This window comes from Lytechinus pictus, chromosome 14, assembly GCF_037042905.1.
Source record: "Lytechinus pictus isolate F3 Inbred chromosome 14, Lp3.0, whole genome shotgun sequence".
In the NCBI taxonomy this organism is placed as follows: domain Eukaryota; kingdom Metazoa; phylum Echinodermata; class Echinoidea; order Temnopleuroida; family Toxopneustidae; genus Lytechinus; species Lytechinus pictus.
Genome location: NC_087258.1, coordinates 12,222,398 through 12,294,486, shown reverse-complemented (window position 1 = coordinate 12,294,486; position 72,089 = coordinate 12,222,398). Strand labels below are relative to the sequence as shown.

General features: G+C 36.2%; 3 protein-coding genes across 3 annotated transcripts; 1 reads left to right on the top strand and 2 right to left on the bottom strand.

Annotated features, from left to right (window-relative positions):
• The first annotated feature begins 17,478 nt into the window (after positions 1–17,478).
• On the top strand, positions 17,479–22,364 carry LOC129276624 (receptor-transporting protein 4-like). The gene is made up of 3 exons (XM_054913012.2): positions 17,479–17,622; positions 19,271–19,474; positions 20,149–22,364. The coding sequence occupies exons 1-3, from the start codon at positions 17,479–17,481 to the stop codon at positions 20,419–20,421; spliced, it is 621 nt and encodes a 206-aa protein (XP_054768987.2). The 3' UTR covers positions 20,422–22,364.
• Positions 22,365–25,645: 3,281 nt separating this feature from the next.
• Positions 25,646–48,202, bottom strand: LOC129276625 (protein brambleberry-like). The gene is made up of 12 exons (XM_054913016.2): positions 47,813–48,202; positions 43,971–44,099; positions 43,413–43,598; positions 42,578–42,800; positions 41,466–41,582; positions 40,276–40,455; positions 37,621–37,827; positions 34,868–34,967; positions 34,080–34,221; positions 32,960–33,084; positions 31,869–32,081; positions 25,646–28,803 (listed from the first exon to the last, which is right to left on the bottom strand). The coding sequence occupies exons 1-12, from the start codon at positions 48,068–48,070 to the stop codon at positions 28,650–28,652; spliced, it is 2,034 nt and encodes a 677-aa protein (XP_054768991.2). The 5' UTR covers positions 48,071–48,202; the 3' UTR covers positions 25,646–28,649.
• Positions 48,203–50,340: 2,138 nt separating this feature from the next.
• LOC129276628 (phenylalanine--tRNA ligase beta subunit-like) lies at positions 50,341–69,571 on the bottom strand. The gene is made up of 15 exons (XM_064109216.1): positions 69,398–69,571; positions 67,396–67,451; positions 66,321–66,418; positions 65,268–65,397; positions 64,374–64,489; positions 63,891–63,999; positions 62,695–62,845; positions 61,459–61,591; positions 60,647–60,760; positions 59,377–59,483; positions 58,648–58,829; positions 55,667–55,759; positions 54,914–55,096; positions 54,376–54,463; positions 50,341–53,574 (listed from the first exon to the last, which is right to left on the bottom strand). Exons 1-15 carry the CDS (start codon positions 69,453–69,455, stop codon positions 53,423–53,425), a joined length of 1,770 nt encoding a protein of 589 aa, XP_063965286.1. The 5' UTR covers positions 69,456–69,571; the 3' UTR covers positions 50,341–53,422.
• Positions 69,572–72,089: the final 2,518 nt, after the last annotated feature.

The window sequence follows — 72,089 nt, the reverse complement described above, 5'->3', positions numbered from 1 at the left end:
CTAGCATGACAATGTGCATCTCTAAATTGAAAAATAATGAAGGTGGTAAGAACACTTGCATTTTTTAAGGCTAGACCAACAAGGGCTTGTCACAATGGGATCTGATTTTACCTGTTCCAATGCCAGTGCGTTTTACAGCTTGGAAATTATGAATAATTAATATTTACATTTTATGAATTAATGGCTTAAAAAATCCTTATACCAGGATCCAGTGAGCCATTGCTTATAACGAACCAAAGTAATTTATCGGTGAAACTGCTATGTGACGGTAAATTGGCAAACAACGCTGATCATAGACAAAGTTACCACGGAAGTTACAATAACTGATTGTCAAATTACTATCGATAGAAAGTTTTATGAAACTAGGTCCACGAATCTATCTGTACTAAAATAAAATTGCGCTGAATTTCATGACATTTTGAAGGCCTTTAAGGTCGTACACACGGGCCTGGAATAGGGGAAATCTTCGAAAAGTAAAAGGCAAACCACACGCTCCTGATATTACGAGAAACATCCGTAGCAGCTGATGGGCCTTATCAAATGGTGAACATGACATTAACATAACGTGATTGAGAAGTTCTTTTGTCGAGGAAACGCGAACCCTCCTCGCTTTTACCCAGTTTTGCCTCTTCCAATTTCGAGAGTATTCTTATTATCAAACACTGGGGAGACGCTTTGTTTTTGTTAATTGAAAATTTAGAAGACTGCGGGACAAGACTGCCTTTGAATATGAGGTCGCGATTACTGCTTTGAAGAAGTCCAAGCACACTTGTTCAGTAACCAGGGACAATATGGAAACTGAAAGAGGGCACTTCTTAAGGCTGCATGTCCCCGTTTCATCCTCATGAATGAGTGAAACAGATCTCATGTCCTTCCTCATTATTCATTATCATTCCTTCCCGAAGAAGAAGAAGAAAAGTGCGCATGTACTACCGAGTCTCTATTTTTATCACCAAGAAGGAGGCTAACTTCCCTCGTTGTACATGTGCAAGAATCTAGAAGCTATTTTTGGAAGCAAACCTTTTTTCAAGCCAGAGAGGGGTAGATCGCGAGGAAGGGGATAAATCGTTAGTCATACCCGAGGACGCGATAACATGGACACGGGGAAGCGGAAATCTTTGATTTCTTGCTAACACCGAATGGTTATTTCACTTCTCTACGTTCGGATACCAATACAACGGTGCTACAAGCTGTTAGCCAATATTCACCAAGATCTGGGGTAATTTGGAGAACGAATGCCAACACCTGAGCCACGTCTCTGAATCAGGCCATTTGAAGATTTCCAATCGAATTCAGTCTTGCGAATCTACCTTTCAGTTGTGTTAATGACGTAATGACCTTGAATGTGGATATTTGTTAATTGGAAAACGATTTAATAGCATATCTGTCATCTGTAAGTGTTGGAAAGTCTCGATGACACCCTGAAGCAGGTTTGGACCCTCGGTGCTGCATATCCATTTCGGTATACCTTTGGCATGATGGGGAAGAGAGTATGAAAGGACTTGATAGAAGATTGGTTTGAATACTGAAGAACTCCAGGCGACTGGACACCAACTTGGTGTTGAGGCTAATATTCACCAGGAGATGAAGTGAGCTGCGTGCTATTTCATAATAACCGTTTTATTCGCCAGCGGTACAACTACGATCGTCAATGATCTTCAAAGATTATCCTTACCAAGATCCGATCAAGATCAAACAATCCGTGATAGATATTTCACAATTCACTCGGGGATTTCTCTTTGAAAGATCCATTTATGAGCCGGAAAATTGACGTCGTCACATTTCGGTTGCTGTAATGTAATTTCACAACACAGAGACTGTTGACTATTTATTTGTCAAATTCTCATGATTAATCTTAAGGGTTGTGCAAAGTTAAAACTTCTCATGCATACAATCATGATTCGCATGTGGTCATCTTCATGCCAATCCACCAATCCATCTAAGAGGGCAAAAATGCAATTATTGAGGCAAGAAAGGACTATTTTGCAAGACCAATTTTAAATCGGTCGAAGCTGGATTCAGATCTGTGCGTCTTCTTGTGCATGACATGAGTTGTGAAAGGATAATTTTGTAGGGATGTAGTTGATTATATTCCGCTAATTGATTGCCCGGAGTACAACGGAAAATAAATATGTATGTGAGACTCTAAGTCAACCGCAACGACTTTCGCTGTGTATTGTTAAAAGAGTTATAAATAAAGGACTATAACTATGAACAGGATAATCGAGTATTATTAATGTAAAGGCATAACTATATACTCTTTTTCCAAACTACCTCAATCAAGAAGAGTTGAAAAAACGTTCGGGATTTTATTTAGTGCTCAAAATTAACTGCAGTGAATGATTCTTCCCGATTCTACACGACCTAGGAGGAACCTATAATTGGAACATATACTCAAAGACGTGTTGGGAGAGAAAATTCGATCGTGTGATTTTGAATTGGATATCATCAGGCGGGACTATTTATAGGCTTGGATTGTCTGTAGTGATAAGGCTCAGCCATGGACTACGTGGCGGATTACACCCAGTGTCTGGACCCACTTGTTAACCAGGGGTGCGCCATTAGCAACACACCTATGTTTTATACCGATAGGTATTTATGCTAACCTTGCACTTCTTCTCTGCATGAAGTTATTTTTAAAGAATGTTTATTCCCTTGTTTTTTTTTAATTTCTTCCTCTTTTTTTTTTTATACGCATGCATCATACCAAGTACCCAGTTATTTCTATATTCTCAATTAGGGGGGGGGTCTAGACTTTACAAGCATTGATTTTAGTGGACCCCCTCATTTCCAATTCTATATGTTTTAATTTATACTGCTTTTCTTTAAAATGTCACTCCTTAAGGTTGTATCTTATTTATATTACTTTATATTATTTTTGAACGGAAATTAATCATCATCATTATTTATTATTATCATTATTATCATCATCATCATCATCATCATTCTTATTAATATCATCATCATCACCACTTGTATTAGAGTTACTCTTCATTATCATCAACATTATCACCATCATCTTCATTATCATTATCACTGTAATTCATACATTAATACTACTATTACTACTGCTGCTGCTACTACTACTAGTATAATACTACTACAGCTACTACTACTACTACTACTACTACTACTACTACTACTACTACTACTACTACTACTACAACTTCAACTAATACTATACTACTACTACTACTACTGCTGCTGCTGTTGCTGCTACGACTACTACTACTACTATTACTACCCTAATTATATAAGTAGATTTAGATTTAGATTTATTTATTTCCGTTCAACAATTTTTTTTCAAGATATAATCAAAGTAACAATACACATTCAATATAATCGATAATACAGACAAATCAATGAAATTTCGTAACAAATGTTGAATATAAATTAAACAAAACTACAATTTGTTGCAATAATTTTATATATGAAGTAGCAATGATAGTATAATGAAAACATTAAAATTAATGATATGATATATGGTAATAATGAGAATACCTATGATAATGCTTTCTATTTACATACTATTTCTTAAAACCTGAAAATATATTACAATGATACCTGATCAGATCCGTTTCCTTTTATCGCATTGTTTATTAATCTTTTCATAAGGATAAAACGACCGGTATAATGGATAAAAACAAAAATGTATGGTACAGACGGTTTCACGTCTTGATCCCGAATCTTACAAAGTTACAATAGACCAAGAAATTAAACAACAAATATACATCATACAGGTATACAGTCAAAACTATCAAAATGGCACCGGAGCCTTTAAAAACGAAGCGTGAATCTTCATAGGAACCGTATAACTTTCAAAATATAATTTGAATAAAAACAGAACAGGGTAATAAACTTCTAAAAGAAAAAGAAGAAAGAGCAAAAACTTCGGATCCACAGAACCGTCAAGACTGCGTCCCATATAGGTCAAAAGATGCAATATACACAAGATCGTTGCCATGTCAGACAAGCCATTATACCTGCATAGAACCAACAGTACCTATGAAATCATTTAACCAGCAATCGCGACCGAATACGCGCTCTGCAGAGAAGAGAGAATATTAATGAATTTCAGGCTTGTCAACCAACATTGTTTGAACATTAACCACTTCCTGCGGAGTATTCCATTCATTGATAAATTCTTAACTTTGATCGAAGCTATTTTGTATATGAAGTTAATTTTGAAGTTAATTTGAAGTGTTAACCCCATGGGGAATATATTTCACCTGTACCTGGGCTAGTTTGTCAGGTTAAAACAAGCTGGTGATTATACTCATAATAGCTATCTTCCTCTACACAAAGCCTTTCCTAATCTACCCCCCACACTGACTCACTTATCTATCTAGACCCTGGCTTGACCATTGTGACGTCATAATTTCTGGGGTGAAACTTCCCGCCATACCGCCGAGTTAAAACTAGGGCACAATAATTATATCAATTAACATGATAAACTACTTGAAAAAAAAGCGAATTCCATTATATTTTTGGAAAGTGATATAAGCAAATGCTAATTTCCGGATCATTCTTCACAATGATGGTCTTATCATACCATGAAATGTCACAGAGCAATAGGGTAGTTCAGTTTTGTTTTGAAATAGTTTCACGATTCTTACAAAAAAGTACAAAAAGTATAAAAAGTACAAAAAGTAAAAAAAAGAGGAAAGCATATTAGTTCATTAGACAATGTAGATTTTGACGAGAATAATGTTCTTGTTGGTTGATGAACTCCAAATCTGAATAATGTTCTTCTTAAAATAGAATAAAATCAAGCAACCATTACTACTAGGTCATTTGATTATTGTAGCAGTAAGTTAATCGTATGTCAGCAAATGCCATTTGTTGAGGTAACCGTGTAAGGTATTATGTCCACATTTGAAACCGATTTAACCAAATGTAACTCAATTTTGCAACAGTTTTCATTGCAATATACGTCTAATCTAAATTGAGAAGTTTCAATCTTTCTTACGTCTTGAATGGTCCAAATAAACATCCTGTCTTTATAAGCAATTCAAAACGAGAATGAAATTAAGTATGATTAAAATTTATTGTATTATGAACAAAGTGATTTTCAGTTAACTGCTATTCAGCAATGGATTATATTAATTTCTTCTTATTTTTCACTGCAAGAAAACTTTAATCATGTTTGTTATTATTAACATTATCAAAATATGTTTTTTGGCAGCAAATTCTATAATTATCATAAAGCTGGTATAACATAAAATATATACAATTAAAGTGTATTTAGTCAACTTTTTTCTATTCATATTGTATTTTGTATTTTAGTAGCTTACGTTCTTAATTATCAGTATTGATTGAATTGAGTCACATATCGACCCTTTGTATTTCAATCTTATATTTTCCGATTGTATCTATAATGTATGCATAATTAATTGTCATAATGATGTTTTCACTTTTATGTTCTGCGTAATTCATTTCCCTAAATATCTCGTATATTCTCAATACGACACCCTTTCTTTTCTTTGCTCGTTAAAGCATTAAGTTCTAAATAAAACGTTTTGTAAATTTTGTGTATTATTATTTAAATATGATCAAACTTTAAAAGCTTACTGTATGCGCTTTGAGCGGAGGGGGTGGGGGGGGGGGATAGCATCGCTTCCTGCAGAACCGTCTTGTGACATGTTTCTCGGACTCAAAATACAATAATTTTAAAAAATCGTTTTAAGAAGACAGCATTAAAATTCAAAGAAAAACATTTTGGTTTCTCTTCTTTATTTGAATTAAAAATAATCATTGCTTCATCGCTACACGCATTTAGTAGGGGGCTCCCAATATTGAACGCTAAGTGTTTTGCCACACACGGTCAATTACCTCATTTTTGAATAGTCAAAAGTCAATAAAATTACAGTTAACAGTGGACATGATGGTGGATGAAGGTACAAGAGGTGTTATCATTTTTATTAAAAATTAAAAATTGGAACATCAAAGTTTTTGCGCTTCGCGTGGGGGTCTCCCGTAAGTGATCCGCACGCTTTGCGTTCTGTCTATACGTCATATAGACGTATAGACATTCTGTCATTTCATTTAAGAGAATGTTTAAAAGAACTTGTAATTTATAAATAACTTGCAGAACATCCACTGTTGTGCTTATTTTGTGTTAGCATGACCTTGATGATTTGGTGTATATTATCAGTATTTTCAAGATGTCCTTCTTAATTAATTTGATTTATTGATATTTTACTATACGTCAAACGAGTGCCCGTCTGCGTTTTGTTTGCTGCTAAGTTTGTTAATGTTTCGTTTTACATTCAAATCCTAATGTGAATCTTAATGCTGGAACATTCTGTACATATACGTTATGCATTTTGTAAATATGTTTATTGTTATTCAGGGCCTCATGGAAGACCACTACTTATTGGTGAATGGGCTACCCTGTCAAAATATCAGAAATAAATAAATAAATAAATAAATAAATATCTGTCTCAATGGAATAATAGGGGTTCTCTATTTTCTTCTTTCTTTCTATCTTTCTTTCTTTCTTTCTATTTTTCCTTTTTTTCTTTCTTTCTCTGATTAGGAGGGTCCAGACTTTACAAGCATTTATTTGAGTGGACCCCCTCATTTCCAATTCTATATGTTTTAATTTATACTGCTTTTCTTTAAAATGTCACTCCTTAAGGTTGGATCTTATTTATATTACTTTATATTATTTTTGAACGGAAATTAATCATCATCATTATTTATTATTATCATTATTATCATCATCATCATCATCATTATTATTATTATCATCATTATCACCACTTGTATTAGAGTTACTTTTCATTATCATCAACATTATCACCATCATCTTCATTATCACTGTATTTCATACATCAATACTACTATATATTACTACTGCTGCTGCTACTACTACTCCTAGTATAATACTACTACAGCCACTACTACTACTACTACTACTACTACTACAACTTCAACTAATACTATACTACTACTACTACTGCTGCTGCTGCTGCTGCTACGACTACTACTACTACTATACTACCCTAATTATATAAGTAGATTTAGATTTAGATTTATTTACTTCCGTTCAACAATTTTTTTTCAAGATATAATCAAAGTAACAATACATATTCAATACAATCGATAATACAGACAAATCAATGAAATTTCGTAACAAATGTTGAATATAAATTAAACAAAACTACAATTTGTTGCAATAATTTTATATATGAAGTAGCAATGATAGTATAATGAAAACATTAAAATTAATATTATGATATAAGGTAATAATGAGAATACCTTTGATAATGCTTTTTATTTACATACTATTTCTTAAAACCTGAAAATATATTACTATGATACCTGATCAGATCCGTTTCCTTTTATCGCATTGTTTATTAATCTTTTCATTAGGATAAAACGACCGGTATAATGAATAAAAACAAAAATGTATGGTACAGACAGTTTCACGTCTTGATCCCGAATCTTACAAAGTTACAATAGACCAAGAAATTAAACAACAAATATACATCATACAGGTATACAGTCAAAACTAATGTCACCTGAGCCTTTAAAAACGAAGCGTGAATCTTCATAGGAACCGTATAACTTTCAAAATATAATTTGAATAAAAACAGAACAGGGTAATAAACTTCTAAAAGAAAAAAAAGAAAGAGCAAAAACTTCGGATCCACAGAACCGTCAAGACTGCGTCCCATATAGGTCAAAAGATGCAATATACACAAGATCGTTGCCATGTCAGACAAGCCATTATACCTGCATAGAACCAACAGTACCTATGAAATCATTTAACCAGCAATCACGACCGAATACGCGCTCTGCAGAGAAGAGAGAATATTAATGAATTTCAGGCTTGTCAACCAACATTGTTTGAACATTATCCACTTCCTGCGGAGTATTCCATTCATTGATAAATTCTTAACTTTGATCGAAGCTATTTTGTATATGAAGTTAATTTTGAAGTTAATTTGAAGTGTTAACCCCATGGGGAATATATTTCACCTGTACCTGGGCTAGTTTGTCAGGTTAAAACAAGCTGGTGATTATACTCATAATAGCTATCTTCCTCTACACAAAGCCTTTCCTAATCTACCCCCACACTGACTCACTTATCTATCTAGACCCTGGCTTGACCATTGTGACGTCATAATTTCTGGGGTGAAACTTCCCGCCATACCGCCGAGTTCCCCTCATTCGGGTGACATTAAAACTAGGGCACAATAATTATATCAATTAACATGATAAACTACTTGAAAAAAAAGCGAATTCCATTATATTTTTGGAAAGTGATATAAGCAAATGCTAATTTCCGGATCATTCTTCACAATGATGGTCTTATCATACCATGAAATATCACAGAGCAATAGGGTAGTTCAGTCTTGTTTTGAAATAGTTTCACGATTCTTACAAAAAAGTACAAAAAGTATAAAAAGTACAAAAAGTACGAAAAAGAGGAAAGCATATTAGTTCATTAGACAATGTAGATTTTGACGAGAATAATGTTCTTGTTGGTTGATGAACTCCAAATCTGAATAATGTTCTTCTTAAAATAGAATAAAATCAAGCAACCATTACTACTAGGTCATTTGATTATTGTAGCAGTAAGTTAATCGTATGTCAGCAAATGCCATTTGTTGAGGTAACCGTGTAAGGTATTATGTCCACATTTGAAACCGATTTAACCAAATGTAACTCAATTTTGCAACAGTTTTCATTGCAATATACGTCTAATCTAAATTGAGAAGTTTCAATCTTTCTTACGTCTTGAATGGTCCAAATAAACATCCTGTCTTTATAAGCAATTCAAAACGAGAATGAAATTAAGTATGATTAAAATTTATTGTATTATGAACAAAGTGATTTTCAGTTAACTGCTATTCAGCAATGGATTATATTAATTTCTTCTTATTTTTCACTGCAAGAAAACTTTAATCATGTTTGTTATTATTAACATTATCAAAATATGTTTTTTGGCAGCAAATTCTATAATTATCATAAAGCTGGTATAACATAAAATATATACAATTAAAGTGTATTTAGTCAACTTTTTTCTATTCATATTGTATTTTGTATTTTAGTAGCTTACGTTCTTAATTATCAGTATTGATTGAATTGAGTCACATATCGACCCTTTGTATTTCAATCTTATATTTTCCGATTGTATCTATAATGTATGCATAATTAATTGTCATAATGATGTTTTCACTTTTATGTTCTGCGTAATTCATTTCCCTAAATATCTCGTATATTCTCAATACGACACCCTTTCTTTTCTTTGCTCGTTAAAGCATTAAGTTCTAAATAAAACGTTTTGTAAATTTTGTGTATTATTATTTAAATATGATCAAACTTTAAAAGCTTACTGTATGCGCTTTGAGCGGAGGGGGTGGGGGGGGGGAGGGGATAGCATCGCTTCCTGCAGAACCGTCTTGTGACATGTTTCTCGGACTCAAAATACAATAATTTTAAAAAATCGTTTTAAGAAGACAGCATTAAAATTCAAAGAAAAACATTTTGGTTTCTCTTCTTTATTTGAATTAAAAATAATCATTGCTTCATCGCTACACGCAGTTAGTAGGGGGCTCCCAATATTGAACGCTAAGTGTTTTGCCACACACGGTCAATTACCTCATTCTTGAATAGTCAAAAGTCAATAAAATTACAGTTAACAGTGGACATGATGGTGGATGAAGGTACAAGAGGTGTTATCATTTTTATTAAAAATTAAAAATTGGAACATCAAAGTTTTTGCGCTTCGCGTGGGGGTCTCCCGTAAGTGATCCGCACGCTTTGCGTTCTGTCTATACGTCATATAGACGTATAGACATTCTGTCATTTCATTTAAGAGAATGTTTAAAAGAACTTGTAATTTATAAATAACTTGCAGAACATCCACTGTTGTGCTTATTTTGTGTTAGCATGACCTTGATGATTTGGTGTATATTATCAGTATTTTCAAGATGTCCTTCTTAATTAATTTGATTTATTGATATTTTACTATACGTCAAACGAGTGCCCGTCTGCGTTTTGTTTGCTGCTAAGTTTGTTAATGTTTCGTTTTACATTCAAATCCTAATGTGAATCTTAATGCTGGAACATTCTGTACATATACGTTATGCATTTTGTAAATATGTTTATTGTTATTCAGGGCCTCATGGAAGACCACTACTTATTGGTGAATGGGCTACCCTGTCAAAATATCAGAAATAAATAAATAAATAAATAAATAAATATCTGTCTCAATGGAATAATAGGGGTTCTCTATTTTCTTCTTTCTTTCTATCTTTCTTTCTTTCTTTCTATTTTTCCTTTTTTCTTTCTTTCTCTCCCCCTCTCCCCCTTTCCTTCTTCAATTCTGTCTACCTTTCTTTCTTCTATTGTTTCTTTCTTTCTTCCATTGCTTCTTTCTTTCTTCATTTTGTTCTTTCTTTCCCTCCCTATTATCCACATTTCTCTTTCTTTCCTCCTTTCCCCAATACCTTAAACCATCAACTCTACAACAACTGCCATGCACATCACCGCCATGACCGCAACCACTACTACAACTTCTACTTTAGACAAAACTAACTATCAATTTAAAACCATTAGACATACTACAAAAGTCATCGATCAAAGTAAAATATCTTTACATTTATATTCTGCTACGTCGCATCCACACTGAGTGAGTCTATGCGTTGATACAATATTTGCGAGTTATATATTATATTTGTGTCTTGCTTTGTCTGTCCCGTTATTTTAATTCAAACAACCTCATATCTAGAGCATGAACAGATATTTCATCCGGTCTATTTCTTTCTCTCTAAAAACAAACAAACAAAAGGAGGGGTTTCTTGCATCGTAAAGAAAGTGGCGGTTCCACAGGAGGGTAGTAATGGGTAATATAGCCTAATATTACCAATTTCAAACGAGAACAAATCCACATCCCTTTCTCATTACCTCTCCAAATTATCTTCCCCGTTTTAATTGTTGTCACCCCAATTCCCATTTGCATTTATATGCCTTGTAACGTCATTTTTGACTTTATGTTTGTATAACTTTTTTTAATTATGATTTTGTATCGATGGCATTGGGGAAAAAACACTTAAGATCTATGACTGATGTTGATTTTTGCTTAACCGTGTTAAAAAAATTCCCCTCCCTATTGTAAAAAAACCAAACCAAGTACTGGAACCGCCTCTGTACATTGCCTTCCAAAAGGTCTTAGGCCCTCCTCAGTTTCTATTAATACGACGATACAATGAATCTCCCTCGCTATTGGTCGAAAACCAGGAAGTAATTTTGACAAGGGACGAGGGTAGGGGATTCCCATAAACGCACCCCATGTATGAAGTAAGCCCTTTACTGATTGGTCAATTGGCAATATGGAGTTTACACATACTGTATATTGATGACGATTGTTACAAATGGCGTGTTTAAAGCAAATAGATCTTATTTTCTTCAGTTATTTTTATAGAACTAGTATCATGTGAAGTCTTAAGGTGATGATCCAATCTTTCTGTTCCATTACGTGTCTCATGCACTGCTGAATGAAACTGACAATAACTGTCGTATAAACATTAATTTTGCATATATAGTGTCACAATTATTCAATTTATCAAAACTTTACCAAACATCGAAACGTGTCGTACGTACTATTTTCGCTGTTTTGTTTGCTATGTTTACCGAATTTCGTGTCATGTGATGCGATCCGATGGTGAAGAAACTATCTCATTTATCATCCTTGATTTTTTATTTTTTTATTTTATTTTTTTTACATTTGAGCACCAGAAAGTTGGGACAAATATAACTTCTGTCGTGAAAGATTTGTCTGCGCATAAACCAACGCCAAACCAGTATTGTTTATCACAGAGTAAATGCATTGATAGTTATTATCATGATTATATAATTAATATGTATAAAAACGTATATTTGTAAATATTATAAGCTATTCTTACAACAAACCGCGTATTCAGTGGCGTACCTAGGATTTTTCAAAGGGGGGGGGGGAATTCGTCCGCAAAAAAAAAGAAAAAAAGGTTTTCAACCGCAAGTAAAGGACATTTCGCGCCAGAAAAAAAAATTACAAGCAAAAAAAAAAAAAGGTCCTCAAGTTCAAAGGAGGGGCCCACTTAGATCGTCAGGAATCAGTTTTGACTCGTCAGGGGGGGGGGGCAGAGATACGTCCCTTGCATGTGCTGTGACTCGTCAGGGGGGGGGCAGTCTGCCCCCTTGCCCCCCCCCCTTAGGTACGCTAATGCGCGTATTGTTAGTAAACAATCATAAATATCTACTTCAGAATGATAGAATGACTAAACTAGTTGTTGATATAAACCTTGTTCTCACGTTTTCTGTCCCTTCCCCATTTTTCATGTTTTGAGAGTTTTTTTTAGAGCTTTCCTTCCTTAACTATGTTCCTTCCCTTTCCTCCTCTTCGTCATCAGTTTAACATCACATCATGACTACAGACATGCGGTAATCCTTTGGGGATATTATGGAGAATGTCCAACAACACATGCAGGCGAGCGAGCAAAGCGAGTGACCAATCATTACCTTTTGTATTTTTTTAAGGAGCTGGTGAACATTTCATTAAAAATGGTTTTATTTTTTTCTTATTAATAATAACGATTGCACGAAAATTATGAATTCAACACCAGTCGTATCATTTCAAACTATCATCAGTTCCTTATACGATATTGTATAATCTTCTGTACAGTCAACGTTTTTTATGGTTAGCTCAAGTGCCCCCCTCAAAAAACCCCATATTAATATATGAAAATAAATAAATAATAAGTTCACGTCGCGAACCCAGCCAAAGCATAATTATAAGCTAACTTTATTCTAGTAAGTACTTAAAAATCATTACAATTAAAGTGGAGACACGATATTCGATTCTTCTAAAAACTCTCATTCGCTACACTCGCGGTAAGATATAGTTTCTGGAAGCGGTCACTCTTATGAAAGCAATGAGATGTTGATGATCATCAACATTTAGGCAGCGAGGTGCATGACCGTCATCAACGATTACAGGAAGATCTACATTATAAATTCATCAAGACAGTAGAAATATTTTCCTTTTTTCGCGCACTCTGCTCTCATTCATTCATAGAAACAAAACACCTTTCCGCATGACAAGCCTATGATATATTGCTATTTGGAGAGAAACACAGTGAAAATGGGGAAAGTTCAGATACGGAAGAAAGTTCAAAATGGAATGATATTGTATTGGTGTATCTATTGGGGCATAGCTGAACTGCCTCCGTAAATTGAGGGGGCTGTGCCTATGTGCAGTGGGGAGGCTGGGGCGATGTCTCTGTGATTTTTCAAGTGAAAAGGCGGTGAATTAAGGAAGAAATGAGAGTATTGGTTGGGTTCTACACTGCAAAAACTCCAGTGTTGATTTAACACCAGCCCGGAATCTATTATGTCCACACCAGAGAAGTATTGAAACAACACCAGTTTGGAATCAAACCGATGTTGTTTTGATACTAATTGGTGTTTCATAAACACATATCTGGTGTTAGACCAAAACGAAACTGGTGTTGTTTAACACTTCTTTGGTGTGGACATATATAGATTCCGGGCTGGTGTTAAATCAACACCAGAGTTTTTGCAGTGTATGAGTCAAAATACCCTTGTACTACCCCGATGGAGTTATATCCAACACACCTTGTGATCTCATGACTCATACCAGTCAAGCAGTGCACCCTAGCCCGCTGTAGACGGGTAACTCTGCTTTCCACCTCCGATATTAATTCACAGCCAATTTACTCGTTACGTTACCCTCTTCTAAACCTTCAAAAACTCGACCCGGAGATCGCCGGAATCGCAGCAAACTCGCGCTTCATGCGATATTTCAATACCTGGCGCTGTGGCCGCCACACCTGTGAGTGTGAAATAGGCGATGGTTTCCGGATAGGAAAGTGTGATATTAAAACCAAGTTCACCGTCTTCAGGTTCACAAACTCTTCGTCCAAGATTTTTTTTTACATAACCATATCCAAAGTTAATAGGATTCTAGTCAGAATAGACTGTCTAAAGATATTACTTTCTGTTCGCTGACTACTCTATATAGTATCAAAACATTATTGAGGCTTTAAAGGTCAAGTCCTCCCCAGGAAAATGCTGACTTGAATAAATAGAGAAAAATCAAACTAGCATAGTGCTGAAAAATTCATCAAAATCGGATGTAAAATAAGAAAGTTATGACATTTTATAGTGTCGCTTATTTTTCACAAAACGTTGATATGCACAACTAGGTGAGTCAGTGTCTGTTGATGATGTCCACCACTCACTATTTCTTTTGTTTTTTATTGTTTGAATTATACAATATTTAATTTTTTTATAGATTTGACAATAAGGACCAACTTGACTGAACCATATAGTATGCTAATTCCACATGTTCAGGGAGGAATTAATCGTTGTATCACTTGACAATGAGGAGAAAATTATAATATTTCATATTTCATATAATAACATACAAAAGAAATAGTGAGTGGATGACGTCATAGCCTCCTCATTTGCATACCAGCCAGGGTGTGCATATAACTGTTTCGTGAAATTAAGCGAAATTTTAAAATGTCATAACTTTCTTGTTTTACATCCGATTTGGATGAAATTTTTAGCGTTATGCTTGTTGGATTTTTCTCTTTTTATTCAAATCAAATTTTTGTTGGGGTGGACTTGTCCTTTAATGAATACTAATAATAGTAAAATTGTAGAGCTTCAACACTTTGGTTTCTAATCGCTTTACGTTGTAATTATTATTAGGCCTACCCCGGTCATGGGATAGATCAACGTTCCCCCCATAGTGCACCATCTCCACTCCCTGGGGAGTATCCTGACCAGGCAACCGTTTATCGGTGCACACGTGCCACTATAATAACATTGACTTTCACATCTTACCGGGTATACCCATAACACCTGGGTGGAGAGTGCATGGCAAACATGGATAAGTGCCTTGCCAAAGGACATTATCGCTGGGTGGGATTCGAACCCTCAACTTTTGGTTTAAGAGTCAAGTGACTGAACCACTACACTACGACACCTCCACAAAGAGGGACATCATTACATCAACCATAGCCGTTCGATTTTTTTGGAATTCTAATCATAATATACTATAGAAGATGATGCAAATTAATATTAAACGGAACATGTTAACCTGTAACCTTGTCAAATGTGTTGGACCGCATATTCATAATTTCTAGAGAGATAGGGGAGCGTTTAATCAGCATTATGTTTTCTGACAAATTACATGACAACTTTTCTGGGTTGTGATTGGCTGAGAAGAATAAGTGTCCGAGCGTTACTGTATGCATTGTCAAATGATGACAACTTATAAGGGCTGACAACTTTTCATGAAACTGTCTCCTAATTGTGATTATTTTCTTTCAGCAAGCCATGTACATGTAATACCTGGCATGCTTGAGATAAAACAAGAAGAGAAAACCATGCAAGACATTCTTTTACACTCATTCGTTCCCCAAAAAATCTGATTGAACTCTTGCTAATTAAATGATTCGTCTTTTTGGACCTGCTTAAAATCAATATCACCAGCATTTATCTTCATCTCGGAATTGTTTCAATATTCGATTTCGGATAAATCAAAACTTGTGTAGTCCACTTTTTCATGTTTATAGCAATCAGATGTAAGAACCACTTTGATTGTATTTATCTATTTATTCATTCTGTATCATTTACCCAGGTAATCTGTCAAAGTATACAACTGTTAAACAAGAGACCCATGCAAAATATTATCATTATACAAAGTCGTTTTTTACAAATTCTATGTTTTACTCTGATAATATCGGCTGCTAATTAATTTTTCTTTTGTCTTTGCAAGATCTTACATGTAGTTGTTATATTTTGTCTAAATTACTATGAGTCTCCTGTATGCGAGAGGGTGTATAGTTTCAACCAACACTCAAACATAATCACGTGATACGATCTCTATTACTCCAACAAAAAGCTATATCCAACGGTATAACTGTGTAATTCAACTGCCAGGAGATGAGAATCGTTATAAATATGATAATTCTACATTCAATCTTTGAGAAAATCTTTCTACGTGTTAAAAAACCTTTTAATATTACCATATGAAACCGTGCCGCGAACACGGCTAATAACAGTCAGACCAACGGATCCATCTCCAAACCAAACGATGATTTATGTCATTGGTACTAACGTAATAGATTTGATCGGTCTGTAGACGGTTTCGTCGTTATGACTGTGCCATTTTATTCGAGATCATTTGTGTTGATCATATTCGAATGATAACATCCAATTAACAGATTTTGAAAGGAGCTTAGATCGAATCGCTTCCTTTCCAACGTTGTGATCAGAATGATATTCATGTTGTGTTCTTTTATCGTATAGATCTGAGTGCGGATTTTGTTTAAAAGGAGAACTTCCTATAAACTCATTTCAAATAACTCAGAATATATGTGAATTTATTTTAACACAAAACTTTACATACGTACGAGCAGGATCATAATTCTTGATTAAATAACCGCCCCACTCCGAAGAAACACTTATTTAAGTCACCTTCATGTTGCTTCAAGAAACTTGAGTATAATTATAAGTTACCATGGAATTTCATGCAGCAGACGGTGAACATAATATATTATGCTTTTGTAAATGACCCTTCGGTGACAAAAATAGCCATGAATTGATTTGTATTTTTACATTCTTCTAAACATTAGCATTATTGAAGATTAAGACTCTGAAAACTCCAAATAACTTTGAAGGAAACGGATGTGCATTTTTATTGATTTACACATGGGGAACGCAAAATAGAGCAAAAAGATAAATGTAAATTATTCTGAAATTCCTATCATGAAGCCATTGTGAGTTCAGACAGTGTCAGGGATCCCGATCAGTACAGTTTCATATTTGGCGGGCAAAGAAATTGAATAAAACCTATCGAGTTAAAGTCAATATACATTTTTTTTAATGTTTGGTATGATTAGTATTGTCTCTCAAGGTCGAACATTTCCGTGATTTAAATGGGGGCAATCCATTTGACAATACATGCAGGCATATACCTATATTTTACACAGTTTGAGTCGGGGGGGGGGTGGTGGGGGGGAACGGGCTGCTGCCCCCTACTGGAAAAAGCTGGCTCCGCCCCTCCGCCATATTACAGTTGTTTGTCTTTACTTCACATTGTATACTTTGCATAATTAGGTTTGGTTTGTTTGTATTTTTGTTGTAGGGCCTCCAAGGACAACAGTTTGCCAATTACTGATGGAGCCATCCGACTAAAAAGACCAATAAATGAAAAAAAAATATATATATCATGGTTTTATGATAAATCCAGATATTTTGCATATATAATAGCCATTTCTGGGTTTTAATATAAATCTTAGATTCTAATTAAGATCTTCTTAAATTTAGAAATAAACCTTTGCGATTTAAATCCTAATCCAGCGATAATAGGGCAAACTTTGTGAGATAAGAAAAATCTTTTGGCAAGTAGTGATCTCACAATCATGCATCTCTGCTTTTCTTTTTATCAGGATGGATGAAATCTGGTTCGGGGAGTTTGCCAAAGTATTCGCCCCGTACCTCCCCAATATCTGGAATCTGACACCAACAGAGATTTGCCCCAGCACAAGATGGCGTCGATTCAAAGACAGCGCCAAGGTCCGGTTCTGTTGCCAGGTAGGTCAAGTGGGTTATACCAAGTCTCCGACTCCTATTTTGAGTCGCTTCTTCTATCCCAATTCTTACACCCATCCCAGGGCCCTGGGAACGATTTGAATCCCCCCCCCCCAAAAAAAAGGTTTCATTACAAAATGAAGGCCATTTTAGACCCGAGAAACTTGACAAGCAAAAAGAAAAAAAAGAAAAAAAGAAAGATTCTCGACTCGAAATGTTGGTCTTTTCCCTTACATTTCTCAAATATGCCACACCTATACCAGAATTCCAGGGGGTGCTGCCTATGAAGAATAATACAGGCACCCCCTGGGAAATTCTTGGGGTGCTTCAGCGCCCCCAAGTACCCCCGCTTCCCAGGGCCATGACCCATCCCCTTTCTCTTCAGTGGCGGATCTATGGGGGGAGGGGGGAGGTAGTGCACTGCAAAAACTCTGGTGTTGATTTAACACCAGCCCGGAATCTATATGTCCACACCAGAGAAGTGTTAAACAACACCAATTTCGTTTTGGTATAACACCAGATAGGTGTTTATACAACACCAATTAGTACTAAAACAACATCTGTTTGATTCCAAACTGGTGTTGTTTCAATACTTCTCTGGTGTGGATATATAGATTCCAAGCTGGTGTTAAATCAACACCGGAGTTTTTGCAGTGTGGTTTAAACACACACCCTTGAGCTCACCGAAAAAGGCGGGATCAAACTCCAACACCCCATAAAATTGCACCCCTCCTTTTTAAGAGAGAGGGAGAGAAGGTAAACACCGAAGATACCTTGAATTTTTTTTTCGCTTGTCAATTGATTATTTCCGGAGACCAGACGCCCTTCACTCTTTGAGTGATGACCCCTTTGGGTTTGTCAAATATTAGGGACAAAATGCATCCCCTTCACATGCTTCAGAAATATCCTTGATCTACCCCTGTCAAACTCCCCTCTATACTCTTCCACTGTCAGCATTTCCCTCCCTTTTCGTCTTTCTACTCTTCTTTCTTTCTTTTTTTGAAACGCTACTCCTCTGCGTTGAACCTCTTCCTATCTCAGCATGGTCAGATCCCTCTTGCAGACCCCTTTTGGGGACCGTATTGAACCGTAGTGAACTTTTGTCTCTATAGTGTTATGCTTTTATTATGTTTCCTTATAATTATTATTACGATTTTTTTTGGTGAAGATATGAAATAAGATATTAATTTAGATTTGAGGTGGGGGGGAGGGGGGGGGGACGATCCCCCCTAAATTTTTCGTTGAGAACCTTTTTTTTTTATGCTTGTCATTTTTTCCTGCGTCCCCCTAAATTCAGGTGGACCCCTCCCCCCTAAATTTGTTGTGGTCCCCCCCTAAAATTTTGGTGGATAACCTATTTTTATTATTTTTTTTTTTGCTTGTCAAATTAATTACCTGTGTCCATCCTAAAATTTCAGGTGAACTCCCCCTAAATTGTTTGCCTTCCGCCGCCAATGACCGGAGTGCCCTTAGTGATCCGGGTTCAAGCTCTCCCCTATATTAATTATCAAAATAATTGGAACAATTAATTCGTTGGGGGATAAAAAAAGAAATCAGATAATTCCTTCTTCTCAAATTATTCCTTTAAATGCATGGATAATAATGAACAAAACTGATTTAAATGACTTCTATTCCTGATTTATTTTTCTAGACATGTGGTCATGGTTGGACGTCAATGAAAGGCCGAGTTGTCTTCTGGTATTTCTTTCACGTGCCTTACTGTGAGGGTCATGTCCAGTTTAAACTGTATGGTCAACAATGTCAGCGTTGCAACAACGGGATGTTCGAGCCAGCAATGTGGTACCCCGAAGAGGTCAACAAAGTCTTGTGCAACCTCTACAACAGAATTGGACAGGTGAGTGCTTCGGGGTCATCGAGAATAAAACACTCTGGCTCTAGGGAGCGTTTCATCAATATTTTCGTCCGACAAGTTGTCAGATCTGATAACTTTCCCTGAATTCGATTGGCTGAGAAGTACTGTTACTATGGTACCTGTCGGATAAAACGGGACTTGTGTATAAAATGTCCGACAAGTCTTTTCATGAAACGCTCGCCAGGAGGTGCTATATCTTTATGGAGTACAATGCAATCCTGATTCGAATACGCGGGAACACTGCAGCCGCATTCCGCCTTACCGGTTTTTAATGACATTATATTCAGGCTAAATTGCGTTTATACTGGACGATCGGGGCTGTCCTCCATGAAATATGTCTCTATATAGACTGTAGGTCCAAAATTCAATGGGCCTTTGCCATATCGTCCGTGGTTGTCTCCGTTCAGTAATGTGTAAAAATAATATTTTCAGTGTTACCCAGTCTACTAATTATTGTTCCTTGGACAGACTTTGTATTTTGTTGTTGCTGCCTGGTTTTCTAACATTGTGAGGGTCTCTTTGACAGGCTAATTAAGGATGATAAATGTTAAGTATCTTGGCTATACTCATTTACCAAGACCTTCTCTATTCTAGAGACAAGAGCGATAATTTCAATATATTTTTTAAAGTCAGAATATCTTTCTTTTTGTTTTCAGACTTATTACGGATTTGTGAAACCGCCCATCAGATACGACCGGAGAGCGGGCAAACCACGAACCCAACACAACGCGACACTTTGCCAGGCCTGCAGGGACGGGGAGTGTGACAGTCGACCCCGAGCCCAGGGTCAACCAACAAAGGTTGTGCAGTACACCACCACAAGTACCACGACCACACCGCAACTCAGCCAACTCCCTCCCCAGGCCACGGTCGTCAACACCATCGCTGCCCCGCCCACCACGGTCCGAAAAGTTTTGACGCGGACGTGACGTCACAATAAAATAGGGCTTGTCTAAATTGATGAGGAAGTATAAAAAAAAACACAGATGAAATATGAAGGGTGTTGTGTGTTTTGTGGGATTTGTCGTTGAGGGTGTGGTGGTCTTTTAAATCGGCTAACCGGTTTTATTGAGTGATCGCCGATTTAAACATCGGGTGTGGCGATTACAAATCACAGATGTTTTGTGATATACAATTATACATGACTATAGAGATAGTTTGTAGTTTATTTTTGTGTGATGTATGATGAAAGTGCAACTTCTCAATGTATAATGGCCTAATCGACCTTCATAGCGGTCCGTTATTTATAAGGCGAATAACATTATTTCAAGCACTATAGTTTTGAATATATGTAAATTTGGTAGCTATCGATAGCTTATTATGATAATATTTTGTACATATAGTTTTGTAGAAGTTTTTACTGTATTACCTCTAGCTTGTAAATGCACATTATTCAATGCCAAATCTAAATTATGATGTGTTTTGTGTAAATTAATTGAAACATATCACCGTCAAAGACGCGGATCAGTTCTTGGACATTTAAGCGATTTTACGAAGTGCCTTGAGTTTCGGGTGAAAAACTACACGCGCAAGCGGTCTTAATGTTTAGTTTAGGAGAATTATCAGACGAATCAAATAAAACAATGAGGATAATTTCGATTGTGTACCGTCACTATCGTGTAATTATGACCCCACAAACACTATGAATTCTGCAGTATACTGAATCATCGAGTAGATTGATTGTAGTGTTAATTATACGGTACATTCACCTTTGCAGCATCAAATCCATTTTTAGATAATTCAATATAAACCCATGGCGAATGGATTGCTCTGAGCTGCTGAGTAATTAAGGTTATAAAACGCCATGAAAACTGGAGTATTCACTTTGTGATATTCTATTCAACTTCTCGTGAATTTCGCGTTACTGTTCCTTATTATGCATAATATGACATTGCAAAGTGCGAGCATGTCGTGTTTATAACTTACAAACTTCATAAATGGACATGTTATTATCATTATAATGACTTTGTCTATTAAAATGCACTTGATAATAAGTTTGTATTTACCATAATACATTTTCAAAATCTAAAATGTTCAAATGCGCTTGTCAAGCCTTATTTGAAACAGGCGAAGTTGGAACGGACTGGAATAATAATTTTATCATTGATATTGTGGAAATAAGATACTTAGCACTAATACACATCTGCATATTTATCCTTAAGTCATACAAGAGGTAAATCAAATATGTGAAATCGAGGTGATCGTAAATTCGTTCATAAGTTCATTCATTGTTCATTCGTAATTTTACGATCAGTTTTATGAAACCTCTTCCCTATCATGATGATGGGTAGTCAGGGTGAATGGATCTTTTGTCGAATCTATAATTTTATAATAATGTAACTAATATTTTTATCGATGCACCTTGACTATATAAACTGATATCAAACCAACAATACAAGACACAATACATGTGATATAATTAAGTTTGTGTTTTGTGATGATTTTCAAAGCTGGCACACTGTAAAAACTGTGGTGTTAAAACTGACACTAGTTGGTGTTAATAGAGGACCACACCCTGTGGTGTTAAAATTACACCCTCGAGATTTACCATAACACCAAATAGTGTAAATGTAACAACCAATGGTGTTGCAATAACACCTATAGGTGTTAAAATAACACTGTCAATTTAACACCGGTGTAAAATAACTGGTGTGGTCCTCTATGTACACCGGTTAACACCACAGTTTTTGCTGTGCATCGATGGGACTATTTTTATATTGCTTTATTGGTCTTCACACCTCTTTTCATTCAAGAAATTTCTCTCCTGATTCCATGATTCTGAAAAACAAGGGCCTCAATTCAAGCCAAACCATCAATTTTCAATTTGTTTTATTCTGTATTTTCATTCTACGTGTACAGAATGATGTACATATTATATCATACGCTCTCCTTTGATTGATTAAGTGGCTATATAATTACAAAGTTAAGACGAATTAATAGGAATATATATATTTTTGTTCTAACTATAGCTTTTGATTACGCAGGTCAATTATAGTCTTTCTCTTTTGTTTTTTGCAATAGTGTTCACCTGATTCACATAATGATATCTATATAAGTATTATTCATTGCATTATTTATGGTAGCTGTTGGTTGTTTGACAATATAGCATTAAATATAAATGTAATATGCCAATTCGAAGTCTAAGTCGTATACACCAGTTGTATAACATAACGAGGCTTGAATTCTTGTTTTGTGAGGAAGAATAAAGTCTGAAGATGCGTCGTGAGCGTCAGAAGGAAAATGATGCGCTGTTATAGGTTAACTCCTTGCCTCACTTTTCCTATATACATCCGCGAAAGATTGCGCCATTAATTTTTCAGTATACGTAAACTTTAAACAACAACACTTCAAATTAGCAATAGCACTATAGGCTGCTTGTAAATGCAATCAAATTATTATATTGATAAACTGAAATCCTGCACTTGCTTATAGGTAAAATATATATTTAGGCATTTATCTAAACTTGCCTTGCCCTTTTGAGAGTGTATATAAGACATGATATATTTTGTACTCTATATTAAATTCATAAATCAGTCGCTGAAAAACCTAACAACATAAACCCTTATTGATCCTCATTTCAGTGTAAATATTCAGAAGAACATTTTGTGGCTAATCAATTCCGTTGACTCTCATTTAAAAATGTAAAAAAATGATATTAGATATTTTTATCATGTTAGTATTACATACAAACTTAGGAAACACAAACAGAGATTATTCAAAGACAAATTCCCAATACTCTGGTATACTAAATTACTACACCTCGAATATAGGAGAATGTAAAAATAATAGGGAGAGATAATTTGCCTTATGAGTGTCACAAATCGTTATTTCAAAATCTTTAGGTCGCAAATGCCTGATGATTATATATAAACTGTCGAAGGGAAACTCACAATATCTGTAGAAACATTCCGATAGTATATTGCATGTGTGTATGAATGGCTTTGATGTAAATAATCTTGTATGAAATACTTAGAATTTTATATGTTTTGTAGCAGAAAATGTTGTCATGAATATGTCACTAAAATAAGCCGCTGCCATTTTAAAGACGAAATCGTCTAGCATGGATAAAACTGTGCGAGTTAGTTTGAATTCTTTATTTTCGTTTCATTACGTAATGATCGACTAAAACAATAATATATGTATTGTTGTATTGTAACAACTATATCACAAATCATGGGGGTTGGTTACGCCATGTAAAAGCTGACGAACGCATGCAAATAAGAATATATACCAAAAATATTCATAATATTGCGATTCGATAATTCAACCATCCAATTAGCCCATGTGTGTCTTCTTTTTATCTAAAGTTTGGTAATGAGTTCTTCATTGTGTTAATTTGACATGTTTGAAGTCTTTTTTTTTCTTTGCACGCAATAATGATTAAAATATTCATCACAATTATTTTCACTTAGTTTTTTGCAGTATTCTCTTCGTGTATTTTGCTTTGCCGCTTAGGTATTATAATAAGTATGATCAGGGGTAGCGATACAGGGTCGGAGGGGGGGGGGTCTACCGCTTCTTGATTTTTTTTTAAAGTAGTGAAAAGGAAGAAACAGATGAAGAAAGGGGAGAAGAAAGCAAGTAGATAACAACAAGAGCGGTTTCATTTTTGGTCGTGTAACCATGCATACCCTTGTTATTTTTAAATTAAAAAGAAATTAGGTAACCGTAATATAGTCTTGTCCCATCCCGCCACCTACCAAAATATCCGGGCACCGCCCATCTGACAGGGGGCTTCAACTAATATCAAGCTGCAAAAAAGAGATTTCTACTTGTTTACATCGTATGCGCATGTCACGAACTTGTGAAACTATAACAAAAGGAAAAATGTCCAAAATCAGATCCGAATTCGCGGGCCGAAAATTAACATATCTATCTATATCTGTCTGTCTATTTATTTGTTTATTTATTAATTCATTTTATTTATTGTTTACTGATATTCAGACAGAGTGACTCACTCCCGGACTCATCATCACCAGTGGTGGTTGTCTTCCACGAGGCCCCGTTTCATTGTATTGTTACACCAAGTTAATGGTTTTAGGGTGCTTTCCAATGCTTTTCAAAAACATATATTTGCATTGCATAATATAAATTTTTCAAGTTGTCAATATTATGGGGGGAGGGGAATCAAAATGTTTGCCCCCATATGGAAGCAACCCCCTCCCGATCGACGACCCTGAAACATGAGTATGTTTATGGTCCGAGTCCTTACGATTTACCGTTGGAATCGACTACCTTCACTCATTTCGTCACGAAGCATTTCTTCGAATGAATGAGAAAAAAAATGTGAAAAGATTCGATTTTCACGAAAGGGGTCACGTCCAATGAAATATATTACGCGGAATTCAGGTTATTTCCTTTCTTTTAACCACACTCGCTTGTCTCGTGTTTTTTCTATCTCTGCTTTTATCTTTCTCCCTCCATCTTTCCTCCTTTTTCTCACCTCTACTCACAATCTTTCTTCGGATTTCCATATTTCACCACCGCTCTATCTTTCAAACACACCCACACACGTACCTTTCCTTCCTACATTTCCCCAAACATGCCAAACGACCATCTCATCATTTTACCTTCTCTTCCCTCTCCATCTCTTAGACTTCCTTACCAGGGCCCTGGGAACATTTTTCTATTATTACTGGGGGTGCTAATGTAAATTTGACAAGCAAGCAAGCAAGTAAGCAAGCAAAAAAAAGGGGGTGTCAATACAATATGAAGGTTATTCTGGTCCCGAGAAAATTTACAAGCAAAAAAAAAAGAAAAAAAAAAGTAACATTACAAAATATAGGTAATTTTGGCTACATTTCTCAATTTTTTAACACCTAACAGAATTCTAGGGGGTGCTGCCTAGGGAGAATGATATATGCAGCACCCCCCCCGCCCGCTTCCCAGGGCAGTAGCGTACCGTGAACCGCAGGAGACAAAGCACTGGGGGGGCACTGCATTGTCTGTGAACAATGCTTTGCCCCCCCAATGCTTTGTCTCCTCCGAGTCACGGTACGCTACTGTCCCAGGGCCATACTCTCTACCCATCTCCCCCATCCTCTCTGACTCACACCCCCCCTCTATTCCTCATAGTCACACACACACTCTCTTCACGTTGTCTCTTCTTTCTTGAATGCAACTTAATTACTGTATTTAAACCACTTTCAGTCATACAGTATATCAATTATATTTATTTCATCAATTTTCAATAAAATTTGCCAGTGATTACATTGCAAAATTTGAAATGGAAATTGTGTAAATGTTCTGCTGCATGCTATAATATTAACATCATAATTATTTCATTTGCTATAAATAAGCACCAACATATTATGAAGACTCTCCAAACAAAACATAATAAGAAATAATACATCAACACAAATATGACATAAATACAATTCAATTGGTAAATTGATTGTGAATAGAAATAAAGACATTCTGTGATTGGAAAATAATAAGGTGTAAAGTAAATGAATGAATAAATGACCCCCCCAAAAAGAGAGAAAATTTACAAACATCCGAATGAAATAGTTAATGAATTGAGTAAATCAGTTTGGTAAATACAAGTTAAGCATACATGTACCTGCCATTTTTAAAAATATATTTAGAAATTGTAAACCTTACTGTAATTGCGTAATCACTGATGTTGTTTTTCTCCCTGAAGCTCCTGTGGTTTATTGGAATTTGGAACAGTTTTGGAGGGGTTTTTGGAAGTCAATCTTAACTTTAGACAATGCAATTTTCCCTAATAAACTTTGCTGCGAACAAGATGTTGCACTCGCATAAAAAACATTGACTGTGTCTTAAGTTCTGGTAAAGATTCAATAAATGAACAGTTCTATGAAACACCACACACACACATGTAATAGAACTGGCACCATACAGCTGAATTAGAATTTGAATCTTCATATCATTGTGGAGAAAGCATGAGTTCCACTAAATTTCAATTTGGAAGAGAAATTCTCCACATGAATTTCTTTTCCTGCATCTTCACCATATGAGAAATACTGGTGAATACAAAAACACACATTAAGATGCCAGACACATGTTACCAAATATGAATTGTCATTAATTATAAAGTTGTACCAAGCCTATAATTGCACATTAAAAGAACAGCAAATGCTTAGGACCAATTCAGGATCATAATACTACACCAATTCTCCATTAGCAAGTAATGATGATACATATTGTCCTAGTAACTCCGATGCATAACATATAGCAACTATCCTAGAAGACATCAACGATTAATGAAATACCACAGACAGAGGATTTTCTACAAGGTCAACAAACTCAACACAATGCATAAGTAATCTTTATACAGTGGCACCCAAAACTTATTAATAAACAATCATTGGAGTGGCAAGCTGATTTTTTTACTCATATGGTGATAGAACCACTCTTTTTTTTAATTAATCTTTAATCTAAAATCACTTTTCTTAATACATGTCATATAATCATTTGAATAGTAAGGTACAGGAGTACTGATATCATTTGCAAGGCTGATGGAAGACGGCAATGCTCACACAATTTGTAGGATAAAGTTGATTAGTCACAACTAAAAGAGACGTTTGACTTTGGCAAATTTATTGATATATACCAGTGAACCAGCAGTCCATGTAAACTCACTCAAATTAAGGAGTATAATCAAGTAATTTGTTCAAACATGGTCACAAATTTTAAGCCAATTCAGTACTTTCATAAAAGGTATGAATTCAGAAAATAAATACATTCATAATTAATCATATTACCAAGATTTCAATTCAAAATGAAGAATACATGCAAGTACTGATAGATTCATTCACAATCATGACTGGAAGCAAGTACTACTTTCATTCTAATGATAGAATCTTGGCAGACGAAGTTAATACATTCATATGCAGCCAGGTAAATTCAGGATGATTAAGCAAAGTAAACAATTCGAATGGTAAATAATGTCATAGAGAAATGAGAAAAGGAATGGCAAAAATAATCTATTCAAATAAGCAAGGGAATTCCATGTTTTTTTATATATGAAGTAGTAAATAATTTTAGGTATGTCCTAGGAGAAGGGGTCAGACATAATGGAATTGCCAAGCAGGTATATCAAATTAAAGTAAACATTTCATTCTAGGAAAGCAATTTAAATCATAATATGCAAGTCTTATTACAATCTGTCCATCGATTTTCACATGAATTTCAACTTCAAAAAAAAAAAAAAAAGATTTGTGTCCAAAGATGCATTATGACTAGACAAAGACAAGAAAACACATTTTCTACTAACTTTTGAAGAACTTTGGTCTGTAGCTCTGTATAGCCAGGCAAAAAACAGTCTCTTGGCAGGTGAGTGTTTTTTCATGAAGCAGTTTGTAATTTATGAATGGTTTCATGTATGACTGGTGGTCATTTCCTATGGTAAATGATATACCCATAACATTATTGGTGTTGATTTAGCACCAGAGAGCTAAATCAACAGAGAGCTCCAAAGAGCTTTTGTTATTGCAATGTTACTTACGTACAGCATTATGAAACACCCACCAAACTGCATGCAAACACTTGATTTCATTGCTTGATATATGTTTACATTCAGATGTTGTTTGAAGGTTTGCATGGTGGCATGTACAATCGCTGATGTGGTTTACGGTGCACCATTTGGAGTATTATAGAAACAGTGGATAGAAGAAGAAAAAGAAGTGGATAGGCGAGAAAGTGGAAATTTGAGAGTAGAGTAATCTTTCTTGAATGTAGTCCTGAAGGACTGTAAACCAGAAGAGACTGATGAGTTGACAACAGCTTGAGTAGTAGGTTGACTGTCCGTCTTCACTCCTGAAGACGGACAGTCAACCTGCCCGAAACGTCGAGTCTCTCTACTGCTTCTACTCATCATCTCTACTCGCCGACTCAAGCCATCATCTCCTCATTCATCCTACTACTCAAGCTGTTGGCAACTCATCAATCTCTTCTGGTTTACAGTCCTTTTCAGGACTACATTCAAGAAAGATTACTCTACTCTCAAATTTCCACTTTCTCGCCTATCCATTTCTTTTCTTCTTCTATCCACTGTTTCTATAATACTCCACATGGTGTACCGTAAACCACATCAGCGATATGTTTACATTGTAATAAAGCATTGCTAAGCTATTATCACACAATAATCTAACAAGCCTCTATTGTTGGAAAACCTTGAAATGAGATGGTCCTCTCACTGTGTCTTAACTGGTGTGTTGGCAGCACTGCCATGAGATACTAGATGTCTATGGCAGTAGTTTTCTTGGCCAACGCATGGCAGCCGACAACCGATCCCTGCCTTGGTAAATGCCTTGCAAGCACGACGGTTTGGCGACAATGATCGTGAGCTGAGGAATAGAACAGAATGATCATGTTTTAGGATTTCCATAGACTGTCACCACTATGGGATTGCTTTGGAAAAGATTTCCATTTATTTCAATGCTATGTTAGGCAATGGGGATGGAGGGTGGGAGGGGTGGTAAAGAGTTATATGATCATCCATAAAGGCTTGTAAGCACTTGTATAACCATGGACCTCTTAGAGATGGACATTCAACGCAATCATTTCTTTGATCGAATGAGATCCGCCGCCTTGTCATTATGTGCATCTTAATGAGAACGTAGGTGTTTTGACAATAGCGAGTACCAAGGAGAATCTGATTATTTACAAAGGCACAGCTTTCCTGGTTTTGGTTTTGTTGGCTGATGTCCTGTGTAAGGCAGTGGCGTAACAGGCGGGGGGGGGGGGGGGCAGGGGGGGCAAGTTGCCCCCCCTGGCGGATTTCACCGGGAAAATAAAAGAAAAACGGGAAAAAGAAAAAAAAGGAGGGAGAAAGAAAGGGAAAGGGGAAGGAAAGGGGAAAAGGAAAGGAGGAAAAGGAAAGGGAAAAGAAAACGAAGAAAAAACAATTTTTATTAATGGAAAAGGAAGGAAAGCGGGAAAATGTACGAAAGAAGAACATTTGAGAAAGAACAAATCATTCCGAAATTGTGTAATGCAATAGCACGGTGGGAAATGAATTAAAAGATGACAAAATGGCAACCAATAGCGGGAAACGAAGGTAGAGAGGGTTAGTCAAAAGCTAAATTGGAAAAGAAAAGGGACAAGGAAAAAAAAATAATAACACGACCGGGCTGCCGATGATTGAAATTAAAGAGCGGGAAAAAAGATGGACTGCATACAACATTGTGCTATAAGCTTGCTAAATTTTATGCAAATAAGCTACCGGGGCTTTGCCCCAGACCCCACGCAGTAGGGGCTCTTCATTTATAACCTTCAAATGGCTCTATAACGCCCCCCGTTCAATCACAATCAATCACTGTCATACAGGCGCGGGGGGGGGGGGGGGGGGGGTCTTGGTTCCACACCCAAGAGAAAATGAAAGAAATTGTAGGAGACAACGTATAATGAAATGAATGGAAACAATGAAATGCGTTATTTGCTGAATATAATGGAAAAAGCTATCACATAATTAGAATTTAATTTCAATTGGTAATTTTTTTTCCAGCTCGCTTTGCATGCTGGCGACTTTCTTTTACTAATTTTCCCACATTGCTATGTTTTGCCCCCTCAAAATATTTGGTTCATTACGCAACTTGGTTGAATAAATGTGTTGTGTAAAAGCTATATTCTGTATATGACCGCGATTTGATTAAAATAGCGGCAATCTGCGAGGTTTAAATGGCTTTGATATCAAGAAGTTCCGGGAGCTCCGCCCGGACCCCAACCGCACAGCACTGCGTATGGAAGGGTTGGGCCATTGCCCCCAAAAGTTCTACAAACAAGAATAATAAAAAAAGAGGAAAGAAAAGCAAAGGAAAAGTGTAGGATATGATTTTATTTACTGAATATAATGTCAAAAAATAGCTCAAAGTTAGATTCTCATGAAAAGGTGATTTTTTTCTCGCTCGCTCGGGACTTATATAAAGCAGCTTTTTAGCACATGTGCTATACTGCTCCCCTGTTTTTTTTTCTTCTTTTTTTACTCTTCACGCTACTTCCACAAAGAATCCTGTTCACAGTGGCGTACAGACCACACAAAAGGAATCTAAAGAGAGAAGAGTGAAATATATTATTTTCTGGATATCATGTCAAAATCTATCACAAAATTTGATTTTTGTATTAAAAAGGTCAAAATTTTTGCTCGCTCGCTTCGCTCGCTCGCAACTGTTTTTAAAGATGAATTCTGCCCCATACGCAATATCTGGCCTTCTCAAAATAGTTGCCTCATTACACCATTACGCCTGTTTATACCATGATATGACCGGGAAATTTTTGGCTCTGGCCACCGACCCCTGTTACGCCGCTGGTGTAAGGAAATGCTTTTCAATCAAAATGATTTAGATTTAAAGCAGCGAAATTAAGAAGCAGATGATTTTGTGACATTAAGTATGTTATTCTTTGATCCGCACATTTCCGCGGGCACATAATGATCGCAATAACAGTAAGAGATAAACGCTCTCTACACGATATGAACCATGCATCTCTGGAATATTTGGAGGAAAATTGAAAAATGGGATTATAAATAATAGACAATCACAATATTGCCTCTATCTTAAAATTTGCATTCATTTCCCCAAATAAAATGCATGGAACGAAGATTGTCAAAGGTAAAAAAGAACTGCACATCGATTTTCCAGGATTTAAGTGATTTATTATCTTCTGCAATATCAATGTCTAATCACGAACTGCTTCTTTAACTCATGGCCTAATTGACGGCGGAACACGGCAGGATCAAGTAGACAAATATGAAGAGAATGTTATTCAGAGCACAATGACAGTCACATGACTATTCGATGAGTGTCCATCTCTAATAGGTCGATGGTATAACCACGAATGGACTACTTAACTGATTGTTAATGGGTTTGTCACACATTTTTAAATGCGAACCTACAATTCTAAAAAAAACTAGATGGGATTTTATTTGCATTTAAGTCAGGTGCATGATATATTATGAGAAGGCTGTAATACAAATGGGGCTTAGAAGAGCAGAAATTGCAACATTGTCCATTGTTATCATCATCAGCAGCAGCATCACATCACCACCATCATCATTATCACAATCATCCTTATCACCATCATCATTACCACCATCATCTTCATTATCATCATCACAATCATCATTATCACCATCATCACCACCACCATCATTATCAGCATCATCATCATCGCCATCATCATCATTATCATCATCATCATCCTCTTCCTCCTCATATCATCATATTTATCTTATTAAATCATCATCACCATCACCATCCTCTTCCTCCTCATATCATCATATTTATCTTATTAAATCATCCTCATCCTCACCATCATTATCAATCATCACCATCACCATTAGAGTACTGGTCAGGTCACCAAAGATACTATTATTGATCTTATCACCGCCACCACCACCACCACCACCACTTACCTTGAAGGGGTGCCCTCCTTACGCTTCCTTGACTGCAGTCCTGGGGTAGCTGCCTTCACCTGTTCTAGAGCCTTTCCGAGGTGCCTCTTGGCTGCACTGCTGGTCAGCGTACCAAAGTCCTTCGGGTTTCCAGATGAAGACATTTCATTAGGCATGGGGGTTGGCTCTGGGGTTGTGTCGGTAGTCACACTGATATTGGTTACAGTCAATGTCCTGTGTGACATACAGACAGAAAGACATACTTACTGATGAGGTGACAGACAGATTCAAATGGACTATGTAATATATGATTTGCAGATGGTCTCTAACAACGACTCACATTTACAGCTAGAAGGAGATCCATGTAACTTTTTTCTTTCACTGGAATAGGGTGATTGGCAGATAGCTTACTGATATACAATCACAAAATTTGGAAGATTAGTGTTTGAAGGGCTTTGATAATATTAATAAATAAAAAGACATTAAAACATTGCAGAGAGAGAAGTATAGAAGCAGGATGGCTACTTCTTGCTTCAAGTCCTATGCTAAACTGCCTGATCTTGGCAGGGCCCAATATATTATTTGACTCTTCTCTTGTCCGTCTCCTCACTAGGTTCTTGATTTTCATTTATGAAACATAAATATTCAAATCAACTTGAGGGTAACAATGACAAAGTAATATATTCATGGAAAATGGCCAATACCAATTGCAATATGAATATTCATGATTTAGTCAACCAGGGTGGATTAGGGTAGTTAACATAACTGAAGAGGGGAGCATAGAGATGAGGAATTCTTTTAGGAATGGAGGATAGATGAGGGTAACAAAAAGACAAGGATAACAAAGATAGATGAAGGTAACAAAGGCAAGAAGGCTGATGGAGACTGGTAGCAAAGAAAAGAGGAATGTAAATTGTAACAGAGGGTTATTTTGAGAGAGCAATGTTCTTTAAAAGTGAAACGGGTTAACAGTTATGTGCATTCAAGCTTAAAAAGCAATGACGCAAATTAAAGGATCAGCAACCCTGATCCTGATCACTGAATATGAAGATTGTATGAACTAACATCAATGTACAAAACAGTTCACAACAAAAATGAGTAGAGTGTAATACCTGTTTGTTGTTTGGTTGATCGTATCTTCTTCCTGGTCACTGCTGAACGCATCCAAATCATCATCTTCATCATTGTCTAATCCATCAGCAGTGTAATCGGAAGTGGATTGATGCCTTGTGCTTCCCTAATAGTGAGATCAAGAGAAAAAAATATCATATTAGGTGGAATATAGCTAATTGTAAGTGGAATATAGCAATTTTAGGTAGATTATAATTGAAGAGGAACACAGCAAATTTTTTGGAGGAATATCGCCAATTGAGAGAATTTTTAGATGGAATATAGATTTTACAAGTACTGGAATACAGCAAATTTCTGGTGTAATATAGCCATTGTACAACATTTTCAGATGGAACATAACTATTGTTCAAAATTTTCAAATGGAATATAGCTAATTGTAAGTGGAATATAGCCAGTTTAGGTAGATTATAATTGAAGAGGAACACAGCAAATTTTTTTGGGAATATCGCCAATGGAGATAATTTTTAGATGGAATATAGATATTACAAGTACTGGAATACAGCAAATTTCTGGTGTAATATAGCCATTGTACAACATTTTCAGATGGAATATAACTATTGTACAAACTTTTCAAATGGAATATAGATATCAAAAGTGGAATATAGCAATTTTTGGGGGGAATATAGGCATTCCAGGAAAAGTATAATTTTGGTGGAATATAGCCATAAATTGACCCAAAAAATTCAGATGGAATATAGATATTAAAGATGGAATGTAGCAATTTTCCAAATTTCAGATAGAATATACTGTAGATATATGAATTGGAATACAAACAGCCATTTCAGATGGAATATAGCCTTTCTATTTCTGGGTAAAATATAACAATAGCTAATTCTAGATGACGTATTGTCAATTAAGATGAAATCTAGCCATTTTAGGTTGAATATCTCATTCGAGGTAAAACATACCTAATTTAGGTGGAACATAGCTAATCTTAGGTAGAATATATCTACCGGTATTTTTATTTTGAATGGTGCAAGTTTTGGTAGAATTTAGCTTAAGTAAAAGTGAACAAATAGTCATGCAGAACCATTATGTGCTGAACCAGTTTGGTGGGAACCAGTTCAGGAATACCAGTGTGAATGGGGTCTTATAACTTACCAGTAGGCTTGTGATATCTCTAGAGGATTCGGCTGTCAGAATACTTGCATATCCTGTTGAATGAAGCCTCTTGTTGCTTGATAAACCAGAATCAGAGTCGCTGAAGCTATGGGGTTCATACGTCAAATCTCGTGTTGGGGATCTTACAAATAACAAAGATGAATCATATTTTGATAATTAAAGGTCAAAATCTATGAAACCTGACGGGGATCTTGCAAATATCTGAAGGCAAACTGAATTACATCCAAATAGTTAAAGGTAACATAGCGTAATAGCTCAGTCGGAAGAGCGGGGGTTTCGGAATCCAGTGACCCGGGTTCGACTCCCACTTTGTGCATAAGTGCTCTTTGGTAAGGCATAAATCCTCATTACCAGGTCCCTCAGAGAGGACATTAAGCCATCAGTCCTCTGGTTGCTTGCTTACAAGCATTCATACTTTCTAAGCAATCGGGTAAAAAAAATCATAATTACATGATACGTGGGCCTAGTCTAAAAGCATATTTTGCAAAAGTAGGATTGTGACCTCAGTGGATTTTAATGAGCCTAGGACAATCCTTTACAAAGCATAGCTAGCGTTTAGAAAAGAGCTAGAACATAATTATTCAAATACAAAAGTATTCAACAAGCGAAAATCGGGCATTAACTTACAATACACTTGGATTTCTTGAAGATATAATTTCTTATAAGAATAGATAATGATTATAGTAGTCATACTTATTAGCTTTTCAACTTTGCATTCTTCATCAAACTTCAATCCTTTCCAACCCACAGAGGAATAAAAGACTTACCCATTGATGCGTGATATATCCGGTAGGTATAGAGTACGAGGGCTCAACGGAGCAAGCCCTCTATGTTTCCATGCAGAGAGCCATAGCGCGAACCAATTGGCTGAGATGAGATATCAAATCAAAATATCATCCCAAAGCACACAGCAACAATGTATATCATATCAAGAGTTATATTTAATATTACATTACATTATTTGTTTTATATGTGAACTGCATAAAACAAGTTACAGACACAAGTTACATGTATAAGAAACAAAACTGCAAAACATAAAACATTAAAGGTCAAGTCCATCCCAGAAAAATGTTCATTTGAATAAATAGAGAAAAATCAAACTATCATAACGCTGGAAATTTCATCAAAATCGGATGTAAAATAAGAAAGTTATGACATTTTAAAGTTTCAATTATTTTGCACAAAAGAGTGATAGGCACAACTCAGTGACATACAAATGAGACAGACGATGATGTCCCTCACTCACTATTTCTTTTGTTTTTTATTGTTTGAATTATATAATATTTCATTTTTTACAGATTTGACGATAATGACCAACTTGATTGAACCATATAGTATTGAACAATGCTAATTCCACATGTTCAGGGAGGAATTAATCGTTGTTTCACTTGACAATGAGGAGAAAATTAGAATATTTCATATAATAAAATACAAAAGAAATAGTGAGTGGATGACGTCATAGTCTCCTCATTTGCATACCGACCAGGATGTGCATGTAACTGTTTCGTGAAATTAAACGAAACTTTGAAATATCATAACTCTCTGATTTTACATCCCATTTTGATGAAATTTTCAGTGTTCTGCTTGTTAGATTTTTCTCTTTTTATTCAAATCAACTTTCTGTTGGGGTGGACTTGTCCTTTAAGAATGAAGACCTTGTGGGAGGCCTAGAAAGATATCTGGGAGTGTTTCATCAACATTTTTTGTCCAGATCTGACAACTTTCCTTGATTTTGATTGGCTGAGAAGCACTGTTACTATGGAAACTGTCGTATGAAATGGTCCCCTGGGGCGGTATTCTGAAAACCGTGTTAGCACAAAAACGGTGTTAGCTAACACGATTGGTATTCTGAAAATCGTGTTAGCAAGAAAAACACGTGGCCCAAGTGGTAACACCACGCAGGTCATGAAATACGCAGTGCGCAACGCGCAACCCCCATACGCGGTGTTAGGGAGGAAGATAACACGAAATTTGGTATTCTGAAAAAGGTGTTAGCTAAAATTTTGTTTAAAGATAACACGAAAATTTAACACTGAGTTAAGGAGAGGTTAAGTTGGGGATGACGATTGCTGCACTTTTTCTAGCAGACGCAAACGTCAAAAATAACATATACGGGCATATAGCTATCGTCTGGCAGACTTTACTCTAATTTTCTTTGATTTTTCCAGCTTAAGTATTTTCCATCTACCTTTCTCTCTATACTAACAATGATAAAAGTTTAACAATTTCTTTGAAATTTCCTGTGATAATACACTTATTAATTCAAATTATTATCATGCTCTTGAGTTATTTATTTGGTTACTTTTTGCCATAATATAAAAAAGACAAAAGGAGAGGAAGAAAATTAAAAAAGTCCAAAACAGCACAAACAGAAAATAATGGAATGGAATTAGCGATTGGGGAACTCTTCTATATATTCACAGTTTGTTTTTACCCTTTTCAATCGTTATATAATTCCAATGATTACAATATTCATCTATCCCGCCAGTCAATTTATATGCTTCGGATGTGGGGAAGGGGGGGGGGGGGGTCGGGCAAAGGGGGGGGGGGGCCGGGGCTGATCGCTAGACGCATCAAATTTTAATAAAGAAAAAAATACAACTTTGTATGTTTGATATTTCTATGTCAGGTTTAATTTGTCTTAAAGTGCTTTTCATGCTTTTCAAAATTTGCATTGCATATTCATTTTTCCAAGTTCTCAAAATTATTGGGGGCATGTATAAATTATGCTTGCCCCCATATTTTAGGGGGGATCGTCCCCTGCCCGCTCCACAATCGATCAAGGCCTCTGTCTCCTGTCATAATTTCGTATCCATGCTGTCTTAAATAATCCATATTTGTCACATTCACCCCTCCCCACGTATCTTTCTAGCTCTAACTTTTATTTAGATGTACTGTTGCGCTTACAAAATGATGTCACAATGCAGGCATCGTGTCACCGAGCGCGCACTCCCCTTTTCCCTAAAAATTTTGCACGATTTGTTTCTTTAACAGCGCATTTGATTGGATTAAATAAATGCAGAGTGGGAGGAGCAAAAGATAACACGCAGATAACACGGTTTTCAGAATACCGATTTGGGGGTATGTTAGGGGCGTGTTAAATCAGAGAGATAACACGATATTTAACACCAAAGTTAACACGATTTTCAGAATACCGCCCCAGGTATCATTAATATAAATCCCACTTACACATTAGCCAGAACAGTCATTGTGGAAATGAAAGTTCCAAACTCCTACAGAGGGCAAATAGACTTCAAATGATGGTTGATAATGATGAGTGTTAGACATTTTCTTTGGATAGAAAATACATATTTCTACTCTTTTGCATGGGACGGAAATGTTTAGTGTAATTGTAATTATAGATGTAGAGAAACAATCTCTTCAAAACTAAGTTAACTGTAACCTTGGTATTTTGTTGACCTTTAAGAAAACAGTGCAATCCCCCGCCCCAAGGAAAATCCCGATAAGTGAGCAACTCTGCAAAAATTCAAGGAAAAAGTGATATACATTTTGTACTCACCTGCAACAACTGATGTAATGAAAAAGGAGAGAGATGGAAAATCTAGACTGGTACCCTGCCTGATCTCAGCTGCAGCATTGAGTGGTACGACCAGCAGGAGCACAAAGCGTGAGAAGGTTGGTGTGTTGAGAAAGGAGCACAGTACAGCAGCAAAGAAGAAATAACATGTGTGTAGGACACAGGTGACAAGCAGGGACATGTTCTCACCTGTATATCATTTTAAGAAAGGCAAGCCAGATATGACTTTAAAGGGGAATGAAACTATTGGAACAAGTTAGCTTTTGTGAAAGCAGAAAAATCAAAGAATAATATCAACAAAAGTTTGAGTAAAATAGGACTAGCAGTAGAAGAGTTATGAGCATTTGAATGTCGAGATCACTAATGCTATGGAGATCCTCCCATTGGCAATGCGACCAAGATCTATGATGTCACTGATAAACAACTCTCCCCTTTTGGACACTGAAAATATACCCCAAAACATATATTTTTTGCTCATTCTTATCATATGACAAACGATTCATCAATGATATAATGTTGTGAAACCTCTGTACTTGTCCTCTCATAAAGAGAACAACTCACCTTGTGATAGACTCTATAAAAATGAGAATATAAGTGAAATAAGTACTAAAGTAATGAGGGAGTTGTACGTGTGTGACATCACAGATCTTGGTCGCATTGCCAATGGGAGGATCTACATGGCATTAGTGATCTCAATATTCAAATGCTCATAACTTTCTTATTATTCATTCAATCTTCCTCAAACTTTCAACAATATGTTTCTTTGATTTTTCTCTTTGATATGGATTCAGCTGGTTTCAAGGGTTTCATTCTCCTTTAACATAATTCAAACTTCCCCCGCCTTTAACACTTATATTTGATCCTCCCAGCAAGCCAATAACATTCTATTTTCAAGAGTGTTAGATATGCTGAGTAACAAAAAGGATGCTTGAGTCTACAGGCTTGTTCACATATGACTGCAAATATGTTGGAGAGTACACTGGTTAAAGATCAAGAGTTGCAACTCAGATTCTTTACCATATCTGTCAGTGTTTACCTTTTCCATTGTAATGGTTTGGTAAGCCCGCTATTTACTTGTTTATACATACCTGTCCAAGTTAGAAGTTTAGTAACCCATCCTAGTTATTGGTTTATACACACCTGTCCATGTTAGGAGTTTAGTAACCCTTCCTAGTTGTTGGTTTATACACACCTGTTCATGTAAGTGTATGTTAAAAGTTTAGTAACCCATCCTAGTTATTGGTTGATAAAACCTGTCCATGTTAGTAGTTTAGTAACCCATCCTTAGTTACTGGTCTTTACATAATTGTCCACGTCAGGAGTTTAGTAACCCATCCTAGTTAATGGTTCACACACACCTGTCCATGTTAGAAGTTAAGTAACCCATTGGTTCACACACCTGTCCAAGTTAGAAGTTTAGTAACCCATCCTAGTTATTGGCTTATACACACCTGTCCATGTAAGAAGTTTAGTAACCCATCCTAGTTATTGGTTTATACACACCTGTCCATGTTAATAGTTTAGTAACCCATCCTAGTTGTTGGTTTATACACACCTTTCCATGTTAATAGTTTAGTAACCCATCCTAGTTATTGGCTTATACACATGTGCCCATGTAAAGGAGTTTATTAAACCATCCTAGTTATTGGTTTATAAACACACCTGTCCATGTTAGAAGTTTAGTTACCCATTGGTTTACACAACTGTTCAATTTAGAAGTTTTGTAACCCATCCTAGTTGTTGGTTGTTACACACCTTTCCATGTTAATAGTTTAGTAACCCATCCTAGTTATTGGCTTATACACATGTGCCCATGTAAAGGAGTTTATTAAACCGTCCTAGTTATTGGTTTATAAACACACCTGTCCATGTTAGAAGTTTAGTTACCCATTGGTTTACACAACTGTTCAAGTTAGAAGTTTAGTAACCCATCCTAGTTGTTGGTTTATACACACCTTTCCATGTTAATAGTTTAGTAACCCATCCTAGTTATTGGCTTATACACATGTGCCCATGTAAAGGAGTTTATTAAACCGTCCTAGTTATTGGTTTATAAACACACCTGTCCATGTTAGAAGTTTAGTTACCCATTGGTTTACACACCTGTCCAAGTTAGAAGTGTTGTAACCCATCCTAGTTATTGGTTTATACACACCTGTCCATGTTAGGAGTTTTGTAACCCATCCTAGTTATTGGTTTATACACACCTGTCCAAGTTAGAAGTTTTGTAACCCATCCTAGTTATTAGTTTATACACACCTGTAACCCATACTAGTTATTGGTTTATACACACCTGTCCAAGTTAGAAGTTTTGTAACCCATACTAGTTATTGGTTTATACACACCTGTAACCCATACTAGTTATTGGTTTATACACACCTGTCCAAGTTAGAAGTTTTGTAACCCATCCTAGTTATTGGTTTATGCACACCTGTAACCCATCCTAGTTATTGGTTTATACACACCTGTCCAAGTTAGAAGTTTTGTAACCCATACTAGTTATTGGTTTATACACACCTGTAACCCATACTAGTTATTGGTTTATACACACCTGTCCAAGTTAGAAGTGTTGTAACCAATCCTAGTTATTGGTTTATACACACCTGTAACCCATACTAGTTATTGGTTTATACACACCTGTCCAAGTTAGAAGTGTTGTAACCCAACCTAGTTGTTGGTTAATCTCATCCTGCATCTCTTCCATCACATGTAGTAGATACTGAATGGTATTATTCATCTTCTGCAGGTTGTCCATTGTCTGCTGGTAATGATGAGCCGTCTCCTCCTGATAGATGTGCATGTACTCCATGTTATGATCTGGTGTGTAATTGAAGTAATAGATGCACAATTTTACAAAACTTTTTTCGAAAATGGGCATGCAGTTGTGCTCAAAAGTTAGGGAACCCCTTCACACAATGCACTCCTTCATGCCGAGTGTTGAATGTAAACAACACTACAATCAATGTTCGGCAAGCCCAGAGAAACAGACTTTATTGAATGTAATATTTTATCAACTGACTTGACAATTAAAAATCTAAAACATGGCAGAACTTGAACGATTTTAAATATGTTCATTTTTTTGGTGGGATTCACAAATTTTTTAGCACAACTGAATACTCCATATAATGATATATGCCCTGTAACATGAAGCTTTAGTGATTGATCATGGGGCTATTTTTAATAATAAATAATTAATGCAAACAATCAAAGAAATTAATCGCTAAGCTTTGTTTCGCGGGGCCCGGTAACCCTTGTGTACAAACATACAAATTATAAAGTCTCTTCTTAATAGACGTAAATATGTTATGATCTTGTGTATGTATATAAATCAAAAACATCTTGCTGTGTCATCAAATCAAGAAGCCTTGTCAAAAATTCCCTTGAAAATGTGTATAAGCTTAAGAGCTTTAATTTCAAAACTGGGAGCTATTTAAACAGAAATATAGTTTTGGCTACAGCAATGGTGCAAAACATGTGTCTGACAGTAAAGAAATCTTTTCTTTGCTCTCACAAGGAACAGAAAAATTACAACTGATTTTGTTGATGGTGAGTGACCTCAATAGTTATGAATACACAGGCCAAGTTCATACTGAAATACATTTTTTTTAACATAAAGCCTAGGACAATCAGTGCTCTGACCAATTTCTACAAACAATTAAGATTCCAGTCTTCAACATGAGGCAAACAATGTGAAGTATTTTGTCACCATGTTTCTGAAATGACATTGCACTAATGCACTTACCAAGTTTATTCCAAAAATCCTTGGCTAGGAGACTAGAACTGGACAGATCTTTTTGACCATGTTTCTTAAATGACATTGCACTTACCAAGTTTGTTCCAAACATCCTTGGCTAGGAGACTAAGACTGGATAGATCTTCTAAGACTTCCTGGTGTTTATTGGCTTGGTGGATGTCCTGTTCTAGTAACTGATGAGTGGCTTCATCTAATAACCAAAAAATATCAAAAGACAGAGGGGCAACCCAATAATTGCAATGATATCAATAATATGGTGGTGATTACTATACCTGAATTCTAAAGGCCACAGCACATCTTACGATTGGTCTAAGACCTGATTTTGGAATAAAACGTAGTAAAATTTAGGGTTGAAACTTGGAACATCTTCAATTCAATTCAATTTATTGGTTAACCATCAAATACAAAACCAGTACAAAGAAATTGACAGCGAAATTTTATGTATAAAATTCAAATTCATTGTGCAAATACTTATTTTCAAATCTTTGACTTTGCTACTATCTTTTAGAATAAAGCAAATTAAATATCTAGTCATACGATTGGCTATGATTTAAAACAACTATGGAATTTACTCCAAAACAAAGGCTTGTAATCATAAAGCATTGTTGTATTAGTATTATTAGACGCTTTTCAATCACATCTTCAGAAAATAAGGAAAATAGGATTTGTTCTTAATTTAGATCATGGACCAGTCATAAGGTGTGTGGAGGCCTGAAGAAAGCATGAGCAACCAGAGGACTGGAGGCTGAAAGACCTCTCTGAGGGACCTGGAAATGAATACAAATGCCTCATAAAATGGCACTAGAGCGCCAACTGGGTATTTGGGAGTTTTCACTCAGCGATGAATGGAGAGTTCAAGAACAGAGAGAGCATATTGCCGAATGCACTTCATGAGAAAGAACAACAAGTCTTTGTTAAAAATTGGTGAATCAAAACAGCACTTTTGTCCTCGTCTCTGAACAAATTACATAGATGTATATATGCAAGTTTGTCAGCTGTGAAACTTCAGACAAAACTGCTGTTCAGATTCACCAATTTTTGACAATGACCTCACAGCTGTTCTTTGTCATATGACGGGCATTTTCAGTACTGTGTTTTTTAACCCTCTGTACATTGCGGAGTGAAATCTCCCTATTGACTGGGTTCTGACAGGAAATGATTTGAGGGAGGGGGAAGAAGACATACCTAATTGCTTCTTGATGTTATTAGTCATAGCAGCTAGTTCTTGATGCCCCGCTGCAATTAGAGCCTTTTCTCTTGTAAGGTCCCGCATGTTACTCTCAACGGACAAACGCAGTCTGGACTGTGAGTTACCAATCACCTCCTGGGTCTTGACCAGCTTCTCTTGACCCTCAGAGATGGTGTGGAAGGTATCCGTTGCCATGGCATTCAGGTCCTCTTGACCAGTCTAAGGGAATGTCAAACAAAAAGACCGGTAAGGGTATGTTCCGACTATGTAGGTTTAGGATATGAGATTTGAGAATGAGCGATTCAGGATCATATACATGTATATACTGAAACATATATTCTAGTATCCAGGGGTGGAACAATCTAGCCGGATTAGGCAGAAAACTTTTGATGGGACCACCATTGTGTACAATCAATACGTCCCATGAAATGGTGCTGCATTAAATATTGAGGACTCAAGCAGTCTAAAGATTTAAAACTTGGACACAATTGAGGATAAGAATAACTCATGTCTATGAAAATTCCTTTCAAGTAAATCAAGAAAGACAAAATAATTTTTGTGTATGTCCAACTCCAAAGAGAATTTCGGTCAACTTTTCATTCATTTTGGGAACTTCTCGGTGAAATTCAAGAATAAAATTTGTTCAAGTATAAAAGAAACAATTTTCCTATGATTAACTCATTTTGGCCAAGAGGACTTGGGTCATCTCCATATATACTCAATTATTCATATGACTAATGTTACTACAGAATCTTTATTACTTGTTTTACTACTTTGAATTTTTCTTTCATAGGACTGGAGAGATATAGAAATACTGGTTCTTGGAAATACCTTGAGGTCTTGCATAAGATGTAGCTGTCCCTCAGCACTCATTGCTAACTGATTCACAGCTAACCGAGTCTGTCTCTGAAACTGTTGCTGCCTCACAGAATAGCAGACAGACCTTGCTCTGTTGCTCACGATGTGATAGGCATTCCATGTGTTAGGGTCCATACTCTTAGTGCACTCAGCAACTGTCTATTAAAATAAGCAATACCAATGTAGATACTACATCACTAAAAGACACTATTTACTTATATTGTACCTGACTATTTTGTAGTTCTTTCTTTATGGGGGGGGGGGGGCTATCTTTAGTAAAAAGTATTGATATTACCCTCTTGTTACTTTCCATTAATTACTCAAAAAGTTTGCTCACTTTCTCATGCCTGTAAAACACAGTTCTTTTTGCTGGGAACAAATCAGAATAGCTCTAACAGAATTGGATCACTATTTCCACAATAGTTGCCAAACAGAGAACAGTAAGTAAACAGAAAATGGTAATTGCAAAGAGTGGGGAATATGCCAACTGTGTTTCTTGGGTGTAATTTCTAGGGTGTATGTATCATTTACCATCTCCTTTGTGCATTTATAGGTAGGACGTCCCTCTGCTGCAGATTGACAGTTGAGTAGCTGCACCCCAAGCTTAGCAAGCTCCTCCTCTGACATCTCATTACAAGAACCTTTCAGTTCATAAATCACCTGTATCAGGATTTAAACAAAAGAAAGTCATACCTAAATTCACTAAAAGTTTATATAATCAGAAAAATGATGGCATTCACTTAGCCTTGCAAGCTCAGCACTTCGCATATTGTGTGTGATGGATATTTTTGGATGACTTTGAAAACTTGTACAAATCTCCTTCACTTGACAGGTCTATCTTCTCTTGACAGGTCTATCTTCTTCTTCTGTGTAGTCCGCTTCCTTCAATCTTTTATTTTAAAGAGCAATTTTTTTTTCAGACAAAATAAATGCTAATTATTTTATTTTTCTAAATTTAAGTTACAACTGAAAAAATATGAAAATTAACATGCAAGAGCAGGATTTGAACCTGTGCCAATGCATGTGCAGCAAAGAGCTTTGACCTGTCGCTTTGACCACTAGACCACAGAAAATAAAGTGTCCTAAATAAAGGCATTATCAAAAGTTCCACCATAAAAGTACCTCTGCATTGCACTTTGCTCTATATTTTTTTTATCCTACATTGTAGGTATACACTGTACATGTACAGCCTGGACCAAAAAGCTTCAGTCTAGAGCTGTAAATTGGTTGCTCCGCTAGCTAAACTATGTTGGCTCCACTCGATCACAATAAGGATGATAGTAAAATGTTAGAAATGTTCATATTAAAATTCCCAGAATGACACTTGTTACAGGATAGCTGGGTATATTTGCTAAAGCAGTAGGTTTTATCCAAATCATTTTTCTTCTAAGTAAGAAAAGTAAATCAGCGCGCCGACGGTCCCAGACCAGTTAAAAATTGCTATTGGGCCAGTAACTTTCAGAAATAGCCAGATTTACTGGTCCGACATGACCAGTAAAAAATATATCAAACTGATACAAATGATATTTGTATCTCTTTTGTAAATCATATAAATGGAAAAAGGCTCTGACATCTTAAAAAATGGCTCTCACAAATTATTTTTTGTGTACTGTTTGTTTTTGTGATTGTTTTTTTTTTTTGGGGGGGGGGGGCAATAAAAGCAAAAGAAAGCAAAATAATCTAAATTCTTCTTTTTATGTTTTTCGTTATTTTTTGCGGGGACCTGTAAATTTTAGGTTCGGACCAGTAAATTTTAGGTTCGGACCAGTAAAAAATGGAAAAAATTGGTATCTACTGGTCCGACATGGACAGGTTGGACGAGTAAAAAAAAAAAGGTTCGTGTGGAGCCCTGGCCTAAGTAAATTGTAAATTAATATCAAATGTAGAAGAAACAAAATCTCATTTTTCATGCTCATCGTTCATGAAATGATATTTAAACTAAAGAAGGTTGATCTGGATCTCACAAGCTCTGCTTCTATGGATATGGGGTCCCAAACCTATATCTGTCATGTATTCTAATTTTTTGTTAAGTCTCTTGTTTTGATTGGTTTAAATAAACTTGAACTATCTAAAAGACTAAAAAGATCCATAAAGATCTAGACAAGTCTAGATACATATTAGACTTATATACGGTACCGTATATAGAGAGACATCAAATTACAGACACGATAACAGGGTCATTTTCTGACTTCACATATTCACATAGGCCTACTCACCAGCCTCCACTTATTGTTCAGTGTTTGACTCCCCAAAACGCAGTCACTCATGCACTCATTACGACGTCTAAGTCAGATCTAGAGACTAGATTCTTAAAGGTCTAGATTTTTTTCTGCTCATTATTGTTTTAGGCCAGGGTGTCTGAAGCCACACTGAAAATTGTCAGCATAAAACATGCTGAATTCCGGGGGGAAATGGCACATTTTTCCACTCATTCAATGAACAAGGTTATGATATAACCTTGTTATCTGTTTATATCTCCATGTTTGGCAAAATAAGGGTGGCAATGTTTGACTTATTTTCTCTTTTTCTTTGGGACAAATGCTTGATTTTTTTACACTGACAGTTTCCATTACACCTATTCATCATACAACTTGGCTCTTAAGTAAATTTGATTCTTTGAATTATTTTTTACTTAATTAAAAATAGAGATTGAAAAATGAAAATTTTCTTGCCATATTACTGTTCACCAAATGAATAGAGGGCGTACACAAAAATATCATTGTCCTTCCTGTAGATTCCCCACAAGCAGGATGGTTGCAGTGAACTAGTGATTTTTTCAGGAAATTCAGCCTGCCAGAAAAATTTGATCTGAATTGATATTTTACTATAAATGTTTGGGATGCCGCAGGGGCGGAAATCTCTCCCAAAAGGTAGGGGGGACAAGGGGCTGGAAAATTTGACAAGCAAAAGAAAAGAAAAGGTTATCATCCAAAAATCAAGGTAATCTTTTCCTAAGATACATGTTTTATTTCGATTTTGAATGATGAATTTCTTACCATCATAAAAGACCAGAAATAGTAGGGGGACATTTGATATATTGTGTCCCCCCTGGCCCTACTATTTTGAGTAGGGGGACACGTCACCCCTGTCCCCCCTGGGATTTCCGCCCATGGGATGCCGGATGTATGGAAAGAGCATATTTAACTTTCAAGGGCTTCTTTTTTACACTAAGTCTACGGACAGCAGGCATGGCAGCTGAAAGTGAAACTATTAAATTTTTAAAGAGATGATGAATTTTCATTACATTCTTCTTTTTTGCAGCCATTTCTTTGCTTTTATCATAACAATTTTAAATTTTACATTTAAGGTTATTTCTCTGCAAATCCACTAAGAAAATGTGATATAACTTATAAGATAAATAAAAAAATTCTCCAATCATAACGAGGCTCCAGTCATTCAGAAACCCTAAAATAATTTACTAAGTAATCATGCTAATGATTAGACCAAAAGCTTCAGTCTCTGTATTTTGGTTGTTCCGCTGAACTACGTTGGCTCCACTCACCATACATAGACTGAAGGGGATGGGGCCCCGTACCTACAGCCAACGTATAGTGAACTAGCGTTTTATAGATCGCGATTTAAAACTGTTTTTTAAGCAAAATTGAAAGTTTCATGGTTTCCATTATCAGGTAAATATAAATAACTTAAGTAATTGCATACCTTGGGCCGGAGTTATTGAAAAAAATCCTCTGGATGATTGAGAAATCTGTCATCTAAGAGAGACATTTTCACCTGACCTGACGGTTTTTCTTGCAAGTTGCCATCTTGAATGACGTCATTATCGTATTAACTTAATGTCTCGAATCGATATATCGCGATTATAACTAGTACTAGTACTAGTATAACTAGTATCGTTTATCTTCGGTTTCGTTCGCATATGGAGCAGATCGTATAATATCGAAAGCAATATCGATATCACATTCGTGATTGTTGACGTTCGTTTGTAAATATTTTATAGTTTGGCTGCCATTTTGACCATTTTTATCGTGTTCAACCCAATTAAACATTGGTAAAGTATATTTTTCATGCCTTTTTCATCTATATCGTTTAAAGTATTTAAATGTTAAAACATGAAGTTTTAAAAGTTTGTTGTTTATACATCCTTAGATTGTAAATTCGATGTGTAAAATTACATCAAACTTTGGACTGTGAATTGACAAAAGGGAGGGAATGAGAACACATGCGAGCCCACACGTACACCCTACCGTCGGTAAATGGGGATTACAGTAAAATGTCAGAAATTGTTGAATAAATCCCCAGAAACGACGGTTATTCCTGTCTAGCTAATGATAATCCCTAGCCTAGACCCATGTCAGATTTTTAAAGTTCCTATTAATGTGAGGCTGTGATAAAAATAATATTTAACTACTTACAGTGTGATGACAAACATCTAGCTCAGACAGCCCAGCCATGAGTTGACTTCCCGTCATCAAAAACTTTTCGTCCGCCGATTTCATTTCGAACGGGACGGGCCTAACAGCTGCCCCAGTGGTCTCGGGCGATATCGGCTCCTCGTTCCTCTCCGAACTTCCTCCAAAAATCCACGAAAGGAATGCTCCCGATCCGCTCACGAGGAACAGCATTATAAACCCTGAATATATAACGAATGTGTTCATATTTCCTGTGATCATCAGTCGATCAAGGTTTTAAGTTGTAGATGTCTTAGTAATTTTAAGAAAAGAAAACAAGTCAAAGATTGGTGTTGAAACAGATTCAATTCAAGCGCCCGCTGTTTATCCTATTTCGTGTCATGTGTCAGGTTTGTCTCAAGTGCGCTGATTGGATAGACACGAACGGTGTTTTCTCAAAGCGCTTTTTATTGGCCAACTTTTAATTAGATGCACAGGTATTTAACTTCTGGATGGACGTGCCTCAACATGTTTTCGCATGGCATCGTTGGAGTTTGGACTGTTCATTCCATGTCCCTATATTTTATCTCTATAGTCTATACCATAGCTCCATGTCTATACTATTTAGTTTTTATCGTTCAACTATGTTTGTATTGTCACATGTAAATAAAAAAGCCATAAACATTAAAGGATGATATATATATATATATAGGCCTATAGAGGGGACATAGAAAAAAAGGGAGTGAGAGGGGGGGGGGGGGGGAGAGGAAGGAAGAAAACAAAAGAAAGTGATAATGGCCCGTATTCTGAAGTCGGGTTTAACTTAAACTCAGGTTTAAAGTTGTGGTGTAAGTATGGACAGCCAATTGTTACATAAGTCACTAATGGTAGAGATATCATATTTCAGCTCATTTGGCTCTCAAATCATTCATAATTGTCTAGGAAATAGATTATTGTCTTCACCATCGATGAATCAGGAAAGAGCAAAGTTAACATAAGAAACGTACAACTTAATAAAAAAATGATACTTTTGGCTTCCCATACTTAAACCACAACTTTAAACCTGAGTCTAAGTTAAACCTGACTTCAGAATACGGGCCAATGTATTAAAGAATGTAATAAAATTATGCGACATACATGGAGGCCTATATGCAAAAGATGATACAATGATATGTAAAATGTGTAAAAAATTGTTTGACTCCCAAATGTTAATTATTCAGTTCACTTTATAATTAATTTTACCAAATATAAAAATGAAATACTTTTTTATACTAATTATGATAAAAAATAGAGCATGACATCAATTGACTGTCCTATTTGCATACTCTGTGATTTGCATATTGAAAGTGAAAGTTTACACCAGATTTTGAAAACAACTCCAGCATCATTAAGCTTATTCTTCTATTTCTCTTATATCGAAATTGACTTATTCAAAAGACAAGTCTACCCCAACAAAAAGTTGATTTGATTAAAAAGAGAAAAATCCAACATAAGCATAACACTGAAAATTTCATCAAAATCAGAAGTAAAATAAGAAAGTTAAGACATTTTAAAGTTTCGCTTAATTTCACAAAACTTATATGCACATCCTGGCTGGTATGCAAATGAGGAGACTATGACGTCATCCACTCACTATTTATTATATTATATGAAATATTCTAATTTCCTCCTCATCGTCAAGTGATACAATGATTAATTCCTCCCTGAACATGTGGAATTAGCATTGTTTAATACTACATGGTTCAGTAAAGTTGGTCGTTATTGTGAAATCTATACAAACTGAAATATTGTATAATTCAAACAATAAAAAAACAAAAGAAATAGTGAATGATGGACATCGACTGACTCACCTAGTTGTGCATATCACTGTTTTGTGAAAAATAAGCAAGACTTTAAAATGTCATAACTTTTTTATTTTACATCCGATTTTGATGAAATTTTCAGTACTATGCTAGTTTGATTTTTCTCTATTTATTCAAGTCAACATTTTCCTGGGGTGGACTTGACCTTTAAGGGCATAGACTTCTCCCATTAAAAAAAATGTAATAAATTTTTATCTTTTCATTCTGATTTTGACTCTTTCCAGTCTTCTTTTGTCAGTATGTGCAATATATACTAATCTCACTATCTATTATTCACATAATGTGAATTGAGGGATTTGTCACCCCCTCCTCCTCTCTCTTTCCCTCCCTCTTTCTGTCACCGGCTTCCTCCCATCCTCTATATCTCTGCTCTGTTTGCCTGTATCTGCATCTGACTTTCTCTCTCTCTCACTCACACACGTACACTCACCCACCCACACAAACACCCGCTCTTTAAAAAAAAAGGTCCTCGCTTTCAAGGGGGGGGGGGGGAGCAAACTTGTGTTAGAACGGCAAATTTACACTACAAATTTTGATTATGCCTCTCAAAAGTGGGGCACGGGCCGGACGTACCCCACCCGGCCTGGATCCGCCAGTGTCAAACATCTTTACCATTCGGTACAACACCAAGTGATGATGAAATTTTAAAAAAGGGATTGAGGGGATTCAATCACCGAAAATAACACAAAGTTATATCATACATGTTTGCATGTTTAATCATTATCAGAACAAGTAATACAGATCTCATGATTCAGAATATGTGTCCATATAAAAAAATGGAAGTGTGAACATTCAATGAAATTGCCCCAAATGATTAAGGATATTCGATAAAGGTTAGATAGCATAATCTAATGTACCACTACCAGGAAAATAGGAATCACTAATATTTTTTTATACAAACATAATGTGACAGATACTCAGGCAAAACGGATTCTCATTCCATTCAGTAAACACAGTTAATGGAATACCTGGTCCCAAAGAAAAGGCAATAGCCTTGGAGGGTGCAATAAAAAGGTAATGTTTCATCAAGCTGTTTGTAAGTTGTGCATGACTGTATGCATGAGTTTTGCGCATGTATAGACACACAACAGGGCTCTGTCTTACAAAGAGTTACAATTGATCTATCAATCCCAAGTATATGGAAATCCATCAATGTCATATTTTTTTCTCCAGAAAATTTGCACAATGTCCTTTGAAAACAAAGAGAAGCATACTGAATTGTCAAGCAAACAATGAATGTATGAATATGCATCATATCTAGTAAATATTTTGAACAAAGATGTATTTTAGATGTTAACATTGCTGGTTTTCGATAGTTGTGGTTGATTGGATCGATCGTAACTCTTTGTAAGACGGGGCCTGGTGATCTGTTCATAAGTGCACAATCAGATATTGAATCACACTGATTCCTATGGGTTGAAATAAACCTGATCTTTTTAGAATAAAATTCTTGTTTTTAACAATTATAATATAATTATATATTATAACAATTATAATATAATTCTTATAATTATTACAATCATAATATAATTATAATTCTTTTAACAATTATAATATAATTGTAATTTTTCAGAAAACAGAATATCGTATTTAGAATGAGAATAGTTGATGTGTGAAGTAGTGAGTAACTTATTGACAGCTTCATGAAACACCCACCAGGGGCCTGTAACACAAAGCTTAGCAATGATCGTAGAACATTTATCTACGATTGATTCCATTGACTACAATGTACAATCAATCGTACGATCAATCGCTAACCTTTGTGTTGCGGGACCAAGGTCTAATTGCGAAACGTATATATACATGTAGGAATACTATAAGGAATCTTTGTATTTACACAATAGAAAGTTTTATAAGGACACTACCACCCTTTGCAGCTTAAAGTTAAGGCATATTACCAAAAACTGACTTGTGGCTATGAAAAAATATTAACTAAAGGTTTTGAAAGCATGAGTCTCTTTACAAAGACATTCTTAACTTAAAGGATGAAAACACAAGAAAACTTTACGTCCTTCTAGCGGTTGACTATTCCCTTCAATGAAAAAAAATAATACTAATTGGATTACAGGTGGTACACATTATTTGCTGCTATATCTCACAAGCCTCTTGCAAGCTCTCATATAGTTAAATCCAACTGTTATTTAAAAGTTTCGCTTTAAACTTGTTTCACATAGAGTTAAGTGTAGCTTATAGCCATGCTTAAGTGCAAACACATCCTGTGGTATGTAAGTATAATCTCAATGATGAATACGGAGTAGGGCATGTCTTCGAGCACGATCTAAACAATGTGGTGAGGTATTATATTCCACATTAAACTGGGAGTTTATTCTTTTTTTTTAATATCACTTAAAGCTTTGCAAAGCACTGTTGGTGCAGGGCCTCATTGAAATTAAACAGTGAAGTACTTTTTGCCATAGTTTTCATTGAAACCTTGATTTTAATTGGCTGTATAGCCCTCTTACCATAGTAATAACCATTCACAGTGGTGAGACCATTACATATAACCTTTATGCAACAAGGCACATAATACAGCTGGAATACATATTCTGAAACGACACATAAAATATAAGAAATTAACACCTGATATCTGTCTGTATTTTGATCCAACAGCCTGAATTCATATCATATCTTTAAATTCACCTCTCAACTAAGCAAAATCTGGAGAAATTCTGTCAAACCAAGTGGAAAGGATAGCAATGACAAGAATTTTGCAAAATTTCCTCTTGGCCTTATGACTCTTGGTCAAGTGCACATTTGACGTGATTCTAATTTGTCTACACCCAGTTGGTGTGGCGACCATTTGGTTTATTATCCCCTGGGTCCTTCGTAATAGTATTCTCAATCCATTGCATTGGGCTTCTCCTGTTTTATCCAATAACCACTAGGTATAACAGTTCTTCAGAAAGTTCCAAGGACTTTCTGGATCCTACTTTAGGGCAATTCCATGAAATAATCAATCTTTATGGACGTCCGACCCCCAGTTTTCTAAATCCTCCCTTCACTTCATAAACTGAACAAGTCACGGTCCTTTGACAGCATTATTTAATACAGACTGTCAAAAGAACAAGAAATCAGAGACAGAAAATGTCATGAAGGTCCCATATATAGGGGGTTGGACGTACATATTTTATTTAATTGCCCTTTAATATTTTTCAAAACCATAAAACCAAAGCTGTGCATCTATTAAATTGAATTTATTACCAAATGGCATGGTCAGGTACATTCATATGAATTAGTTCATCACATATGAACAAAATAACCTTTGGTAAATGGAGCTAACATAATAACAAAATGGAGCCACTTAACTTCCTTCTGTCTAAAATCAACTTGGTCGATCCATTTGAAGAGTTGGAAATAGAACAAATGTTCATAACTTAAAAAGGAAAACTCAAAGAGGATGAATGTCAATTAGACTGTCTTATCATGGACAAAATGATAAGTAGCACAAACAGGTGGACCAGACAAGTTAAGCCACAGTAGCGTTAGATGCTCTTGAAATTAGACCAACTGGTTATAAACAAATGGCTTTAGACCATAATCTCTGATGGGATTTATACCCTGAATTTAGACCTTTACAGTATAATAGGGAGCCCAAATTGTTGGACCAATTGAGTTTAGCCAGTAGCCATTTTCGATGCTCTGAAAATTTAGACCAACTGGTAACAGACCAAGTGGCTTTAGACAATAATATAGTCCCTGTTGGAATTAAAATCTAAATGTCTCTATTGCATTCACTACCCTAATCTGCATACACAGAGAATAAATATCATCATCAAAGGAATGGTTCTATGAAGATCTCCAGCGCCGCACAGGGATTGGTCAATTCAAACTTGCTGACAACGTTTGGATGGAGAACGCCCACGTAGCCAATGGACTGGCCTCTGACTATAACCTCAGCACAGCGACCAGAGAAATAGGTTGGATCTAAATAAGAGGAGACAAAAGAGAAAGAGATTGCAAGAGACACAAAGAGAGAGAGAAGAAAAAAACAGAGTAATAAAAAGAGAGGAGAGAGAAAAAGTTTGTGAGGCATAAAAAGAGTGAAAAAAAGAGAAAGAGAGTGTGAGGAAAGGATAATAAAGAGATAGAACGGGAGACAAGGGTAAAGGGAGCAAGAAGGGAGAAAGAGAGAGAAAAAGAAGAGACAAAGGCAAGAGAAAGATAGAGTAATACAGTAATAATATTCAACTTACTAAATAAATTTAAAGCATTCTGCATGTGGGAAACAAAACTTTTTTTTTAATTGTTATAGGGTGGTATTTCCCTGTTCACATCAAAGATATAAAACAAAAGTCAATTAAATCGGCCTGGTATAATTTTTCCAATTGATATATACATTTGTTTGCTTCACTGTGTAATTTAAAGGTAAGACTTGGGTGCAACACACAAGTTATTGAATTTCACATATTATAATAAAGTTAAGACTTCATGAGAAAGAATGAAGGGGAACAATTGCTTTATTGCTGCATTCAAATAATGCAGTATGTGTATAAAACATGCATAAATAATCTATAATAAAACAATATAGTCATAATATAGAGGGAATACAAAGCAATGATGTGAAGATTAAACTTTTCTTTTAAGAAACATTGATTCAATGCTCGAACAACATTCAAAGTTCTGTACTTAGTTGGGATCAAGATCAATTTCAAATATATTTGAATCAATCGCAACTTTCAACGAGACTGTAGCCCTTAGTCACTGATGTACAGCTGATATACTTACTCTCAGCAGACTTTAAGTGGTAGCCATTTTCTTTTGAGAAGGGAACTTGTAAGAGTTGCATTGTCCTGTCCAACAAGCCATGTATAACCTGGTCAACAGATACAACACAAACAATAATCAGTGCTCAGTGATTTAGAATCTGAATTCTTATTCATTTGGCACAAAATTCCTTTTCATTAACAAAACCTTAAAATGATAAACACGCTTTTGGCAATTATTTTGACCGATGGTTATCATAGTGTTTCAGTGATCATGCTGCTTGTGTAATGGTAAAAATGTGTATTACTGAGCAATTTCTCATTTCCTAACACATTTTACTTGGCACATAAAATAATTTTATATCAATAAATCCTTAGAATGACGAAATTTAGAGAATTGGTTTGATTGTTGGTTATCAGTGTGATCCAATGACAAGCTTCTTTCTTCCTATAATGCATTGTAAAGGTAAAAGCACATATTACTCAGCAATTTCTCTTTTTCTAGCATAATCATTGGACATTAAATTATTTTTTATCTTTAACCGTTGCTTGAAACTAACCTCAAATCCAGGTGATTTGTTATAGTGAACAGCGCAGAAATGTCTCCTATTCTCCGCACCAACATCTTTCTCTGGATTCTGAAGAACGACGTCTGAGATCTCGAAGACTTTGATAGGAAGAGGCATCTTACGGTTGCAAGAGATGGTCTTTAATACTCCGGGTAGGAGAGCTGTCCTTGCGACCTTCAGCAAGAGAGGAGGAAGATAGCGATTTGGGATGGTGAGATTGAAGTAATGGCTCCAGGAGCCCGTCTTACAAAGAGTTACGATTGATCCAATCAACCACAACTATGGAAAGCCAGAAACCCCAACATCTAATATGCATGTCTATTCGTAATGTTTTCTAGACATGATGTGTAGCCATGCATGAATCGATGTCTTATGGATTCAGCGTGCTACTCGTTGTTTCAAGAGAGACATTGTGCAAATTTCCAGTATGAAAATTACGACCATTTCCATAGGTGAGTTTGATCGGATCAATCACAACTCTTTTTAGGACAGGACCCAACATGTGTGAAAATAGGAGTATTTTTTAAATCTTCAACTTCATCATAATTTTCCGCTTTATAATCACTATTATTAGGCTTGACATCACCATCATCAATGGTACCAAATTCATTACCATCACCATTATGGAAAACTTGTGTAACTTTTATACCACACATTTTCATGGTCTTTTAAAAAAGTCAGACTAATGGTATGAGATAAAGGAACAAGGAAAATATGAGAGGTTTTCACTTCGCTCTCTCCTACCTGAAATTCAGCTGTCTTTGGATTTGAGATGTGTACAGCCTTGGTCTTGGCAAGATCAACCTGAAGTTTGTCCGCAACATCATCCCTTGAGCACTGCAATGATACATCCAATCAATGAATAAGATTAATACCCATAAACAGTTCAATTCAAAGAATGACAGTGAGCACAAATTTTCAAAAGGTATTTCAATCACGGTTAATTGTTTGCACAAACATAAACATAAATATTGTAACTTCTGGCTTAGTTCACAGGAACCGAAAGCTGTCAAATGATAGAGTCTAGACTCGAGTGTGCAGAAAATCACCAACACAGATAATCATGCATGGGCACACATTTTGTTATTGCTTGAAAAAAAAGACCTGTCAACCAACAGAATACTAAGCTGGTTTTACTAATAGGCCTAACTCATTTTGTTGAATTCTTTTCAAGTCATTTAATGATGGTCATCATCAGTGGCGTAACTACCGGGGGGGGGGGGGGGGGGGGGGGGCCGTGCCCCCCCCCCCCAATCGGCTGACCAAAAAAAAAAACGGGGAAAAGGAGAAAAAGAGGGAGAAAGGAAGAGGAACGTAGTGGCAAAGAAGAAACTATTATTCATTATAATTGTATATTGTATATAATCATGTTATGTTATATTACATAGGAAACATTTTTATCATAACTTTATGAAACATAATTTGCTCAGGGTCCATGTCTTCATTGTTCCTGGTGCTCGCATTGTCTGTTTAAAGAGATATAAACCTGTTGTTCGAAAACCTCCCGTTTTCAAGTCAATATATATACACCAAATATATTATTGTTTTATGTAGTGACATATGCTTCTTTTTCATGACTACTTAAAGTGATTGCCCCATGTTAAGGTCCTAATATAAAACATTTCCTGTCTGTGATTACGATCGCTTCAGTGGATTGGTGAGATATGTCTACTCTCCATGAATTCCTAAAATCAGTCCTTGAAATGTCCCCTTTTCTGATCTGAATTATCTAAATTTTCAGCTCGCGCTTCGCGCTCGCAATATTTGATTAGTGAGATGCGTATGATAATCATGATAACATTGACTACAAAAAGTGCTTCATGTGTTCAGATGTAATTCTAACAAAACCAGTAAGCACTTGGCACTCGCATTACATGACTCTGGTGAGATATGTATACTATTAAGAGATTCCTAAAATATAGTCCTTAAGATCCTTAAGACCCCCCCCCCCAATCGGCTGACCAAAAAAAAAAAAACGGGGAAAAGGAGAAAAAGAGGGAGAAAGGAAGAGGAACGTAGTGGCAAAGAAGAAACTATTATTCATTATAATTGTATATTGTATTATAATCATGTTATTTTATATGACATAGGAAACATTTTTATCATAACTTTATGAAACATAATTTGCTCAGGGTCCATGTCTTCATTGTTCCTGGTGCTCGCATTGTCTGTTTGAAGAGATATAAACCTGTTGTTCGAAAACCTCCCGTTTTCAAGTCAATATATATACACCAAATATATTATTGTTTTATGTAGTGACATATGCTTCTTTTTCATGACTACTTAAAGTGATTGCCCCATGTTAAGGTCTTAATATAAAACATTTCCTGTCTGTGATTACGATCGCTTCAGTGGATTGGTGAGATATGTCTACTCTCCATGAATTCCTAAAATCAGTCCTTGAAATGTCCCCTTTTCTGATCTGAATATTCAAAATTTTCAGCTCGCGCTTCGCGCTCGCATCATTTGGTTAGTGAAATACGTATGGTCTTAGTGAATTCCTACAAACAAGCCTTAGACTGCCCCGCTTCAGGTCTGAATTATCTAAATTTTCAGCTCGCGCTTTGCGCTCGCAATATTTGATTAGTGAGATGCGTATGATAATCATGATAACATTGACTACAAAAAGTGCTTCATGTGTTCAGATGTAATTCTAACAAAATCAGTAAGCACTTGGCACTCGCATTACATGACTATGGTGAGATATGTATACTATTAAGAGATTCCTAAAATATAGTCCTTAAGATCTCCCTGTTTGGGATCAATATATGCAAAAATTTCAGCTCGCACTTCGCGCTCGCATTGTTTAGCAAGACAGGTACGTATCATGATTACAAAAATTTGATTATAAAGTCCTTTTTTAGGTCTGAATATCAAAAATTTTCAGCTCGCGCTTTGCGCTCGCATTATTTGATTGCTGAGATGCGTATGTTATTCATGATTACAATGACTGCAAGTGCTTCCTCAAAATGTCTCTATTAGGTCAGTATACCTGACAACTTAGCGCGCTTTGCGCGATCACTATATAAGTGACTCAAAAATTTTGCTGGTGCCCCCCCAATGCCGTGACCCACGGTATGCCACTGGTCATCATAATTGGAAGTAAAGTCTAATCTCATGGCTTGATAAAAAAAATGAAATGCCATGCTTTGTTGGCAAATATCTGACCAATATTTTCTACCAATTGTATTATGCCCAACGCATTATTTTAATCCACACACACAATTGGATTGTCACTTCATTGGATTCTGTTCTGAATCATTTTGAGATGGTTACCAGAGGTAGAACTTACATTCAAGATCAGGGGCCTGTTCAACCAAGACAACTATTCCATTATAGCAACTACCATGGTAACAGCCAATCACAATCAAGGTTTCCATCGTAGTTACAATAATGGCAAAGTTACCATAGGTGTAAGTCTTCATTAAAGAGACCCAAGGGCCCTGTCTTACAAAGAGTAATGATTGATCCCATCAACCACAACTATGGAAAGCCAGCAACATCAACATCTAAAATACACGTTTGTTCAAAATATTTTCTAGATGTGATGTACATTCATGCATTCATTGTTTTCTTGACAATTCAGTGAGCTCCTCTTTGTTTGCAGAGGAGTTTGTGCAAATTTCCTGTAGAAAAAATTAGGAAATTGATGGATTTCCACATAGTTGAGGTTTATTAGATCAATTACAACTCTTTGTTTGACAGGATCCAGATGTTAAACTTACCAATGCAAAGGTAAGGACCTCTGTGAATCCTGCAGCAGAGATGTCCAACCTCAGGAGATCGGTGAGCTTGTTGATGGGGAACTGTTCAGCGATTGTATTTGTTTGGGGTATCGTCTTGGTGATGTTGTTGTATCCATGGGCGATGGCAACATCTTCGATGATGTCACAGGCATGGATGACATGTGCAAGGTCAACACAAGGTCAAGGATTCAACAGATAAGGGGTATGGTTTACAAAATGATCTTGCGTTGTAGAATTAAATTTTAAATCGGAATCCGCAAACTTGGAGGGAATTGCAAGAATTTCCCCCAAAATTGCAAGTCAATTTTAGGACACTTCAAACAAAAGAAAATATTAATTCGTTATCATAAAGTTAAAGTGAAGTTGAAATTATGTCATTCGCTACCAATTGCAAATGTGTTTCTCATGTGGCCCCCTTAAGTTGACATCAATTTGTGAAATGGTTGTTCTCCTCTATACTCTATGATCTTCAGGTAAACATTCACAAATCATGAAACTCTGGGATGCCAACATTATAAATTGCTTTAGCGTAATTTGAGGGCTAATAGACATAAATTATGGAGGAGAGCAATCACACAATTGTCTCTACCTTTCTTGGCATAGACATATCTAGTGCAACAATTGGGACAAAACAGTGTTTCAATGAAAGTAGCACATTTTTTATGAAAAAAAAGAACAGTAACACAAGAAATAAACAACAAAGGATATCTGATCGTGTCGGAGGAACTTCCACCGACAGCTTCTTTCCTCCTTCAATAACTTTACTTGGAAGACACATCTTGGTAAGTAGGTTTGCTATTCTATCAGCAGACTCACTAAAAAAATTAGATAAATCAATCGTATAAAATGAAAGATTAACACTTAGACCAAAATTCATGAACATAGGCAAATAATTTTCTATCGTCAGAGTATTCAATTAAAATTTTAGTACCTCAAAAGCTAGACTAGATATGCATACAACTGTTTGGTGAAATTAAAAAAAAACAACACTTAAATCATAACATTCTCATTTTTTATCTGCTTTTGATGAAATTATCATCAGTATGCAGGTTAGATTTGTTTAACTGCATTCTAAAGAATGTTTGCTGGGGTGGACTTGACCTTTAATGTCACCCTACAAAATGTGACATCTCAACTGAGCCAGTTTTCAGGCATAATCGTCAGGAGGTGCGATAGCTCAGTCGATAGAGCGGGGGTTTCGATTCCCAATAGGTGCGCTAGTGCCCTTTGGTAAGGATTTTAATTCCTCATTACCAGGTCCCTTGGAGAGGACCTTAAGCCGTCAGTCCTCTGGTTGCTTTCTTAGCAATCAGGTAAAAAATCACAACCATTATGAAAACATAATCTGGGGTCCGTAGCACAGAGCTTTGCAATTGAACATACAATTGTACATAATGACCAATGCAATGAAGCATAAAAATCAACACTACAATCAAGCACTAAGTGTTGTGTTACAGGGTCCTACGGATGTTCAATGTTGATTTTCAAATTTAAACAGCAACATGAATCATGATTCAAAATGCAATTACAAAACACAGATATAATGAGAAACAAAAGAAACAATGTCCCCCATTCACAGTTGTAAAACTAAACACCTTTCAGATCTTGATTTGTAGGAAAATCTACACGCCAAAGGTGCATTTTGAAAGACGATCTGCATCGCAAATCCAACGACATATGACACTGAACACAATCAAGGATTCAAACATCTCATAGTGAAGCTTACACATTACTCTGAAAAACATGCACCAGAGTTGACCTTTCTTGTGATGGGTCAAACTAAGCAGTAAGCTGAGAGCAGGGAAAGATGATTGAAGTATAATTAGCTTTAAATTTTCAACCGTGAACGGTGCACGCAGATCATGCTTGTGGTGTGTTTTGTAATTGCGTTTTGAATCAGGATTCATGTTGCTGTTTAAATTTTTTAAAATCGACACTGAACACACCCCAAGTGACATCAAATTTTTGCGATAAATACCTGATTCCAACTCTTTTGTTGATGAGTTCCACAGGAACGTTCTCTGCCCTGTACTTCAGCTCTGGAAATAGATCCTTGCTACCATCAGGTTTGATCACCTCAACAGATTCCATACTGAACAAAGAGAAATCAGTAATTAGTATTTGCTCTCAAATTGGCAACACATTTTAAGGTACTCGATTACTGACTTTTAATTTATCAATTTATATAGTTAACACAATAGTGACATGGGAAAAAAGACCAAAAGGTCACAATAATTTTTTTACTTTTCCTGGCATCCAAGTGGGTTTTAAAATTATTCATAGCAATTATTTTTCTTGCTACTGTTTCCTCTGTAACATTGTATATAAATGTCTTGTTTACCAAATGAAGTAACGATAATGACAATAATAACATCCAGTTTCCAAAAGTTTATCATTAATGGTATCTTCTCATTTGCTGTAAATGTTTTTCAACAAATAATTAGAGGAACTTTCTGTTGCACTTGTCTATCAATGTAGTAAATGGCAGTCCCTCGTCTGAATCAGCCATTTTTACTACAATGCTAGAAATCAAATCCTGGCAAAACATCAATGATAAATGCCACCACCAAAATTATTCCAAACACTGCTACAATAATCAGATCTTCTATAACCATTAACCTATCTCAATGGTAGTCCATATCCGCAAAGTCTAGCAGCCAAGAAATAGAAACAAAATACAAAGATTTTTTTTCACATAAATATGGTCCTGGGTTCAATCCTAGTCAATGCAGTGTAGTTTTCTCACATTCTTTTTTAAAGATTATAATCGTTACCTCTTGCTAAACTTACATGAATGGTTCCTTGCAGTACTGGCTGAACATGGCAACTAAGATGTCAAGGGTGATCTTGATTTTATTATGGTCAGTGCCGGTGATCTCAACAAAGACGTTTTTGGTGGTAAGCTTGATCTTTGAATGGTCACCTAAGGAATGGAAAATACAGTCAAACCTGTGTTAGTGGCCACTTCTCTGTAACAGCTGCCTGCCTATAGTGACCACTGAAACAGATTCCCATGGAGGTAGATTGTGAATAACAACCTGTCTACAATAATAATAATAATAATAATAATTTTAATTATAACAATAATAATAACAACTACAACAACAATAATAATAGTAATAATAATGTTGTATTTTATCCAGGGTAGCCACTTCAGTTCCGAAAACTGTTCTCCCAGCGGGCTCTGCTTCACATGATAATGTTATTATTACGCCTGATTAAGCACAGCTACCTTAATCTGGCGCTCGAGCATTCAAAGAATTTCTTCCTACCCATTCATCTCACCTGGGTTGAGAGGAGCAGTGTGGGTAAATTTCTTGCAGAAGGAAAACATGCCATGGCTTGGAATCGAACCCACGTCCCTAAGATTGAAAGACGAGAGTCATAACGTCTAGACCACGACGCCCCTACTATAGCGGCCACCTGTCTATAGAGGCCACATTTTGTGTTTCCCTTGGGTGGTCACTATAGACAGGTTTTGATGTAGGTTTAAAGACATGATAGAGGTGCAAGTTTTGTACTGCATGGAATTAGTACATGTCACTAAAGAGTATGGAATGTGATGTTTCAAAGAAAATCGAAGACCATGGAATTTACATTATAGAAAATAAAAAACTGGGGTCTCTACAATGTATGCAATTAACGGCTCTGCTCCACAGTACAATATTAATCTAATTAGCAAATACACTCCTGTCAGGTCCCTACGTTCATCCAACTCTGGTTACCTAGTTATTCCCAAATCCGTTAAGACATGGGGGGGGGGGGGGTTCAGGTTTTTGCTCACGCTGGCCCTGTTCTCAGGAATGATCTTTCCCTGGTTATCTGTTAATGTACTTCCACTGACACATTTAAACGTTACCTTAAGACTTGTCTATTCAATGCTTCCTACTCTTACTTGTTCCTGAATCTATCACTATTATATTTGTACTTTTCTCTTTCTTTCTTTCTTTCACTGCGCCTTAGGCACTCTGCCGAGTGGATTTGGCGCATTACAAATCACACATATTATTACTATTATGTTCTTACCATTTATGATTGGAGGCATGGACAGGACGACACCGTTGCTATCCTTGATGATAGGATAGACAGGCTTGTCTCTGATGATAGGGAGGTATTGACGTAGATGGCTGTCTGAGGAATACATTTCCATCTGCTCTACAGCTGTGAATGCCTTGACCTGGTTGAAAGGTCAGAGGTCACATGGTAAAGGTCAGAGGTAAAATGGTTAAAAAGGGTAACAAGTGGAACGCCTCTGGCAGTCTCGCCTGCATTACGTTATTTGCGTTAGTATTATACCAGCAATGCTGACTTTCAAAATAGCTATTAAATAATTATTTATAAATGAAAACACTCATATGATAATAAAATACTATGTCCATTTACCCAACATGACCTGAAACTTAAACAGGATCTTTAATGATACACTATCACACTTATGTCCAAGTTTCATAAACTAAGTCCATACACTTTCGAAGTTATGACGACATTTCGTAAACTTAACCTTGGTTAAAATTTCGATATTGATTCCCCCAACATGGTCTAAGTTCATTGACCCTAAATGACCTTTGACCTTGGTCATGTGACCTGAAACTCAGGCAGGATGTTCAGTAATACTTGATTACCCTTATGTCCAAGTTTCATAAACTAGGTCCATACACTTCTAAGTTATGATGACATTTCAAAAACTTGGTTAAGATTTCAATGTTGACGCCGCCGCCGTCGCCGTCGGAAAAAACGGCGCCTATAGTCTCGCTCTGCTATGCAGGCGAGACAAAAATGGGTTTCAATCAACACTTTCCAAGATGTTACATGAGAGAATAACTGTTTGTATAGTACATTTCCAGTTGTTCAGTTGCTGCCAAAGTGTGAATAATTTGATAAAGGGCTTTCGTTTATTCATTACTCAATTATGACAATATATTGGCATTAAAAATCTAATAACAAAAATAATTTGAAATTCCAGTGTCTCAAAATTTGATACTCTTGAGATATAGCCCCGGAGTAAACACTGATCATGGGCCAATAGCATAAAACTTAGCGTTTTGTAACTTTGCTGTCCATTATAACCACCATAGTAAAACTGGGCAACTGGGCATAATAAAATGAATATTTCTGAGGAAGGCATCTTAATTGGCAAAGTTTCCCTAAAATGCATGTTTGATGCATCCAAACATAGAAATAGGGAAACAGCCCCACATCTTTCCCCTGCTTCAAAGACTGACCTGGTTTAGAGGAACAAACTTGATTTGGTGCGGGGGTTGAGCATCGAAGTAGAATGGCCCTTGGATTGTATCCAGGTCATGGGTTCCCATGGAAACCAAGCTTCTTTTCCTAAACGATAATCATGATATTGGAGAAAAGAATCAGCAATATGCTTGCATTTGAAAAATATGGGAGAGCAGTCCTCATCAGGGAGGGGCCAGGGAACAATTTCTTTTAAAGGGGGGAGGCAAAGCCCCCTAATTTTTTCAGTCAACTCTATTTTTTATGCACATAATCATCAGGATTCTGTATTTTTTTCCTCTCCCAATTCCTTTCTTCTTTCTTTCCCTTGGGGCAGTTATCAAATACTACATAAACAGCGTACAATGTGTCCTCATAAATGGGATAGCATTCTGGGTAGTCATCAACATATCACAATGACGTTACCTAGATTGTGATTACAGCTTTTGAAAATTCATCACTCTCACTTAGCTCCAACTTACCTTCCTAAATTCTGATGAAGTTTATCTTGAAGATCAATAAAGCTATCATAGGTATCTTTATTGAAGGTGATATTTCTCATGATGGCTGCAACAGCATAGGGCCTCACTTGAGCTGTCTATCAAGAGCAATTCAATGAGAGCAAAATGAGAAGGAAAGGGATGCTAATTATAATTCACAATTGAAAACAAGAGAGGTATATTAAAGGGTAAATAATTCAATTCAATTTTATTTTTTCTCTGCATAAAACGAACATATGATAAAATACACGAAGAACAAAGTATACATAACATCACAGATATAAGTTAACAAGAAAAAAAAAAGCATTGAAAGGGAAGCAGCCAAGGAGAAAATTTTCTTGTAATACAGCCGACCCAAATTACTTTAAAAAGAATAAAAATCATTGACAATATCAAAAGTTACAAAATATATAAAACAATTAGAAAATATTACAAAGGCATAGAGACACAAGTGGTAAAACATTAAAAGGGAGATTTGAGTGAGAAAACTATAGCAATAGGGAAATGTGTAGCCTGTCTTCAAAACAGAGCAACGTAATAAGATTTTTTAAAAATCACAGGATTTTAACAATACAAATTGTTGGATACAAGTCATCACGATCTGCCCTACTATTAGATCATCAAAACATTCAAATGCCTGCTAACACATCTAGTTTGTTTGTTATTGACCTACTGTAGATTTGATCGTTGTTTTAGCTTTTTGATTTACTATACTGTATATTTTGTATGGGATCACTGTTTTTTCAAGCCCATCCCCATTTTAATTGTATATATATGCTTTTCATTTTATGAAATTAAAATTGAATTGAATTGAATTAACCCCAAACTGTTATCAAATTAGTGAATTGTAATGAGTTAAGTTAACATTAGACTTACCGCTGGTTTAATGAACATTTGTTGAAGAGTTCCCTGTTTAGGTGAAATAGCCCTGTATCGCGGTGCTTCCATTTTTTGAAGGAAAACCAGTAATCCTCTGGAAAGGCCCTCAAGACAAAGTAAATCATATCTGTTTGAAAATAAAAAATATCATGGAAATAAAGATTCATTTTTTTCTGAAAGAAGAGAATTAAGAATATCTATGTAACTAACTACAATATGAAGCATGAATGAAAGTGAAGTAGCTCAATCTTGTTTTTCGTTTCTCCTCTTAGTCTTAATTCCCTCTTTCCAATATTATGGTCTCCTTAGGTTTTGCTTTCCTTTCAGTCAGTTTGTAAGTCCAATATTATGAATTTTGTAACAGGTAATTAAATTCATGCTTATCACTAAGGTTACAGAATTAATGAGCCAACTGTTTGAGCAAATTAAAGGTCAAGTCCACCCCAGAAAAATGTTGACTTAAATGAATAGAGAAAAATCAAACAAGCATAACACTGAAAATTCCATCAAAATCAGATGTAAAATAAGAAGTTATGACATTTTAAAATTTTGCTTATTTTTCACAAAACAGTTATATGCACAACTCAGTGACATGCAAATGGGAGAGTTGATGATGTCCATCACTCACTATTGTTTTTTTTATTGTTTGAATTATACAATATTTCAATTTTTACAGATTTGACAATAAAGACCATCTTGACTGAACCATAAAGTGTTTAAACTGGTAATTCCACATATTCAGGGAGGGATAAAACTTTGTTTCACAATCATATAACGAAATACAGAAGAAATAGTGAGTGAGTGATGTCATTAGTCCCCTCATTTGCATACCGACCGGGATGTGAATTTAACTGTTTTGTGAAATTAAGCGAAACTTAAAAAGGTCATAACTTTTCTATTTTATAATATCCGATTTTGATGAAATTTTCAGTGTTATGCTTGTTGGATTTTTCTCTTTTCATTCAAATCAAGTTATTGTTGGGGAGGACTTGTCCTTTAATCACAAGAAAAATTGGCTCATCATTATAAAAACAATCAGGTTTTTCTGACCTGTTTGCAGGTACATCAATTTTGTAGATGACAACATCTGAAGCTCCCTCTGCTTTATCTGTTCCTTGTTCCTTCTCTATCATCGTCTTCTCTGAGGTCTGGAAACAATATAATTTGTAGTATTAGAATTGGTTGGAGGTGGAAGAGATGCAGGAGGAGGAGGAGGAGGGGAGGAGGAGGACGGGGATCAGTGATAAGTGCTAGGAATGTATAAAGCAAAAGCATTTGGACATGAGCATGCATTACAAATGACTCTTGTTAAAACTGAATTAATTAGCATAGCAATTAGTGGTGCAATGCTAGGCTTTACTACAACCCATTGGATAATAAAATACGCAAACACTGTACTGTAGTTTACAAGTTCATTAACACCAGTCTAAATATTTGATAAAAAGGATAAAGATTAAAGGAAAATGAAACCTTTGAAACAAGATAGCTTTTGCAAAAACAGAAAAATCAAAGAAACAGATCAACAAAAGTTTGAGAAAAAATTGAATAGATAATAAGATATGAGCATTTGAAGTTTAGATCATTATTGTAATGTAGATCCTCCCATTGGCAATACGACAAAGATGTGTGATGTCACGTGTGAACAACTTTGCCATTACTTTTGTATATATATATATAACTTTCACTGCCTCTTTGTATCACATCTGGCAGTAGATCATGTATTCTTTCTATAGGAGGGCACCTAACACAGATTTTCAAAGAATACTTTATGGATAAAGAGTTTGTATCACCATAAGAAAGAGCAAAAAAGAGACATCTTGGGGGCATTTTATAGCCCATCAAAGGGAAAGTTGTTCACATGTGACATCATACATCTTTGTCACATTGTAAATGGAAGGATCTCCATAGCATTAGTAATCGCAATATTCAAATGCTCATAACTTTTTCGTTATTTGTCCGATTTTTCTCAAACTTTCTTTCATCTTATTCTTTTATTTTTTGGTTTCCACACAAGCCATTTGTTCCAAAGATTTCATTCCCCTTTAATATAGAGACCAACTTAAGAATAAAACACAAATAACAAAATCAAATTATTATAGAAAAGAGTAATTGAAAAAAAAATTACCACTTCATCAAGTTCAAGGCCATATTCAAAGCAGAGCTCATCAAATTCTTCATCAGCTGTGAATGTAAAGAAAAACAAAAGAGAAAAAACGTTAAAGAGTAGGGTGTTCATCATCCAGTGTATTGCACCTGCCGGTCCCTGGCGAAAATCTTCAGACGGTAAATTCAACTGCCATAATAATCAATACTACGATTGTATTTATAGACATAAACACAAGACAATGCAATGAAGTAGAAATCTATTAATCTTGTGCCTTAATTAAACAAAGTCAAAGCATGATAAATTAAGAAGATGTAGCCTCTAGGCCTAGAAAGACTTTAAAAACGGGCAGTGAAATTGGAAATTGGCATGGTACGAATTAGACCAAAAGCTTCGGTCTCTGTTATGTTGGTTGTTACGCTGAACTCCGTTGGCTCCACTCACCAAAAACAGAGACCGAAGTTCTAGCTCGATCTGTACAGGTACTCAATGGCCATATATTTATATATTAACTTAGGATAAAACAGGGAAGTGAAGTTGCGCGACAGCCGAAGTAAGTCACTGTTTTTTCCCCCTTTTAAGTTTATTTTTCTCTGTTTTGGTGCATTTCAGGCCAAAATGGAATAATAATCTTTATTTTGGTACAGATTTTATATATTTTTATGAAATAAAGACAAAAATCGATGAGCCCTGTCGGGGGGATTTTGCATTGTTAACCCCCTTATGGTGGCTGCACGATAGCAAGCCATCTGTGACTGCGTACGAGGAGAAGTATAAAATAAAATAAAAATGTAAAAAAGCTCCTCGAAACAGACGGCTGCCGGCTGCCAGCTGTAGCTGTCTATCTAGGTACGAATAGTACAAGTACGAGTAAGGGAAGAGGCCAGGCCGGGAGGTTTGCATAACAGCCACAGTCACAACTAAGTAGGTCTATCATTAGACAAGATCATTTCGAAACAAAAAAAGTCAGAACAATTAAAAATAAAAAAATGTTGTTCAATTTGTTGGCTGTTGCGCGCTTGCGATGTCGTGTTTGTACCGTTTCTTTTCTAGTATAGTGAGTGATTGTATTACCGACCGGCCTTGTATTACCGAACGCGCGCATTGACATAAGCATCAGAAAAAAAATTCATACATTCAAAATTTCGCAACATCCTTCCAAAAGACCAAAGAGAACTTGAATAGAAAGATGATGAAAAATGGTCAAAAACACATTTTCAAAGTCTTAATATTCTAAAAACAATAAAATATGGTCAAAATAGCTCATCAGTGATTTTGTTGTTTTCTCAACTTTTCCCATAGAAAACACACGTTCGGTAACACTCACACGTATTGCGAGGTTAGTATTAGTATACTAACCTCGCACCACGAACCGCGTTTGGCAGTGGATTTCTAACTAGTGGGTCGCGCGTGCTGGGATCTCACTTCTTGGGTCCACAACACATGACTTCTATGGCTTGAATTTTCTGTGCGCGGCGGCATGTAATGAACCCTTGGGTGGTTCGGTAATACTAATTACGATACCTTTTTCAAGTGACCAAAATATTTCACATGCGAAGAGGGGTCCGATTGGAAGCAAAAATCGTAAAAAGGAAAAACTATTTCGGCAAAAATTTTACATATTTATATTTTGTAGGTAATTGTGTATTCATGGTGAAAGTTTGGTGAATTTTATGAGAATAGTGTGTTTGATATGATTGAATTCATGAAAAGTGTTCGGTAATAGTAGTACGATCCACTACCATACTAGTAGGCCTAGTATTAATATTTTTTCATTGTTCTAGCTCGCTGGTAATGAATAAAATGGAATATTTACAACAAAACATTTATATATATTTTATTAGCTTTTATCATTTGAAAACAAAGCACAATCTGATAGAAATGCCACTTAAATCGTTAAAGTTTAGCGAGTGTGGAACAGATCCTTAACTAACACTAAAACGAGTACATGGGGCTACAGTACGAAGCCGTTGCGCTCGACTGGCGACACACGGTGGTTTGTTATTTTAATTTCTCTACTCACTATAAGTTCTCCCTAAAACCTCAAAGAGAAGATCCCTTTTCACACCAACAGTAGGCATTTCGATGGCAGATATTCAATAAATACCAGAGAAAGTCAATTAGTGTGATCCGTTCGTTCGAAATGATGCAACGTGTGGACGACCAGCCCCTTTTGTCTGAATATTTCGAGAACATTAATTAAAAAAGAGAGACCTATGCTACTTTTGAAGTAACAAATCTTGAATAAAATAATTATTTTCTTCAGGGCGTTGCACAGCAAGCATGCAATCATAAAGGTCCATGATGCAATCAAACTTCGCGTAAATCTTATGCATTATCAATTTCAATCATTGAGGCCTACAGTAAGTATATATATACGTAGAAATAATATCAAAATTCTTGTTTATTTACTTACTTATTTGTTCAGAGACGGCGAAGCGAAGTTGAAAGTGGGGGCACATGCAGGAAAAGGGCACTATCCGATGGGTAAGAGGGGCACTGATTCGAGTAAGGCCACTTACAACAAGGCAAGTGTACTCGTTAACGCCATAAAACGGGACCTTCTCAGGCTAGGCGGAAGGGGCACAGAACACGTTCATGAGGGGGCATTTTTCTTGGGTAACTAAGGGCACTTTTCAGTGCTTCTAGAAAGTGGGGGGGGGGCACTGTGCCCCCGGCCCCCAGCCCCCAGGATCACCGCCCCTGTATTTATTTGTTTTTTTTTATTTACCCAGGTAACAACACCGGTGAACTATACCCTTTAAGCACTGTTTTTCTTACATGGGGCCCTGTCATGGGCCTTCTCGAGAAGAGGTTGTTTCTGTTGGCCTATTCATTTTCTGATGGGGTGACGCTATCTGAGGGCACGGGTAATCCCCCTATTACTTTTCAAGATAGGCTTAAAGGGGAAAAAAGGGGAGGAAGAAAAGGGAAGAAGGAAAAATAAAACTGTCGAAAATAATCCCTGTTAGGCCCTATATAGCTGAGGAAAAATGAGTCACCTTTGACACGGGTCGTGTTAATTATTTCAAGGAGGGGCGACGTTAGGCCTACTGCATCCATAGTAGTATCCTATTTAATTTGGATGATTTCCAGGGGGGGGGGGGGCAAGTCCATCACGAGTGGATACCATGCGTGACCATATGGTGTTTCGAAACTCACCCTAAACAAGCATTTTCCATGTTCTGAAAATGCACCCCTTATAACAAGTATTGGCGTGTGAAACTCTACCCTTAACAAGTATTGGAAACGCGGTACCCTTGTCAAGACTTGTAGTATATTCCCTGAATTGACCCCCCTAAACAAGTACAACGATATCTTAAAGGAGAATGAAACCCTTGAAACCAGCTGAATCTATATCAAAGAGAAAAATCAAAGAAACATATTGTTGAAAGTTTGAGCAAAAAGAGATGTTTTGGGGTATATTTTCAGTGTCCAAAAGGGGAGAGTTGTTCATCTGTGACATCATAGATCTTGGTCGCATTGCCAATGGGAGGATCTCCATAGCATTAGTGATCTCGATCGACATTCAAATGCTCATAACTCTTCTATTGCTAGTCCTATTTTACTCAAACATTTGTTGATCTTATTCTTTGATTTTTCTGCTTTCACAAAAGCTAACTTGCTCCAAGAGTTTCATTCTCCTTTAATTGTTTTGTCACGGACGTCGGCTTTACCTTTACTTTCATTGGTTTAGTACCACGTACCCAAACACCTCGCTCAAATCGGACCCTAAACAAGTAGTGTTTGGAAAAAATAAATCCTTTATATAGGTCTATTTTAGTCATTTCATACCCTCGCAAATTGGACCGTAAACACGTATAGTTTTCCTAGCGAAATATATGCCCCATTTCATTATTTTAGTGTTTTGACACCCTTATTACGTTTCGTACGTAACGTGGCCTATCTTGAAAAAGAGATCCCTTTTCCGTGTTTTTTTTTTTGCCTCACACATGGTATCCACTCGTCAATGGAAGTGCCCCCCCCCCCGGGGGGGATGATTTCACATTTTCCACGAGAAATAAAAATCAGCTCTGCATCATTCGAGAGGAAAATGTGATATTTCATAATGAAATTGAAAAAATAATTCATGACTGTGTGTGTGTGACACCTTTCAGTCTCTCTCATTGCGTATCGTATGTGATGCAATGACGAGGAGGTTCTCCGTGGTCGTAGTAGCTAGCTCCATGATCACACATTCAGCGGAAATGAATGTTGATGTGACTGAGTGGTACAAAATGGATCAGCGCCACCTTTTGTCGGCCTGCAAATTATTCACTTGGTCATAATATGGACCTACTATGCTCATAACTACAACCGGAGTGCATTTTCAACATTTCCATGTTCTTCCCCATGGTAAGTTCTTCTTCAAAACTGAAACTTCGTTTCACTGCCATTCCAAAAGGCATGATGATTGAGACATACTTTATTTTTGCAAAGTCGATTCCATTTTATGAAATCAGACTTCCAAAAAATGGGGGGCTGGGGCTATAGTGAGTTCCCATCGTTAGAAAGTCTTCTCTGCCCCCTCTCTCTCTCTCTCGGGGGGGGGGGGGGGGGCGTGTCCCCCTGTCCCTTCTGGATTGACACATGCGTGGGTCTACCCCTCACGGTGTTAGCCACTCCTCCGGGGGGGGGGGCACTTCCATTGACGAGTGGATACCATGCGCGACCATGGGGTCTCGAAAAGCACCCTAAACAAGTTTTTCCCATAT

Excerpts from the sequence above, each read along its gene's own strand:
- LOC129276624 (XM_054913012.2), top strand. The coding sequence starts at position 17,479 with ATGGATGAAATCTGGTTCGGGGAGTTTGCCAAAGTATTCGCCCCGTAC. Across the intron at positions 17,623-19,270 it reads AGGTCCGGTTCTGTTGCCAG|ACATGTGGTCATGGTTGGAC; the intron begins GTAGGTCAAGTG and ends TTATTTTTCTAG. Across the intron at positions 19,475-20,148 it reads TCTACAACAGAATTGGACAG|ACTTATTACGGATTTGTGAA; the intron begins GTGAGTGCTTCG and ends TTTTGTTTTCAG.
- LOC129276625 (XM_054913016.2), bottom strand. The coding sequence starts at position 48,070 with ATGATCACAGGAAATATGAACACATTCGTTATATATTCAGGGTTTATA. Across the intron at positions 44,100-47,812 it reads TAGATGTTTGTCATCACACT|GTGATTTATGAACTGAAAGG; the intron begins GTAAGTAGTTAA and ends ATCCTGATACAG. Across the intron at positions 28,804-31,868 it reads AAGGAGGGCACCCCTTCAAG|CTCACGATCATTGTCGCCAA; the intron begins GTAAGTGGTGGT and ends TCTATTCCTCAG.
- LOC129276628 (XM_064109216.1), bottom strand. The coding sequence starts at position 69,455 with ATGCCTACTGTTGGTGTGAAAAGGGATCTTCTCTTTGAGGTTTTAGGG. Across the intron at positions 65,398-66,320 it reads ATTGATGTACCTGCAAACAG|ATATGATTTACTTTGTCTTG; the intron begins GTCAGAAAAACC and ends ATTTTCAAACAG. Across the intron at positions 55,097-55,666 it reads CAAAGACAGCTGAATTTCAG|GTCGCAAGGACAGCTCTCCT; the intron begins GTAGGAGAGAGC and ends CTCTTGCTGAAG.